Raw genomic sequence first — 72089 nt, forward strand, 5'->3', positions numbered from 1 at the left:
TCGGTTCCTCACCATAAGTCATATTGGGTCGAATCTTGACTTCTGTTGGTGAAATTATATGCAAAGGATCTAATCGATAATGGCACAACATTAATACATGAAACACATTGTGGATCCTTTCTAACTTTGATGGTAAAGTTAACTAAAATGCCACCGACCCTATTCTCTCAATAACCTCATACAGACTAATAAAGCGTGGACTCAGTTTACCCTTGCGACTAAATCTAAAAATTTTCTTCCACAGAGACACTTTCAAAAATACATTATCACCGACTTGAAATTCAATCTCCTTTCGTTTCAAATCTGCATACGATTTCTGTCTATTCGAAGCTACTTTCAAAAAATCACAAATTATTTTCACTCTTTCTTCTGTTTCTCTAACCAAATCAACCTCGTGAATCTATCTCTCACTGAGCTCGATCCAGTACAACAGAGTTCGACACTTGTGCCCATACAATGCCTCATACAATGCCATCTTTATACTTGATAGAAAACTATTGTGCCCAAAGCCTCTTGTAACTTTTTCCAAAATCGAAACGTAAACCTCGTATCTTTATCCGAAATAATAGAAATAGGCACCCCGTGCAATCTAACAATTTCAACAATGTACAACTCAGCTAGCTTATCAAGTGAATAGTCAGTACGTATCGGAATAAATTGAGCTGATTTCGTCAATCTATCAACAACAACCCAAACAACATCTTTCTTCTTTGGAGTTGAGGTAATCCAGTTACGAAATCCATCATAATTTTGTCCTATTTCTACTCTAGAATCATAACAGGCTGAAGCTAACCTAAAGGTACTTGATGTTTGGCCTTTACTTGTTGACAAATCAAACATTTCGATACAAATTCAAAGATATCTCATTTCATACTTGACCACTAATACAATTTCTTCAAATCATTGTACATCTTCGTACTTTCCAGATGAACAGACACACAACCACTGTGTGCTTCATGAAGAATTTTTTGAATAATCTCAGCATGTCTCAGTACACAAATCCTACCTCGAAACATCAAAAAATCATCGGCCCCAATTTGAAAATCTGAATCGCTAGACAATTCGTACTGAATCCTGTCTCTATAAGTGCCAGTGCTATTTGCTGGTTGATGCCGACCTTGTGGTCATGAATCTTGTCAATGTATACTTTTTTTTATTTTTGTCAGCATCTGGAAGATCTATAAATCATTAAACTGTTGGGTTGCCTAATTAAGGATTAGTATCTTGCAGAAAACATTTAGTTGAATGTATCCCCTAGAATTACATGTCTGTTCTCGCTCTCTTCCACCCAGTTTCGAAGGTTTTGAGCATTTCTCCACTAGATTAGCAGTAAGTAGCATTATATTTGATTATTGGGGTATATCTATAATATCCTAATCTTGCACGTTGTCTTTCTCGAGAGACCTTGTCGTTGTTGGGCTGGTGATTTCAACTCCTAATTGATTTCGTTGCCCTTTCACCATTTCCTCAACTGGCTCTGTAACTACCCGTTCTAGCCTACTTTGATCTTCTTCCATCCCTAGGGTTAACCAATTGTTCAGAAGTTCCCTTTTCTCACAAGCATTTATGATTAAGCTTCATTTCTTATTTGGTTCTTGGCCTATCTTGTTTTGATGTTTTATCTAATTTATATCACTGCCAGCATTGCTATATGGTAGAGAAGTTGGAATTTCTCCTCGTAGTTGGCTTAGTTCAAGCATTAATAATCACTGGTTCTCCTAGATCTCCCATTCCTCATAGACACCTTCCTCATAGATATCATTGTCATAATCTAATTCCTCATCCAACCACATATAATCAAAGTTATCTATTATTTATGCTTGACTAATTTCTGTGGTTGCTTCTATGACTTTCTTGGACAATAGTGTATGTCTAAGTTCTTTAGTAGCAGAAACGTGTCAATAATGTTTAAAAAATAACAAAATAACTAAAGATCATAGCTACAACCTGAATATTTCCTAATTATTCTATTAGGATACAAAAATTAAAACTAATATAGTGACGTTGCCTCTCCGACAATAGTGCCAACAATGTGACTGCCTCCAACGTACCAACGTCCATAGTAGAAATCTTGCACAAAAGATGTGAACAAATGGTATTCGCAAGTATATGGTTTAGGTTGCAATATATTTATAACGAAATAGGTAAGTACTCCAAGGATCATATCCAAAGAAGGCGAGCACTAGATTAATTCTAACTTAAACATAAATAGATCTAATTAATACTCTGATCAGTTTATAGTACGGTGAATTAAAAGAAAAGAGTTTTAATAAACTATGCTAAAGACATAAAAGGAATTAAACAAATGAAAGGCAAGAAATCAAATAAGGAAATATGTATCAAATTTGGGAATAAATGGTTAGCTCGCTTCGGTAATCTTAAACAACTATCGTCTCAGGTTTGCTTGTTCAATCAACTAGTCAGTACCCCAACAAGATCTTCTGATACATTCACTGAAATACTGATTCGGCAATAGGTACTTATATTCTGACCTCACAGTCTAGACAAGTTCAGGTTTAAGGTGTTCATCGATAGGTCATACCAATTTTGAGTTAATTCCAACCTTGATGACTTCCTAGGGTTGTTAGGCCCAGGGTTTAGATTTTTCCTTTCCTAAATAGTTGATCCGTTAAGAAATCTCTACAAAACAGTTAATTATTCATACATCGACTCACTAATCCCCCATAGGAGGATTAGTTCCTCATTGATCTAATAAACAATATAAACTTGAATGGAAGAATGAACATAAAGAATAGTTTCAAGAGTAAAGTTTAGTAAAAGCCTGATTGTATTGAATTTAAGCACAGAATCCTCATAGAGTTTGAGAACAATTCTAAAATCCAATTTTTTCCCAACGAAAACTAACAAGAACAAAAATATAAAACCTGAGAAAAGAGAAAATCTAAAGTCTAGATCTAAAGAGAAAATTATACAAATTCAAAAGGTGTCCATAACATGTGTTAGCTGAGTCTATTTATAGACTTAGAATAGTTATCATCGTTAACCCTAGGTCAATTATTATTCCGAGCTTAAAGTTGGATTGTACAAACCAAAACGCCCCTTGCTCGTATTAATTTCCTGTGCAGATGCGATGTCACGAAACATCAGGTCCTATGTCACGACATCGAGGGCAGTATGGTTAGATTCAGGGTGTTTTTAGGGGGATGTCGCGACATCTTCAGGCTGTGTCATGACATTGAAGACAGTCTTGGATTTTTCTTACTTTGCTGCCTATGTTGCGACCTTAAATACTCGGTGTTATAACCTAGTGACCAATATCGAGTTAGTATGCCTTCTAATGGCCTTCTGCACACTCACAATGTATATTAGCTCACCCTTAGGCCTCATTCGGCCCCTAAGGTCAATAAAATACTTGAATAACACAATTTATTACACTTAACTAAACTTGCTGAAAAGTAATTAAAACATAACTAAAATGCTTATGTTCAAGCTCTTAAAGTGCGAAAACGAGTTTAATCTACTACACTGAATTACGACAAATCAGTATACAATAAAAAGTTTTCAATCATGGTACTTCTTATGGGCTAACTTCATGATTAAGTAAATTGTGAATTATCAGAACGAAGCTCTTTCACATTCTTCTAAAATAATTTTATGCATGCAAAAAGGAAGGCTTATACCTCAAATATCAACTATGGTCCAACCAATTGCTTTCTTAAATTTCTTTAGAACAGCAATTAGTTGCTCCTCTTGATCTTTTGTCAGTTCTACTGAAACAATATAGGCAAAGTAGAACAGTCACCTAAATAAACGTATTTCAAATGGGAAAGAAGTACCTTTAGTTCGAGTTTAGGTGGTTCTTCTGACTTTCAACTCCAACGGATCAAACCGTGTGGATTGAATAAAATTTCTTAGATTGGCTTCCATCAAAACCATGTTTTCTTCACCTTCTTCATCCTCCAAAGGGTCAAGATCTAAGGCTTTCTCTAATGGATCTTCTTCAAAATTGCTTGCCATAGAAACCAAGGTTTCTATCTCTTCCATAACTGAACACTCTTCAACAGGATCGAGAAATTTCATCGCTTTAAGAATGTTAAAGGTTACCTGATCATCTTGAACTCTCATGGTGAGTTAACCTTTTGGTACATCAATTAACGTTCTTCCTGTGGCTAAGAAAGGTCTCCCAAAGATGCTCGGCACTTCCTTATCTACTTCAAAATCTAAGACAATGAAATCAACAGGAAAAATAAATTTATTGACACTTACCAAAACATCCTCGATCCTTCCTTCGGGATATACTAAAGATCGATCCGCTAGCTGAAGCGTCACAGTTGTAGGTCTTACTTCACCTATCCTTAGCATCTTGAAAATAGACTTAGGCATCAAATTGATACTCGCTCCTATATCACACAAAGCTTTACCACAGTAAGATTCACCAATGTTACATGGTATAGCAAAGCTTCCTGGGTCTTTCAATTTCGGTGGCAGTTTGTTCTGCAGGAATGCATTGCACTCTATTGTCAAAGTGATAGTCTCATACTCACTCAGCTGTTTCTTCTTGGACAATATATCTTTCATAAACTTCACATAATTTAGCATTTGTTCTAAAGCCTCCTCCAACGGAATATTGATATGTAACTGCTTTAGAACATCCAAAATCTTCTTGAATTGAACTAGGTGATGGAAATTTCAGTTGAATCGATCAACTTTTCTAAGTAGGTAAATCTGCATCCTACGAAGATGTTAAAGTATCTGAATTCACTAAGTTAGGATTTACCTTGTCAGTCTTTGCAGATTCTGATTCCTTTGGTGTAGGAATTTCAACAGCTAGTTGATTCTCCTCAATGGTTTTATCTTTGACATCAATAAATCGGGGTTCCAAAATTTTTCACTTCGCAATGCCACTGTCTTGATATGTTCTTTACCCAAATTTCTTGGATTCTCAGTATTGCTCGGCAAGGTTCCTTGGGTTTATTACAAAGCTCTGTAGCTAACTGACCCATTTGGTTTTCCAAATTTTTCAGTGTTGTTGTTTGGGTTTGGATCAAAGCGTCATTCTTTACCATGTACGCTTTCAACAAGTTCTCAAAACTATTTGATGCCTCAGCTTGAGGTGGTTTTGGAGCTTGCTGATTAAACTCTTGAGATTGGTTGAGTCTATGCTGCAATAAGTTGTGGTTCGGTCCATTTCCTTAGTTGTTCCAAGAAAAGTTAGGATGATTACACCATAATGGATTGTAGAAGTTGGACTGGGGTCCTTGTCCACTCCTATTTTGATGTTGGTTCCCAACATAGTTTATTAACTCGAGATTTGATGGACAATTCTCAAAAGAATGACCTTTCCCACAGTACACATAGGAAACTACTTCGTACGGACTTAGTGGCTAAGCTGCAAAATTATTAGCACTATTAGCGGTAAACTATTTTATCATAGAGAAAATAGATGATACTTGGGCTGATAACGAAGTAAGGGCGTCAACTTCATGAACTCCGGCTACACGTCTTCCTGAAGCTGTTCGATTTGTTTGTAACACCCTTAACCTGTATCCGTTGCCGGAATAGGTTAAGAGGCATTACCGAACTTATAGCATAATTCAGAACTTTCATTTATCAATAATCAAATAATTTCAATCAAAGTCATTCATTTACACTTGTAACATGCTTTAATCAAGCATAGTTAACTTAAAACATGCATTTAGGACTAAATCGTTAACATTTGAAAACTTTGGAAAACTTATAAAATTTTCTTGAATACAGAGGTCACACACCAGTGTGAACATGCCGTATGCTTCATACGACTACAAGACATTCCCGTGTCATAGACCGTGTGAAAACAGGGCATACATACTGACTTGTACCACATAGCTGGAGACACGCCCGTGTGCTATTGCCGTGGGAAAACTAGAGGGTTACTGAATTGGGTCACATGGGCGACCACACGCCCATGTGCCAGCCCATGTGCCACACACGGCCAATAGACACACCAGTGTGTCTAGGCCGTGTCAAACCTTTAGGTTATACTGACTTAATTTGAAAGGGTACCCCAAGGGACACACGGCCGTATGGCATGACTGTGTGTCGTACATGGCTCAGACACATGCCCGTGTCTCTGCCCATGTGGACAAAAATAGGCCATTTGAAATGCCAATTTTCCATCCTTCTTTCATGCACACATAGCAACCAAAATTGGTACCATTTGAATACATTTATAGGCAGCCAAAATATGCCAATTCAAAAGCACATTATGTGCCATTTAAAAATTCAAGCATCTATGAACTCAACTTAATACTATTTGTGCCATCAAACACATATCAAACTAATATGACTTGTAAGCCAATAAATGCATATAATCTATTCAATAATTCAAACAATTTGCATATCTTCTTCTCATCAACTACTTGCGAAAACACGCCATATTTAGTACACATATACATAACCAATATTTAGCCAAGTTAAGCCAAATCACATGGCTTAAACACATCAATACATATAGGCTTCAATAGCTAAAATAACTTATACATCTCATATTTTCAACTAGCCTATACATGCCATATTACCAATTTCAAAGAGTTCAAAAATACCAAATCAACTCTTGGTGTACCACCCCAAACCTAGCCTAGATGTTATGGCCGAATTTGGCATATCACATCGAAGTGTCTTTCAAAAATTGACCTTTCAGTAAAAATCCATTCTGAGTTTAAAACTTTTTATTACTATTTAACAAAAGTTCTCGTCAAAGCGTTTAACTTATTAAACATCAGTGTTATATTAAATTAATTTAAAAATATGGAAGCTTTTTAAGTTGATGAAGTTTAAGACGTGTGTTTTAGAAAACAGTAATTATTTAAAAACTTGCTTTTACCTAGACTAGCAGTTTAGGAATGAATAAACCAAAACCCAATTAAAATTGCTAGTCTAGGTAAAGACAAGTTTTTGATTACCTGCAAGTTTGTGTGGCCACCTCCGAGTCCTTCGCGGCTCCAAATCATCTAAGGCTGGTGATTACCTGCGTAGTCAACAGAAAGGGTGAGTTTACGAAAACTCAGTGTGTAATCCCTTATCAGTCAGATAAAATACAGTGTATACAGTAACAGTCTGGGCCTTAGCCCTATACAAAAACAGTGTGGGACTAAGCCCAAACAGTATCAGTACAGTGCAAATATGCAATTATTCATCCCACCCAAATCCAGCCATCACACCATCCGTACCAACGAACACATCATGTAGGGATATAAATCGACCCACCCAGCCAGCACACCAATATCGGAGCAAAGCTGCTAGTAATAATAATGCAGCATAGCTGCCAAAAACGGTAAATATGACAAAGCCACCAGTAACAGTAATTGTGGCATAGCCACCAATAACAGTACTTCATCCATATCAAAATCCCAACCCCATGCCGTAAGTCATGTCATAAATATTACATGTATGCAAAGTCATACTCAGTACAATCATATATGTAAATCATAAGCACATCAGACATACAGAACATAAGGGCATAATCATCATTTTACCATACAGGGGTATTACAGTCATTTTACCCTACAGGGGTATTATGGTCATTTTACCCTACAGAGGTATTATGGTCATTTTACAAACTGGGGGTATTTCAGTAATTTTAAAATTTGAGGTCTTAACGACCCAACAGAAGGTCCATCGTCACCTCAAGCGACTTAAGTAACCCAAATAAACATAATGATGCAAATGGGCCTAAGGCCCATTACTCGACCCAAGTGGGCCCACACGCTCGTGTGGCCCATTTAGCCCAATTCTAGTCATGGCTATGCGAACACCATAGCCCAGTTCATAATTTGTCACTTACCATGGATTTTATTCATGTGGGGCCTATGAGCACATTGGGCCTACACGACCCTTTTTAGCCCATCGAGGCCCAAAAACAATCTAAGTCATGTGCGCGACATGACAAGTCTATCTACTTCCCGCTTAACAACAAAATCTACCCATGCGGGCCCACGACCCATTGGGCCCATACAACCTATTTAACCCAGAACTATTCACGACTGTACGAACTACGTAGCCCTAGTCCAAAACTTATCACATAACATACATTTTACCCGTGTGGGCCCACAAGCCCATTGGGTGCCCCGGCCCAGTCTGGCCCAACTTGTCCCAGAACGGCCCATGCCATGTACGCGACATGACAAGCCCAACCATATTCCACCTAGCAGCTCATTTGACACAAGCGGGCCCACGGGCCCATTGGGCCTATTCGACCCATTTCGTGGCCTAAGTGGCCCACTACAGCCTAAGCCCACGAATTCGCTCATGGTGGCCTTCCTTGTCGTACGGCTACGTTCTGTGAGCTCGATTCACCACACACGCGATCACACGCCCGTGTGGCATCATACGCTATATTTTTGGCTTTTCGGCATTTTGCCGGTCTACAGTCATAACAGAGTAAACAACACACACATTTTTGGCTTTTTAGCTGATTATCAAAACAAGGCATACGGTTACACACCTTTTTGAAAAATCGCACTCAAATCCATGAGCTCTGAACTTATAATCAGTCAAGAGGTACAGTTAATCTTTCTACTGATAAAGGTCCTAAAACACTTATTCGCAGATGGCTAACCAATACCCACCTTGACTGAATCAGCTTATACTATTCTCAGCTCGTTTGATTATGAATCCTTCTTACCTCCTTGTGGATTATCTAAATCACAAGCGTAATCCATCAGTTTATTAATGTCTAAAACAAAGTTAATCCTACGCTAATCTAAAGAAAAGATACATGCCTAAGAGAGAAATGACAATTCGCCAACACTAGAACCACGAGTCTATTTACCTCAGATAATCGATCAGAAGATAAGTAGATCTCCACCACAACAGTATCCCTCAAAAACCCTTCACTTCTTGCAAGGATAAGATCCACACAACCCCTTTAAAAGAAATAGTTGGCGATCAAAAGAGAATAGTTACTCAGTTTAACCAATTGAAAGGAAGGTGTCATGGAACCATTTAGAAAGAACAAGGAGGGTGGCGAGTAACTTACCAGATGTTAGAAAACTTTTATGAAACAAGAAGCAAAACCCCACAGGAGGTTCAATGCTATATTTGGCCATCAAACTAAAAATCAACATTGAAGAGAAAAGAAAGTAGGGAGGAAGAGAAGTGCTCGATTTAGGAGTGAAAGGATCAAAGAGGAAAAGAAAGAATCGAGAAGAGGAGAAGTGAGGGAGAAATCGACCAACAGTAAAACAAGAGAAGAAAACGAGAAAACCCTTCTAGCAAGATTCGGCTATCACTGAAACAACACTCCGAAGCTGAAAATGACCCCATTTCCCCCTCTTAGCCGAAACTCTTGTGCCACCAAAATCTTCATTTGGCCAGACACTTCAATATTCAAATCCTTCTTTGATTTTCTCCTAACAATCCACATTATCTCCTCAACTCCCTCCCCATATCTCTCTAAGACTCATTCAAACTTCATCCTATAGAGTTTTAATCAATCTCAACCACTTACACGGCACTGATGCAGAATAATTGCATTTTGCTTGCAAGAGGATTCGAACCCTTGCCCTTCTCACATGCTCACACGCCACTTGCCTCCCTGCCGCCAGCTCTCTTGTGTCACTAAATATCCTTAATTAGTTAAAAGGTTTATAGGCCAAAGCAAGGTTACTTTAAAAGAAAAACCAAAATAAATTGCAAGATCCAAGACTTGAACCCAGGCTCCCTTGCAACCTTAATGATGCCACAACGACTAGACCACATGCTTCCTTGTGTCATTTATTTAATACAATAATTTAAAAGGCCTTCATCCAAGCATCCAGGGTTTTATTCACTTAAAAACCAAAAATTTTTGCTAAAGCCTGGGTTTGAACCCAAGATTTCTCCAACACTTCTTAGAGCCATTAACCACCAAAGCAGACATTTAATTGTGTCATTTCCTTGCACAATTAAATACTTATATACAACCTCCTTACAGACCCATACTCAAGGCCTAATACTTCTAGGCCCAAATTTGAGGTGTTACACCTAGATAGTGTGATGAAATCTTCGATGACTTCCAACCCGAGCAAGCTTTCAAATCACTGTAAAATACGAAAAATAAACAAAGTAAGCTAATAAGCTTAGTAAGCTCATATAACTACTATGTACTATATACAATTTAACAATTAATTCAGAATTAGAGGAACATTAGGACATATAAATCAGCTCCATCAAAATCAACGCGTAATACAATAAAAACCTGGTAATTCCTATAGTATTCATTGATTTTCACTTACTTATCATATGAAATATTAAATATCACTTGTTGAATGTGTCACGTATACCTGAACTGATTCATATCATCATTTCAATTCTCGTACCGTTATCTTCTTCGTTGAACCATGGAAATAACATAAAATATTTTGTATCTTATATACTAATGGGCATATATGTGGTGATGCGATCCGACTCGGGATGATGAGTCGAATTCACTTAGTTGCCCGATCGTCGTCGAGAGAGTTGTCCGTGCTTCGGGTTTTAGAACTAGAAGTAAATGAAAAGATACGGGTAAGCAGAAGGTTGCAAAGTAGGGTGAATTTAGTAATAAGTTCGATTTAGTAGCAAAGATGGATGATGGTTAAATGGCTCAGTTTGGAATAACAAGAAAATAATTCGAAGGATGGGAATGGAAAACGAACTTAATGTCAGGAATGATTCAACACTAAGAAGTGTCACCCCGGTTCCTATATTGTTAAGGTGAAAAGATGGATAGATGGATAGGTGAATGCCACACCAAGATTGGTGATAAGTTCAAACAAGACGATTGACGCCACTAGCACAAGCCAGATAAGTCTTTCGAAACTTGTACGAGATATGAGAGGAAGCAACCTCACAAGAACAAATGTTCATTAACAATTTTGGCAAAAGTCCCTTACAATTGAAAGAAAACAAATACTTATAGGCACATAGATGACCATTCAAATTCGGCATCTAGGTGTTCACACAATAATAAAAACGTTCACACTAATGTATTAAAATAGTTCATAAATTCGGCAGATTCATGAACTAGTTGAATGGACACTTTCTTCCCCCTAAGTGTGTGCATGAATGCTTAATCATAAAGAAAGGCTTCAAGTGACTTGTATGTGCACCAAAGGTTGCATTCATCTCCTTGGGACGTTCATGCACTTGTATGGAACATGTATCCTCATAATTAAACTCTTTAATAGCATGTAGGTTCATAAATGGAAGCATGAACCTAGTAAATTCGTTCTCCCCTTTGTGCATACACTTAATTCAATCAATGTGTTGAATTATTGAGTTAATTCCTTCCTTTGGACGTTCTTGAACCCATCCATGCATGTGTAGTAGCTTATAGGTCAATTCAAAGTGTGAACAACTACTTCTTGGCCGAATAGGTGCCTTGGAAAGTTAGGAGACAGCCACCATACATGCACTTAAGCCATTCATGCATTCTATCATCCCATGCATTTGATCCATTCATGGACCAGCCTTTAATGTCCATACATGCATTCGACACATGCATGAATTTGTAGAAACCTTGCATCTAGCCGTACATGCACCAGCATTTAATACTTCTTCATTCATGAGTGTGGAATGCCCAAAAGAGATGTTTCTTCATCCATACATTGTACCGTCCAAAGAGATGTACCTACATGAAATAAACAAGTCATTAAGATATCTCATGGACACTCATAAATTCGGCATGATGTGAACACATTAATGTCATACATTAATTCAGCTATGTGAACATAATCAATTTATGTAATGACTATGGCATATTAATAACAAATATTAATATAAGACAAGTTTAATGCTTAAATAAATATGTGCAAATTTTTATTTAATGCATTAAAGACAAAACCGAGTTTAAACTAAAATGAGCTAAGCTTTAGCTCGTGAGCTAAAGTTGAGCTGAGGCTAAACTCCTAAGCTGAAGTTGAGCTAAGGTTTAGCTCGTGAGTTGAAAGTGAGCTAGGAGTGAGCTCGGTTTAGCTCAGGCAAGATGGATTGAGCTCGAATAAGCTGGATTTGAGCTGGACGGAGCTCGTGGAGCTAGAAACGAGCTTGGATCAGTTTGCCAACATGTCATTGCTCGGCTTGACAGACTTGCTCGATAAAGTTCGCGGGGCGTGCTCGTACCATTACCCCCCTCTTTTAGGCGACTTGTCCTCAAGTCGAGCTGTTTATCCATGGGAGAACTTTGACTCGTGCATGGTTTTCCTCGATCAAATGGGATGGAAGATGTCACACAAACCTGAAAAATTCTTACCACAGCCAGTAAAAAGAAACTCTAAGGAGTCAGATTCAAATGTGTTCGATAGTTCATAAAAAATTCATTCAATCGAACATATGCCAAAAATCTCAATTGGTCAAAGCAAGCATACATAAATTTATCAAAGAGTTTCGTTAGACCATCGTTACAAACATGAAAACTAAGTTGGATCAAGGGATAATTGGTTGAAACTGATGGTAGGCACTTAAACACATTATTCCTCATCCAAAACATTTTAATTTCTTTAATCGAATATAGTAACTCATTTGGTCCCTTGTCTTGCTCATGCAAGGTATGCCATGGCCAAAGGTATGCTAACTCTTCCTTTCGTTTTTGAACAACATGAGGGGAGTCTCCAAATTCCAACGTAATAATCACATCATCACAATGCCAAAAGGAAAAATCCATCACATCAAAGTATAAATAATTTCCAAACAACCAATCAATGGAATTTTCAACTTCAATCGAATTGAGCAAAGATATTTGAAAATTTTCAGATGACTTACCTTGACGAAATGAAGAGAAGACAATTGAGGATTGGGTTTACCTTTCTCGGTCAAAATGAATCTTCTCTCTTTGGATAGATAACGTAAGACAAACCTATTACTCCGATAAATTTGAATAGGTGGTGACGCACCATGACAGGTCTTGCTCCTCGAGGGGTGGAATTCACAAAAATAAGACTGGTTAGTATTATCGAAAACTATGGACTTAAATGGAAAAGGAAAGTTACCATGGAAATTTGATTCAATTCCAAAAACATAGGTTGGCCTTACCTTCTCGAAATGAAACGAAAATTTCAGATGTGTCCAAACAAGGTGATTAATAAATGAATCAAAATTGAAACCCAAATCATTGAATTTCACCTTCTTATCAAAAGTTTGAACATCAAGCAAACATATTTTGATTGCAAATGATGCAAAGTGCTTAATGTTTCCATAAAATGAATTCATGTAGCAAATACCAGGCTTGAACACACGAACTTGTTTAGGAATTCCAACAAGCAACATATTAGAAAAAGATATAATCAACTCACCACACGAATTATATTTCACTAGTTTAAACAAACATGTTGATTTGACAAAACCGAGCATACAAAAATGCAAAGGTTCATACTTCAAGAGTATTAATCGAGAATGCAAATCACTACATGGAAATTTAGCACAAAAACTCAAAGATTGTTCATGAAGAACACAATTGCACATATCATGTGAAGATCTTTTAACATGGATGCCAAACAAAGAATTTTTAACGAACATGTAACTTTTCAAACAGGCAGATTTATCACAAATCAATTGAGCAGGCATATTTAAACATAAAGATTTAACACATGAGTTCAAAAAGTTTGCAGGGTCAAACACATCAGAATTTTTACGTGACAGACTTTGATCAAACATGTTCAAAATTCGCTTAGAGCAAACTAATCCAATGTTGTCAACAAATTTGCCAATGTAGTAATTGTCATAAGAAAAGCTGTATATGGCACCTTTTAAAACAAATTCGTTAACAAAGTAAGTGAACAAGAATTATCCAAATCAAGTGACTTTGATTCAATAAACAAAGAATCCTTACCTTCCTTACCTTCGATCGCAAGTGGGTGGTAGTCATTCGCGAACTTACCTTTTTCGAACAACCTAAAACACCTCTCGTTTGGAAGGTAATGTAGATGGAATTGGTCGCACAAACTTCTAGGAACCTGAAAAGTTAACTCACAAGAAGATCGAACAGGTGGGTTAGTAGAAATAATCCTCACTTGCTCACTTGTTTTCTCACTCGATTCTTTTTCTTCTGAATCACTCGTTTCTTTTGTTTCAATTTCTTTTTCATCTTCTTTTTCACTCTCAAATTTCTTTTCGTTCTCTTTTTCAATCTCATTTTCTTTTTCATTTTCTTTTTGCTTTTCAAAGGCTTTTTCAAAGGCTTTTTCAACACTCGCAAGTCCACAAAATATCGATTTTTCGACATTTCGGCTTTTCAGCTTTTGCCGATCTAGACTATGAAAGCGTGTCAGTTACACACCTGTTTGGACGATATGCTGACGAGATCCACACACGAACTGCCTACAATTGGATTACTAAGATGTTAATCTAACTATCAAAAATGAACTACGTATTAGCCCCTTACCATATTCGGCCAAAAGCACCTTAGGCGCTAGCGATCCTACCTTTACCGAAATTAGCGACTAGGTTTAGATCCAGTCGTTCCACTTGTCCAACCCTTCGATCAGCAGCCTCTAGATCACACTATTATCAAAATAAAACAATTATAACATCCCTTAGAGCTACAAGCCCAAATCGACAGCCTCCCTAACCTTTAGGGAGTTCGGCTTTTTCTAACTTGAAAGAAATAAGACTAGATCTAAAGTAATGAGCACTTACCACTTATTCCTCCTTGATTTCTACGCAAATCTGATGTAGATCTATCCTCTAAATGATGGCAGAACCCGAATCCAGGAGATCTAAAGTTTCGGCTATAAGCCCTTAAGTCTTATGGTATTTCGGCTTTTTAAGTGGTGAAGAAGATGATGATTCGAGGCTATAACCTTGGAATAATGCTGCCGACTGGTACCAAGGGTTTAGAGAAGATGAATGTTGATCAAGAGGAACAAAAATACCAAAGGATTTTGGCTTTGGAAAAATCGGCACAAGTAGTGAGTTTCGGGATTCATCTTTTATGGCAAACGGCTATGGAGGTTTTGTGGAGGATGGGATCGACAGAGAAGGTGAGTAGGGTGATCAGAAGGTTTCGGCTAACAGAAGAAGCATAAGGGAAGGAAGAAAATGGAGAAAAAGAGAGGGAGAAAATTTGACATCAAGAAGAAGAACTTGCGTTTTCGGCTTTTGTGAGAACTCAGAATGAATGAATGAAAACTTTCAGGTGGCTAACCCTAATCCTCCAAGACAGAAAAAGAAAAGAACCTAACCCTAATATCAACTAAAGCAATCGGCCCAACCTCCCTAAGGCCCTTGCCAAAATTCTCTTGAGTGATCATGTGCCCAACACATGTCCAAAATTAAAAAGTAACTACATGCCTGCCTTGCGACTCGAACCTTGGACCTTCAATTCCTTCCCATGCGCCATTTTTTTAGGAACTAGTGGCGCCACCTTGCCACTTTACCAAAGCCTTATTAGTGTCATGACTTACGAAGTTCTTCTTAAAGCCCACTTAACCTAGTCTTCTATTCACTTAAAATCCAACCTTGATATTTTACCATGTTTAACCTAGGCTTGGGCCTTCTAAAGACCTATTAACACATTTAAACACCATTCCAATATTCAGAACACCAAAATTTCAAAATTACCAAAAATCACAGAAACTGGAAAAAATCCCTGAAAATCAGGGCGTTACACCATGCTGTACCGAATGCGGCACATAATCAGATAATTGTAGCTGTGCTGCCAGATATCAGCCTTAGGAGCCTTTCAGAATACTTCTTCCATATATATTAACCCAACCCCGATGTAATGCAGCATACGATACATGTCATGCAAATATGCAATTAACAGATCATACGTACAAATCAGTGAGCATGCTAAGGCACGTATAAACATAGTCAAATCACGAAATCAAGGGGTCAAGTAACTCTCACCGACCCTATAGTAGGTCCCAGTCGACTTGGACAACCTAAGCAACCCTTCAGAGTATTTCAAAAAAATTGGGCTAACATGCCCATGTGGCTTGTCCGTGTGGGCCCACATACCCATATGGTCCACACGGCTAAAATAGGCCTTGGCCGCGTGATATGGCCTTGAATCCCACACGCCTGTGTGGTTCACTTGTGTGGGCCCACATTCCTGTGTGGCCCATACTGTTCAATTGATCAGGCACGTGTCTCGACACGGCCTCTCCACCCATCACACTCCCATGTCGTGTGCACATGTCACGCACACACGGCCTAATTTATCGACCACATGGCCGTGTACTGCCACACGGCCTACCACAGGGGTGACCACATGCCTGTGTGGCTTCGACAGTAAGCTTTTTCAGCTTTTCGTTGAACCTTATTTTTTACGTTTCGGGTATACACCTGGTATATATTGATGCTAAAATGATCCCCGAGAACTGTAGAACCTAAACATCAGTATATCAATGCTCAGAATCAAACCTAATACATGATCAATCTAAATCATCACTTACCCCTACACTTTGAACTTTGCGATTACGATTCTGCAAGATAAGGGTCTCGTTCCTCACGATCTATTGCTGCCAAAACCAAAAATTAGCCCAATGAAAATCAAAATATCAACTTAGAATGACATTATAAGGGAGCCCTCTCTTAAAGCAATTGAAATCTTACCACAGAATTACGTAATCCAAGAGTCGAATGCAGTGAAATTGTTAGGGAGACAAAAGAATAGGGAAACAAAAAGAGAAAATTGATAGAATATGGAAGAACATATTTGACGTTTAACTTGAGAGAGAGAAATAATTCAAATTCAAAAAAAAGAAAAGAAGAAAAGAAAATATGGAAATATGCTACAGATGCCTTGAAATTTTCCTCCACTAACTAAATAATCTCTACCACTCAGAATTTCGATCCAATTAAAATTCTGGCAGATCACCGAACAAAAATAAACTCCCTTGCTCGCGTAGGGATTCAAACTCCAGACCTTCAATCACTTAACACTCCACTTAACCACTAGACCAGAAGGCCCATTCTGATATAGAATTACAAACAATATAACATAAGCCTACTGAACTGGAGTGAGTCTTTATTCATTAAAAAGCCAAAATTTACCGAAGATAGAGCTTGGATTTAAGACCTCACACACACACCTAGAACACTTAACCACTGAAGTAGATACATACTTGTGTTAAGGAATTACAGAAACATATACAGATATTTTTGTGTTCGAAAATCACATAAGCCAAAGTTACAGAAATTTAGGGAGTTACACAGCCTGAGTGCGTCTTCAGTCACATTGGCTATCTTGAATGAATCACTCACCTCCATAAACAATCGAAGGTGGAGATTGGATCTTCTATGGGCATACCACTGAATTGGTCCACCGTTTTGAGCATTTGAAACATCACTGGTTTCTATTCAAATTGGGTTGCCTCAATATCTGGCCTTCTAATTCCTGGATTTAACTCACTGAAAAGTGGCACAGCATATTGTCTGATGCATCAATCCCTATAATTGACAATAAGGATAGCATTTCATACATGATTGGCTTCATTACCTTGGTCTTGATTCTGATTTCCAAGGTCCATCTCGACTTGTCTTTGAGCTGTTCATTCACGCCTTTTTTGTCTAAAAGTTCGCTCAATTTTAGGGTCTACAGGAAGTAAATTGATAATCCAATCTATGCTCATAAACACCTAGGAAGAAATTCACAAAACTAAAAAGAATAAGTTAGTAATGATGGAAATAAATCAAATTGAAAATAAATAATTTCACGAAAGAAATGACTATGGCAACAGTTGATAATCCCCAGCAATGGCGCCAAAAACTTGTAACGCGTAGGTTTGTGCAAATGTGCACAGTTGTTATCAAGTAATAAGTAAGGATCGAGTTATCGTCTCCACAGGGATTGTATTTGTGCTAAGTCACTTAATTTTTAAAATTATATTAACAATTTGGTAAATAAAACCAATATAATTGAGAAGTGATGAAAAATTAAGTATATGAAAATAAATGCAATGATCCCTAATGCAATTTATCTTAAGTATGAAAACTATATGAATGAAATAGATTTTACCAAAATTTAAACACAATTTGCAACAATTGTAACATAAATAAACTAGGACAATTAATTTAATTAAACTCAATTTATTATCAACATGCTTAATAATATTTGGAAAAATATTCCATGGCAACTCGATCTTTCATGAGTTTGGAAACCACATTAGGTCCTTTCAGAATCCTTTACTTAGTAAATACGCATTTTACTGATCCTTATTTACTAAGGGTTTCTGAGTATTCGTGTGAGGTTATAGGGACGTGTTATGCTTGAAACAGTTTAATCACACAAATCTAAAAACTATGCAGATAACAAAGCCTGGTTAGGGTTGTTATGCAACCTGCAATTTAATCAGGTTAGGATCTAAATTGAGCATGGACATTTCAATTATGCGTCCACTAGCCGTCGTCTGGTTAGGATCACTCAGTAAATTCAGGTGCATTTCAATCATGTATGAACGAAATACAGACTTGATTTTAATTGAAAACGTGATCGACTGAGGCACAAACATTATAAGCATGAATCAAATAAATATTATTTAATCAAAGCAATCATCCTAGCTTAAATAAAATTAAGCTAACATTGTTGTAAAGAAGAACAAAGAACACATTGCAAACATCTTTAAGTTAAATTAAAGAAAAGAAAGATTAAACCCAATTCAGAGTGGCTTCGACCAAGACTCTAACTAACGAGGCTCCTTCGTTCCTTTGCTTCACTCCTTTGCTGATGGCTTTCTAAGGTGGCCGACCAAGGGTTCTTTAAGAGGCTCAAATGGTAAAATATTTATGAAAAGACAATTATATATGTGAGGATAAAAGAAAAATGCTAAGGGAATTTAAAGAGGAGAGAATGATGAATGATGATGTAACAGCCCGATTTTGGGTCTAGTTAGAATAGTGGTTTCGGGACCACAAATCTGACATAGTAAAGTTTATTTTTATTATATTTTTATGGTCTAAAAATTTATGGAATTATTTTTTGAAAATTTCGTTCGAAAATCTTAATGTTTGGGTACTCAATTTAGTCAAAAGGATTAAATTGTAAAAACTGTAAAAGTTGAGTTTTACATGCTAGAGGTGTCCAATTGTTATGAAATTTTAAATTGGAGGTCCTTATATGGTAATTATACCATTGGTTAAGTTGGTGGACAAAAATGGACATGGTTAGACATGTTTCTAAAGTTTTTCATTAAGGGCATTTTGGTCATTTAGTTATTAAAATGAATTAAAAACAAAATTAAAAGCCAATTTTTGTCCATATTCAACCCGTTGGCTAAAATATGCATGGATAAACCATGTCTATGGTTTTTCAAGCTTCCAAGCTTGATTGTAAGTCTATTCTAACCCTGTTTTTAATGATTTTTACATTTTTGAAATCCTCGTAATAAGATTTATCTATTTCTACCAATAATTTGATATATGGTTAAAGTATAGGGTTTTGAACCATGATTAATATGTGTGTATTTTGATGTTTAATGGTAAAAAGTGCATGTTTATGGTTAGAGAAACGACTTTTACTAAGTGATTTTCGGTGAAAATGCGTGAAATGACTAATTTGTAAAAGTTATAAAATATGTCATAAAACTGTGTTTTACTGGAAACTGTGGGCTTTTATAGTTATGAAAATGGTTCGAATAGGCTTAGAGTACAAAGAAATTGAATGAAAATCATTTTGCGAGCCTAGGGGCAAAAGTGTAAATATGATAAAGTTTAGGGGAAAAAATGTAATTTTTGTAAAATATGATTTTTGGGTTGAGTTGATTAGTATAATGATTAAATAAGTTAAATGTGATGTTTTAGATCAAGAAAAATAAGGTTCGAATCTAGATAGGGGAAAATAAGTAATTGATGAATAAGTCCTTTTCCTCGATTTTGCTTTCGAGGTAAGTTTGTATGTAAATAATGCATCGTTTTTACTTACTTTATCACATTTTATTATGTTTTATGAAATGCGGCTGCATATTGAATGAAATTGACAAGAATCGAAAAGTGAGAAATTTCCCGGTTGAACATTAGGAACAGAATAGGATACAAGTGACATGTCACTAGTGACTCAAGTGTGGTACTATGTGAAGGTAACTTTGAGAAGAGATAGCTTGGTCAAAAGTGTGGTACTATGTGAAGGCCACTTTGTGAAGAAAGATAGCTTTGGTCACAAGTGTGGTACTATGTGAAGGCCACTTTGTGAAGAAGATAGCTTTGACTACAAGGGTGGTACTATGTGCAGGCCACGGGGTATTCGTTATTATTCTGATGTGTTCAATGGGAAATGACTAGGTGTAATTGAATATGACTATGTGATGAATAAGTGTAGGTACATGTGTGAAAACTTATGAGCAATGTGCTCGATATGTGATCGAACTTTGGTAAGATTGATATGGAGGAAGTGTTACAATGAAAGTTACTACAAAGAAAACATGAAAGAGTGAAATTTAGTAATAAAACAGTTTTGGACAGTAGCAGTTGTGTGACTTTGAAAAACCACCAAAAATGGTGGAAATTGAATTAGAGGTTGAATGAGATATTCAATTAAATCTTATTGAGTCTATTTTCATATAAAGGAAACTGTGTAAGCAAAAGAATTTCATATTATGAGATATTTTGATTTTTGTGAGATAGAGTCAGAATGATTTTGGATTCCCCTGTTATGATTTGGAAAAATCATTAAAAATTGTACAAAAATAATTATGGGTTATAATTTATATTTTTAAAATCCTTAATGAGTCTATTTTTAAAAGAAACAAACAGGAACATCATCCAAATCCTGTATGAGGAGATAATTAATTTTTAGTGAAGAGGGGTTGGAACTGTCGGACAAGAAAATAGGGGTGAATTTAAAGAATAATGTAACGGCCCGAATTTGGGCCTCGAAGTATTGGGCCTTGAGCATGGGTCCGTAAGGAGGTTGTATATAAGCATTTAATTGTACAAGGAAATGACACAATTAAATGTCTGCTTTGGTGGTTAATGGCTCTGAGAAGTGTTGGAGAAATCTTGGGTTCAAACCTGGGCTTTAGCAAATTTTTGGTTTTAAGTGAATAAAACCCTGGGTGCTTGGATTAAGGCCTTTTAAATTATTGTGGTAAATAAATGACACAAGGAAGCATGTGGTCTAGTGGTTGTGGCGTCATTAAGGTTGCAAGGGAGCCTGGGTTCAAGTCTTGGCTCTTGCAATTTATTTTGGTTTTTCTTTTAAAGGAACTAGACTTTGGCCTATAGACCTTATAATTAATTGAGGTTAAAATGGTGACACAAAGAGCCTTGTGGTGTAGTGGCAATTCGGCGCGTTCTTATAAACAAATGTGTATTCACGCCTTTCATTGTTAGAAGTCGGCAAAAGCTGAAAAGCTGAAACCTCGGCATTCGGGGCCTCATGAGTGCATGAATGAACGAGGGGCGAATTGAGCCCACAAATCATGGCCGCCACGAGCTTTCTCATGTGCTGGGGCTATTCTGGGCCTCGATGGGCCCGTGGGCTCGCTTGTGTAAACTTTACTGTTAAGTGGGATATAGATAGACTTGTCATGTCACGCACACGACTTAGGTAGTTCTGGGCCACGTTGGGCCTAGATGGACCGTGTGGGCCCAATGGGCTCGTGCACCCCACACCGATTGATTCCGCAACTTGTGATAATTCTTGGAATGGGCTATGTAGGTCACATAGCCATATCTAAATTTGGAATAAATGGGCCACACGAGGGTGTGGGCCCACTTGGGTCGATTAATGGGCCTTAGGCCCATTTTGCACTATTATGTCTGTTTAGATTACTTAAGTCGCTTGAGGCGATGATGGACCTTCTGTTGGGTCGTTAAGACCCCGATTTGTAAAATCACCAAAATACTCTTATAGTGTAAAATGACCGTAATACCCCTATATGATAGAATGATGATTATGCCCTTATGTTCCGTATGACTAATGTGCCTATGATTTACATATATGATTGTGTTGAGTAGAACTTTGCATGCACGTAATATTTATGACATGACATATTGCATGAGGTTGGGTTATTATGGACAGAGGAAGTGTACGACCTGTAGCCGTTCTGTATAAGGCTTTAGCCTTTCTGTGATACTTATGGCTTATAGCCGTTCTGTTAACTGGCAGCATTGCTGCTATATTTACGGCCTTTAGCCGCCCTGTCGGCGTTGAGCCGTCCTGTCTATGGCGTTGAGCTGTCTTGTTGACTTAGTGCTGCAACCGGTGCTAAGCTTGGTGTGTTGGCTGGGTGGGTTGATTTTATTCCCACATGGTGTGCTGGTTGGTATGGGTGGTGTGTTGGTTGGACTAGGCTAGTAATCTGTCTGCATATTTGCATATGATACTGATTCTGTACTAGGCTTAGGCCCACCTGATTTTGTTAATTTGCTAGGCCCAACTGTTACTGATTTTGAGAATGGGCTAGGCCCAATTGATTCTGATGAGGGCTGAGACCCAAGTGAAATTGTATTGGGCTTTGGCCCACACACATTGTTCTATTACTGTAATGGGCTCCAGTCCATAATGATTCTGAATTCTGTTTGTTTACTAATTGTTTTAGTTTAGGAGGGGATTGCACACTGAATTTTCATAAACTCACCCCGTTGATTAACTGTGCAAGTAATCCCCAGCATTAGGAGGATCGGTGCTGCAAGGGACTCGAAGGTGGCCACACAACTGCTATTGTTTCCAATTTTCTTTTAAGTTATCTATTTACAAGTACTTGTATTTGGTCTGGGTTGTAACAAGGCTTCTTTTAATTTCTGGTTCTAAATTTGGAGTTTTATATATTGTTTTATAACTGTTGGAGTAGAACACGATTTTCTTTTCCAAAACAATAACAGTTTTTCAAAATATCACGTTTCTGCAAAACTTTAAACTAAGCTTCCGTAGCAAATAAAGTTTTAAAGGTAATAATGTTTTACAAGAGAATGACTTTTAATAAACCAACAGAAACTAAGGTTTTCACAAAGTTTTAAAATGGTCAGAGGTTCTAAATAGCAAGAAGGGTTTTCAATGAGAACATGGTTTTCGAAAAACACTTCAATGTGGCATGCCAGATTTCGGCCATAGTGTCTAGGCCGAGTTTGGGGTGTTACAAATAAACTGTACTTATTGGCTAAACCAAAAATTCTGAAAATTTTATAGTAAGAATATATGTGAGTCTAGTTTCTGGAAAAATTAGCGGATCTTAATTTGGAGTTCCATAGCTCCAGATATAAATAATTTAGTGACTGTGAGTCGAATAGACAACTTGTTTTGAACTTGAGTAAATAGTGGAATTATGTGCAATTATGATTGTATTACCATGAGAACATATTGTGAGAATTGGTGAAAACATGTTAATAATTTGCTTATTATTTTCATACGAGATTACTAAGCTATATAGCTTACCCCCTCCCCTTTCCTCATTTTATAGGGTCTCTAAGCTAGCTTAGGTTGGAGATCGTCGGATATTCTATCACACTATCAAGCTATCATTTGGGTATAAGTGAATGCAAGTATTTTAAGTCTATAGCATGTATAGGGACTTAGTCATTTGGTGTATAAGTCATTATGATTTGGCTAAATGTATTAGCTTGTGATGGCTAAAGGTTGGATGTAATTCATAGCCATGCAAATTGGCTTATATTGGCTAAATGATTGTAAGCCCATATAAGTATGTATGTGCATATGTCAATGTTTTGCGATGTGGTTTATATTTGTTTGATATATGATGGTTACTAGTTTATTCATATGTTAATGCCTTTTGAGTGCAAACTTAGATTCGAATGATTTGGCAAGGCCTAATGTTATAATTCATGAGAGTTAATGGTATGAAAATGAGACAATATTGTTTGATTGTAGTTGTTTTTGAAGGCATTTATATGCCATGATTTGTGCCATGTGATGTTGTGTGAAAGTGTGTAAGCAAGGGTGACAAAATGGCTTGGAAAATAGCCTTGTATTTGTCTACATAGGTAGACATATGAGCCTGTGTCTAGGTTGTGTGTGACACACAGTCAGCCCCATGAGCATGTGATCCAGCCGTGTCTCTCCTGCACCTTAATTTATGCAAAATGAAATGTCCAGAATTGAGCGCACGAACAGAGAGACGGGCATGTCTCTCAGCCGTGTGTGCTACACGGCCTAGCACATGGGTGTGTGATTTGGCCGTGAAACCTAAATCGATGATGATGTCATAAACAGAATGCTCCCTAAAATGGACATGCCTAAAGCACGGGCGTGTGATATGCCACACGGGCGTGTGGACCTGTTTCATGATGAAAATTTTCTAAGTCTCTCAAGGTTTCTAAAGTTCTCGATTTTGTCCCAAACCGTTCCTAATTATGTTTTGGGAGTCGTAGGCTCGTTTAAGGGACGATATGAATGTTTACGAAAAGTTTTAAATTTGAGTGGAAATTTGTGTCTTGATTTTGTATGAATGTTTGTGTTTAAGTTCGGTAATGCCTCGTACCTTGTTCTGACATTGAATACGGGTAAGGGGTGTTATAGATGAGGGATGATTAGAAATGTGAGAATGAGGTCTTATTTATAGGTGATGAGAGGGGGATAGTTTACTAAAAATATGAGTTTTCATCTTTTGAAGCATCTTCCATGGGTGGCCGGCCATAAATGAAGGAAGTTGATTTGATTTTTGCTTGATTTTTGGTCAATTTGAGTGCCACAACAACTCAGGACTAAGACTCGGTCAAGTGCAAATCTTCAGGTAAATCTCTAATTTCTTCAACTCTTCGAGGACCTTATGCAATTAAACCAAAAAGTGGTTTATGGACAGCCATGTGCAGCCAAATTTTGGGTTGACTTGGTCCCCAATTTCGACGGTTTTGTAATCCAGCAAAGCTATCAGGCCTGTTCAGAATAAATCAACAAGTTAAAGGACCAAAGAATAAGATTTATCCAATTTAATTAATTAATTTAAAACCCAAATTATTAATGAAATATTTTAAAATGAATAATTAAATATAATTTTATATTTTATTATTTAATTTAATCATGCATGGCCCCCTTTATGTCTTAAAAATATAATATATTCAAATTAATATAAAATAAGCCATTTATTGCATGAAAACTATATAATAAAGCATAAAATCACATTTTAATAATTTCTACATCCCAATTTCATATTTTCACAAATTTCATTAATTTATTAAACAATTACTTAGTTTTAACAACAATTTCAAGTAAAAAGGTGATAAATTACATAGGAAAAATCCTATATATTTTTCCGTTTACACACCCCCAAACTTAAATCATTGCTCACCCCGAGTAATGTTCATGCACAACAAAAGGTCTTGCTAAGGCAAAATTGCTTATTGTGTAAGTAGCATCAATCTTTGTCTCATAATCATGCATTAATAACTTCATGCTCATCAATCTTTTTTATTGACAAGTAATTCATATGCAAACATTCTTTAATATTATTCTAAGCTTCAAAATATGCCAACATGAATCATAGTTTACATGTATGCCACAACCATAGATAACATTCTTCATTCAACATAATTTCCTATCAATCAAGCAAATAATCATAAGGCTAATTTATGATCTTCATATGTTGAACTTAGGACTTCCTCTCCACTAATGTAGGTGACATAATCATCAAATCAATAGGTATTTTATAAGGTTGTAATGGGGCTCGGTTAAATGTAGGAATTTTAAGAGATGGGACATTTCAGTTTTAAAAACCTTAACCTTTAACTTTGTCTTGGTTTTCTCGAAATACAACCTTTTTCTTTAAGGGAACCTTTGGAACGCCCCCAAACTTATTTTGAACTCAAGCTCATACATTTTTCCTTTTTAGAGACTGAGCAAACTTTTCTTCGCTCTTTTTTTTTTAAGCATGAGCACATACATCTTTATGAAAATTTTCTCAAATGTTGATTACCAAGACAACTTTAGTTAAGATAGGTGCACAAAATTAGGATAACTTTAAAAGATGGTAATGTGGCTTATAATATAGGTTCATTGCAATAAACAGGCCTTTAAGCTCAAAATTTCAGTTTCAATGGTCAAATATCATAGGGTTGGCTTGAAAAGGCTCAAAAGATCCAAAGAAATAGTGCTTATATCATTTTATATTTTTATGTCTCCTAGGATTTCGCCTCAAGAAAGTTACTAAGTCAATTCTAAAGATATAAATCTTCATGCATGTCTAATCTCAAAAGAAATTAAGTTTTCATGGAAAATATTACTAAAGCTAAGATCATACAAGCATTCCATTCTTTATGATAACATACTTTCACTCAGGTAAAATCATCATTCATACTTGAATACAAACTATCTCAAAAACAAAAAAATATCTCTAAAAATTCATTTATTAAAACATACTTATGAAAGAAATGATTGAAACATACTTGAAAAATCTTAAAATTTTGAGCAATTTATTTGTCTTACCCCCTTTAAAAAGAAGCAATGTCCTTATTGCAAGAACAAAGTAATGAATGAAAACTGAACACAAGGTAGGGTTGTAAAGAAAGAGAGGTGAGTCATTAAGACTGCTTAAATACCAAGTCTTTCCTAATAACCCAATCCTAGACATGTTCATTCCCATTGCCACATCACTTAGTCTTTTTCTTTCTAAAGAAGTGTTAAGTTTATTCATGCTTGCTATGTTTTATTCTACAGAAATTAAATCCTAGTTATAAAAGAAATAAATTCCTAAGGACCTAAAAATAAATAAATAAAAAGACAATAATCCCCCTTTTTATTTTCTTGACTCATTCCGCTTGCCTTTTTTAGCTCCATCTCCGCTTCCATCGTTAATATCTTCCATCCATGTCTCAAAGATGGCATTTGGGAACTTAGAAACAAAAGTATTAGAGATATTCTTAAAAGAATTTCAATTGAGTCATCTCTAATTTTTGTATATTTCCAGTAAGTTTTTTGTTGATTGTGCATTAACTTGCACATATCCATCAAAATTGACAACTCTAATTTCCTTAAAGTACTTGTAGAAGTCGGCATAGGAGTTGTGGGTTCAGGTTCAACACTTAACCTGGTTGGTTCTTCTTCTGATTCAACTCTTGAGAATTGTTCAACTAGAGAATTTGATTAAAGAATTTTATTGAAAATTAATTTGAAAAATCTTAGTGATTTTTGGAAAATTAATTTTGATCAAGTAAAATTAAATTAATCAAATTAATTAAAATTAATATGATATTTTTGGAAATTAATTTTTAAGTCAAACAATTGACCTAATAGGTTATTAAACTGGAAAATAAGACCTAAGATCGAAAATTAGGCTCGAGAATAAATACTGAGACCGAGACCTGAAATTAGTCGAACCAGGCCTGGTGTGTGAAATCGGGCCAACGGTCCAACTGGTGGCTGAACTTGACCGATAGAGCCGTCACTGGCCCTAACCAAACCAACAACACCCAAATAGGTTCGGGATGCCATGAAGGTGTCGCACCTACACCATCGAACTGGATGCTACCGACGATAGGATTCCGGTGGTCGATCGATAGCCGGGAGCGACGGTTCTTCGGTGATTGAGCAGTGGAAGAATTACACTCCTACTAGGACTCTACCAAAGGATTTGATTTCAAATTAACTATTCCAAAAATAATATTGTTTTAATAAATTTAATATTAAATTTAATTTAATACTTATCTTGATAGTATTTTACTAATTTAATAGATTTAATATTAAATTAATATAATACTTAATAATATTTATCTTGATAAGTATTATATTAATTTAATATTAAAGTGATTAAGTTTAATCATAGTTGAACTCTCTAAATTCTCCTATTATATTAATTTAATATTAAAGTGATTAAGTTTAATCATAGTTGAACTCTCTAAACTCTCCCTATATAAAGAAAACTTTGGGTCATTATTTTACACACTTGAATTGAAGAGAAAGTTGTAAGGAGAAAATTCTTTGAAGAAATTATTTCAGAAAATCTTTAGAGATATTTTTCTTATTTACAACTTGACCCAAAAATTTAGAGAAATTACAAAATTACCCCACTGGTCATTTTTTGGAAAAAAAAATTATTCGAAGAGTGCCTACAGTTGACAGACGTGAGCTTGAGGATAGCTAAGAAGACTACTTGGTCAAACCATTCATTCTAGATGAATAAAAAAGATTCAATTTTGATTAAGTGTTTATTACCTTAGATATCACAACCAAGAGCTAGTTTTGGAAAAAAATTAAAACTTGGATTTTTCCTCAAATCTATGTTCCGTTGTGTTTTCCAAACTTGTTTTTCCAAAAGGATACACTGTAACAGCCCATTTTTCGCTAAATCAGAACAATGGTTTTGGGACCACAAATTTGAGGTCAGAAAATTATTTTAATATTATTTTTGGTGATTACAGTATGTCATTAGATATGTGTGAAAGTTTCGTGAAATAATTTTATTGTTTGAATGCTTATTTTGACAAAAGGACTAAATCGCGTAAAATGCAAAAGTGGCATGCTATAAGTTAAAAGTGTTTATTTGCTATGGTTTGTTATTTATGAGGTCCCTATGATGTTATTAACCCATTTATAATGTTAATGGGCATTATATCATGAAATTTTGGTGGTTTTAATTAGGGTTAAATAGGTAATTATGTTAATAAACTTAATAAAATAAAACAAAACATAAAAATTTAGTCCATTGTCATCCTTATTGCCGACATTAAAGTAGAAAGAAAAGCATCCATGGCTATTTAGGGTTCGGCTACTATCGAGCTCAATTGTAAGTTCATTTTTACTTGGTTCTTAATGATTTTTACATTTTTGAGATCGTTGCTTCAAATACTAAAAAGCCCATACTTGAATTTTTGAATTGGTTATGGATTTTGTGATTTTTCATTGTTGGTAGCTTGAGATTTTTATGGTTTGATGATGAAAAATAAATCTTTGTTGATAGATTATTATGTTTAGCTAAGTGATTTTTGATAAAAATGTGTATTAAGGATAAATTTGTGAAATTTGTAAATTGAGGGGTCAAAATGGAAAATAAATGAAAGATATGGGCTTATATGAACTATGGGAATATTCGACCAAACATGTGTATAAGGAAATTATGTATTGTAACACCCCAATCCCGGCCTAGAAGTTAGGCCCGAATCTGATGTATCACATTGAAGTGTTTTTCGAAAACCATGTTTTCATTGAAAACTGAAAAGCCGAAAATGTGTGTGATGTTTATTCCGCTATGACTGTAGATCGGCAAAATGCCAAAAAGCCAGAAATATGGCGTGTGATGCCACACGAGCGTGCGATCGCCTGTGCGGTGAACTGAGCTCACGGAACGTAGGCGTACGACGAGGAAGGCCACTATGAGTGAATTCGTGAGCTTAGGCCTTAGTGGGCCACTTGGGCCACGAAATGGGCCGAATAGGCCCAATGGGCCCACAGGCCCGCTTGTGTCAAATCAGCTACTAGGTGGAATATGGTTGGGCTTGACATGTCGCATACATGGCATAGGCCGTTCTAGGCCACGTTGGGCTGGATTGGGCCATGTGGGCCCAATGGGCTTGTGGGTCCACACGGATAAAATGTATGTTATGTGGTAAGTTTTAGACTGGCCTACGTCATTCGTACAGTCGTGAATAGTTTTGGGTTAAATGGGCCGTATGGGCCCAATGGGTCTGTGGGCCTACGTGGGTAAATTTTCCTATTAAGCGGGAAGTAGATAGACTTGTCATGTTGTGTAACAGCCTAATTTTCAGTGGTATTGGGAATAGAGATTTGAGATCACCAAATCCGACGGGTGAATTAAAAATTTAATAAATTAATACCAATGAGTCAAATGTGAATATAAAAGCCTTTTTGAATTAGTGAATTTGGTGATTTAAAAGAATTAATTAGGTAAATTGGGTTGTGAATGAGGTATCGAGACCTCGAATTTATAAATCGAGCCATAAATATTTTTAGAAATATTTATGCAGTGTTGGTGAGGTAGTAATAAAATTTAGTCAGAAAATTTTGACGTTTGGGTGGTTAATTAAATAAAAAGGACTAAATTGAAAAGGGTGTAAAAGTTGCTAAAAGGATTAAATAGCTCAATTGTCAAATGAGGAAGGACTTAAAGTGCAAATAAGCCCAAAGGAGATATTTTGGGCGGCAATAGCTGAGGAAAATCAGGAAATGGGTGAAATAAGGGCAAAATTGGAAAATTGCCAAAATTGGCTAAATAAAAATGGGAATAAATTGGAATATCTAGAATTCTCTTCATTTCTCTTCATATTCATTAGGTGAAAAATAGGCATGGAGGAGGGTTCAAGCTGGTTTTCATACTCTAGCTTCATGTAAGTTTAATTCTTGCTTTCTCCTTGAAATTTTTATGTTTTTGGACTTTTACAATTGGGTCCAACTTACTATTTCATTAGTTTTTGATTCCATGTCTAATTTTTGAAGTTGTTATGGATGAGTGCTAGAAGTATATGATGATTTAGCATGGAATTAGAGCTTCAAATTGTTTATATTCTGATTTTATTGAAAGAATTGAATAGAAAGTGAATGTTTGAGACCTAATTGTAAAAGAGTTTGAAGTTAGAGTTTCATGTGGAAATTTTGAATTTCAATAGTTATGAAATGACTTATAATATCTAGAAAAAGTATTAATTGAGAAAATTATCTTAATTGAGGGGTTAATTGAGCAAGGACTGAATTGTATGAATTGTGAAATTTGGGGTAAAATGGAAGTCAACATTTTGCACTAAAACTGTTTTGGGCAGCAGCAGCAGTTTAATTTTGAAAAATCACCAAAAATTGTAGAAATCTAATTAGAGGATGAATAAAATATGAAATTAAATCTTATTGAGTCTAGTTTCTTATAAAAGAAATTATGTAAGCAATGGAATTGTAAATCATGAGATACAATAACTTTTGTGAGACAAGGCCAGAATGATTTCGGGTTCCCCTGTTCTGACTTTGGAAAATAATTAAAAATTGGATAAAATAATTAGGGGCTTAAATTTATATGTTTAGAATCCTTAATGAGTCTATTTTCAATAGAAATAAACGGGAACATCATTTGTGAAGAAGGGTCAGAACTGTTAGACAGCAGATCAGGGAAAAATTTAAAGAATAAACTGTACTTATTGGCTAAACCAAAAATTCTAAAAATTTTATGGTAAGAATATATATGAGTCTAGTTTCAGGAAAAAATTAGCGGATCTTAATTTGGAGTTCCATAGCTCCAGATATAAATAATTTAGTGACTATAACACAGATGGATAGCTTTGAATATACATATAAGTCAATAGTGAAATTATTGATAATGTTACTTGTAAGCGTGATATGTACATTAAGGATGTGGAATGCAGAGGAGGAGTAGGAAAATAAATATGAATATTCAGTTAGCATGGCTAATTTGCACGTTTTAAGCTCATAGACTAAATTGAATAAAAGTAAAACTTTAAAGGCAATTTTGTAAAAAAGTCAAAGATGACTAAATTGAAGGGAATGAATTGTTTTATTATCTAAATTAATAAATTGAATGAAATTATCAATTTAAGATTGGGTGAAATATGGAAAATAGTAAATTACCAATATGCCCCTAAATCTTGGTATTTCTGCAATTTAGTCAGGTAGGTTCGTATATCTTGAATGAGCATGTAAATATGACAATTTAAATATTGTATCATATTTTATATGATGTTTGAATTGAATATTTGAAAAGGATGTTACATGAAACATGAAAATGAATACTAAATAATATAAATTAATTGAAATTATTTTGAAAATCTTGGTAATGCCTCGTATCCTATCCCGGTCTCAGGTACAGGTATGGGGTATTACATGTTGCGCACATGACTTAGGTTGTTTTGGGCCTTGATGGGCTGAAATGGGCTTGTGGGCCCAATGGGCTCATGGGCCCATACGGACAAGATCTGCAGTAAGTGACTATTAATGAACAGGGCTATGGTGTACACATAGCCGTATCTAAATTTGGGCTAAATGGGCTACACGAGCGTGTGGGCCCATTTGGGTGGAGTAATGGGCCTTAGGCCCACTTGCACCGTTATGTCTATTTAGGTTACTTAGGTCGCTCGAGGCGACAATGGACCCTCGGTTGGGTCATTAAGACCACCGATTTGTAAAATTACCAAAATACCCCTAATTTGTAAAATTACCAAAATACCCTTAACTTGTAAAATTACTAAAATACCTCTTATTTATAAAATTACCAAAATACTCCTAACTTGTAAATTATTTAAATACACCTGATTTATAAAATTACCGAAATACCCTTGATTTGTGAAATTATCGAAATACCTCTATGAGGTAGGATTACCGAAATACCCTTGTGGGGTAGGATTACTGAAATACCCTGTAGGGTAGGATTACAAAAATACCCCTGTAGGGTAGGATTACAAAATACCCTTGTAGGGTAAAATGCCCGTTTTACCCTAAAGAGTAAAATAATTATTTTACCGTTGTGGGTAAATAACTAACATGGGCTATGACTGATTTGATTGTGAATGTATGACTGCGTTTCAATTGACTTGACTGTGGTTGTATGACTGATATGCTTTTAATATATGTTTAAATGACTGTTACTGAGTGTGGCCATTCTGCATACACGTGTGATGATTGAGCATGACATACACAACATATTGCATGGGGTTGGGACATTGATATGGAGGAAGTTCTACTTTGGTAGGGTCGCAAGGGTCGCACGAGACGACTGTGGACCCAATATTGATTTGTTAAGGTCGCACGGGTCGAACCAGACGACTGTGGACCGACAGACGGCTTATGTAATCTGATTATGGCTCTGTGCCAACCTAAAAAATGGCTCTGTGCCATCTTGACTATGGCTTTGTGCCAAACGTATTTACCCGTGGCTATGTGCCTAACATACTTATTGATGACTCTGTGTCGATCCTATTTACCCAAGGCTATGTGCCAATTAAATTACCTTCACTGGTGGCTATATGCCAAACAAAATACAATTACCGATGGCTTTGTGTCAATTCTAATACCGCTACTAAAGGCTTAAAGCCTCATATATACTAGCAACTTTGCTACGATTTTGGTTAGTGCCGCAGCTGGTGCTAACATTGGTGTGCTGGCTGGGTGGGTCGATTTTATCCCCACGTAAGTGTAGGGTTGGTACGGGTGGTGTGTTGGCTGGATCGGGGTAGGATGCATCCTCATACTATTGCATATTTGTTTATGAGATCTGTCACTGTATTGTGCTTAGGCCCACTTGTTCTGTTATTTGTTTGGGCTAGGCCCAATGGATTCTGTTATGGGCTATGACCCAAATATATTGTAGTGGGCTTCAGCCTATGTATGCTCTGAACTGGACTGTACTGTTACTATTAAAAGTGCTTTGGCCTAGACTGTTCTGGTTTCTATTTTTGTATACTGATTACTACTCTAGTAAGGGGATTACACATTGAGTTTTCATAAACCCACCCCGTTTATGAACTGTACAGGTAATCCCCAGCATTAGGAGGATCGGTACTGCGAGGGACTCGGAGATGGCCACACGGTTGCCTTTGGACTTTATTTATGTTTTAGATTCTATTTTGGGTTTTCAACTTTTGTAATAAGGCCTATTAAAGTTTCTAGATTTTTAACTTTGGGTTTTATTTACTTCGATTTATAACTGTTTTTAAACAACACTACATTTCCGCAACATTCTTAGAATGGTTTCGCAACTTAGTTTTTAACATCATGTTTTCGTAAATCAGTTACTTTTAAAATTAGTTTTTGTAACTTAAAAGAAATTTTGGGAATAGAATTAATAACTTTTCAATGTACCAATTTATAAAATAAACTAACGTAACTGAGATTTTACTCAAGTTTTCAAATAAGAAGGGCTTTCAATAAAAACATGGTTTTCGAAAAATACTTCAATGTGACACTTCAGATTCAGGTCTAACTTCTAGGCCGGGTTTGGGGTGTTACATTTAGTGGTATCAAAGCCAGGTTACAAAAGTCAGCTGTGGATTGGGGTTTAAAATTAAATTTTCGAAAGAATTATTTCAAATGATTTGATAAGATTTGGTGTATTCAAAATTTTTTTCTGAATGTTTTCCTGAAAGTGTGGCACACCGAGTCTCCGGCACCGAATCCGTAAGTTTCTAAAACTGTTGTCTGTTTCATTGAAAAGCAGTAGATAGAAATGTTGTGATTTCTTAGATATTAGACGGTATTGCTACACGTAAAGCTAGAATTTTTATTTTTCTGTGTATGTTCTGGAAATGGTATGCATGTGTTATTTATCCGCTCCAATGGACAGATGGTTTGGTGGGTGCTTGTATTATTAGGATCAGAGTGCGCAGCGAGAGCGTAGTCTGGTAGGCTAGGTTGTGTGACTATTTTGATAGTTGGAAATTTTGAGGACAAAATTTCTTTAAGGGGGTAGAGTTGTAACGCCCTGAATTTGGGCCTAGAAGGAATGGGCCTTGAGTGTGGGAACGCATAAAATTTTAGGTGTTCGAGAAATGCCACAAATTATATGTAGCTTTAGTGGCTAAGTATTTAGGTATATTTGGGGGTGCTTGAGAAACCTGGGTTCAAGTCTAGGTGTTTGCAAAATTTTAATTTTTGGGCTCTTAAGTGAACATGGATGTTAGCTTTTAAGGCTTATAATAATTAGTGTTTTTTTCATGACACAAAGAGAGAAGGGATCTAGTGGCAAGGTGGCACTACATGTGTGGCAAGGAGTCGAAGATTCGAGGCATGACGTGCGCAATTGTATGTTTATTTTGCTGCTTGAGCTGGGGAGATGTTGGAACTAGACTGGAATTCTGTGGCTGAATTGGTCATGAGAATTTGAATTGCATTTGAATGGGGAGTTGGAGTAAATCAAGCAGAAAATTGATTGGTGGAGTTTTTGAAGGATTTTGAAATGGGAGAAGTTGGAGTCGGTTGGGGGAGTTTGTTTAGGCAAATTCGGCTAGGGTCCATTATGGTGCATTTTTTGGCAAGTAGTTTTCCATTTTGTTTCGGGAGCATTTATTTTGGAGTTTTGTCATTTTTGTTATTATGTGTTTTGCGTTTTAACCATTCGGGTCTTTCTTCTTCTCTGGTTAGTAATCTTCAAATTTGCATTGGTCACTTTGCCGAAACCCAAGTCATAAGGTGCTGATTTCCTTTCCTCCTTGTTCTCAATATTGCTTCTCTCATTACTTTATTCTTGCCTAGCCGAATTGTCTTTCTTTTCGTACACTTCTTCTTTTTCTTCCTTTACCTAAACCAATTTCTTCGCACTAGTTTTCTTTATTCTCTTCTCCCTGTTTCCTATTCTTCTTAATGTGAGCTAAATTCAACCTCTCTTTCTCTACCTTCATTCTTTTTTTCCCTTTTCTGTCGATCAAACGTTTCGACCTACAAGCGTTTTGACAAATCGGTATTACTGAGGAGTGAAGGGCACAGAACGTTCTCGAAGCATCGAAACTCAGTCTTCCAATATTGGGCTAAGGTAATTCCGATACCTTGTTGGTTTGGGTATAGGTCGATTACTCTTAGTTCTTTAAGTATTATCTTTATGGGTTTTAGGCTATTTCTTAACGGGTTCTATCTATTAATCTCTTATGTGTGCAGTTAAGTGTCAGGGTACGTGTGATCGGCTTTGACCAATATAGGTGGAGTTAGCCACACTCCTTCCGGTCAAGGCTTTAGGTGTAAGCAGTTCCCTCGACTTCAAGAAGAGATGTGTAACCGTATGCCTTGTTTTGAAAATTGGCTGAAAAGCCAAAAATGTGTGTGATGTTTACTCTGCTATGATTGTAGATCGGTAAAATGTTGAAAATATGGCCTATGATGCCACACGAGCATGCGATCGCGCGTGTGGTGAACCGAGCTCACAGAATGTGGGTGTATGACGAGGAAGGCCACTATGAGCGAATTCGTGGGCTTAGGCCTTAGTGGGCCACTTGGTCCACAAAATGGGCCAAATAGCCCCAATGGGCCCGTGGGCCTGCTTATGTCAAATCAGCTGCTAGGTGGAATATGGTTGGGCTTGTCATGTCGCGTACATGGCATAGGCCGTTCTGGGCCATGTTGGGCCGGACTAGGCAGTGTAGGCCCACACAGATAAAATGTATGTTATGTGGTAAGTTTTGGACTACGCTACGTCGTTCGTACAGTTATGAATAGTTTTAGGTTAAATGGGCCGTTAGGCCCAATGGACCCGTTGGCCCACGTAGGTAAATTTTTCTCTTAAACGGGAAGTAGATAGACTTGTCATGTCACTCACATGACTTAAGTTGTTTTGGGCCTCGATGGGCTGTGTGGGCCCAATGGGCTCGTGGGCCCATACAAATAAGATCTACGGTAAGTGACTATTAATGAACTGGGCTATGGTGTACACATAGCCGTATCTAAATTTGGGTTAAATGGGCCACACGAACGTGTGTTCCCACTCGGGTCGAGTAATGGGCCTTAGGCCCACTTGCATCGTTATGTCTGTTTAGGTTACTTAGGTTGCTCGAGGTGATAATGGACCCTCGGTTGGGTTATTAAGACCCTTGATTTGTAAAATTATTGAAATACTCTCGATATGTAAAATTACCAAAATACCCCTAATTTGTAAAATTACTGAAATACCCCCGGGTTATAAAATTATCGAAATACCTCTAACTTGTAAAATTACTAAAATACCCTTGATTTGTAAAATTACCGAAATACTCCTGACTTGTAAAATTATTAAAATACCCCTGATTTGTGAAATTACTAGAATACCCTCTATTTGTGAAATTATCAAAATACCTCTATGGGGTAGGATTATCGAAATACCCCTGTGGGGTAGGATTATCGAAATACCTTTGTAGGGTAGGATTATTGAAATGTAGGGTAGGATTACAAAAATACCCCTATAGGGTAGGATTACCGAAATACCCTTGTAGGGTAAAATGCCCATTTTGCCCTAAAGAATAAAATAACTGTTTTGCCCTTGTGGGTAAATGACTGACCTGGGCTATGACTGATTTGACTGTGAATATATGACTGCGTTTCAATTGACTTGACTGTCGTTGTATGACTGATATGCTTTTAATATATGTTTAAATGACTGTTACTGAGTATGGCCATTCTGCATACACGTATGATGATTGAGCATGACATACACGACATATTGCATGGGGTTGGGACATTGATATGGAGGAATTCGATTCTGATAAGGTCGCATGGGTTGAACGAGACAACTGTGGACCCAGTATTGATCTGTTAAGGTCGCACAAGGCGATTGTGGACCGACGGATGGCTTAAAGTCGCGTAATCTGATTATGGCTCTGTGCCAACCTAAAAAATGGCTCTGTGCCATCTTAACTATGGCTTTGTGCCAAACGTATTTACCCGTGGCTATGTGTCTAGCATACTTATTGTTGACTCTGTGTTGGTCCTATTTACCCAAGGTTGTGTGTCAATTATATTACCGTCATTGATGGCTATATGCCAAACATAATACAATTACCAATGGCTTTGTGCCAATTATAATACCGCTACTGAAGGCTTGGAGCCGCATATATACTAGCAACTTTGCTGCGATTTTGGTAAGTGCCGCAACCGGTGCTAACATTGGTGTACTGGCTGGGTGGGTCGATTTTATCCCCACATAAGTGTAGGGTTGGTATGGCTGGTGTGTTGGCTGGATCGTGATAGGATGCATCCTCATACTGTTGCATATCTGTTTATGAGATCTGTCACTGTATTGGGCTTAGGCCCACTTGTTCTGTTATTTTTTTGGGCTAGGCCTTATTGGTTCTGTTATAGGCTGTGACCCAAATGATATTGTAGTGGGCTTCGGCCCACATATGCTCTGAACTGGACTGTACTATTACTATTAAAAGGGCTTTGGCCCAGACTATTCCAGTTTCTGTTTCTGTATACTGATTGCTACTCTAGTAAGGGGATTACACATTGAGTTTTTATAAACTCACCCCGTTTATGAACTGTACAGGTAATCCCTAGCATTAGGAGGATCGGTGCTGCGAGGGACTCGGAGATGGCCACACGACTGCCTTTAGACTTTATTTATGTTTTAGATTCCATTTTGGGTTTTCAACTTTTGTAATAAAGCCTTTTAAAGTTTCTGGATTTTAACTTTGGGTTTTATGTACTTCGATTTATAATTGTTTTTAAATAAAATTACATTTCCGCTACATTCTCAGAACAGTTTCGCAACTTAGGTTTTAACATTACGTTTTCGTAAACTGGTTACTTTTAAAATTAGTTTTTGCAACTTAAAAGAAATTTGGGAATAGAATTAATGACTTTTCAATGTACCACTTTATAAAATAAACTAACCTAACTGGGATTTTACTCAAGTTTTCAAATAAGAAGGGTTTTCAATGAAAACATGGTTTTCAATGAAAACATGGTTTTCAAAAAACACTTTAATGTGACACGTCAGATTCGGGCCTAACTTCTCGGCCGAGTTTGGGGTGTTACATGTATATTTTGTGTTTTTTGAAATAAGGACTAAAATGTTAAAGTGTAAAAATAAAAGGGCCAATGTATAAAAAGGCCTAATTATGTATTTGTGGATTGAATTGATTAAATATGTGATTAAATTAGTGAAATCTTAATTTATTTAGATCAAGAATGAAAGAAAACAGAATTAGATCGGGGGAAATCGAAAGTGGTAGAATAATCATTTCGGTCCATTCGTGTCCATACGAGGTAAGTTCATAAGTAAATAAATGTTGTTAAATTCGAATTTATATCTATTATATTTGTCGAATTGAATTGTAAATAAATATATGTATGTTCTGAATTGAATTAAGCATTGGAGAACTTGTTACGAGCTTGAATTGATTGAATTACGATATCCAAAAGCCCCGTGCGAACCATAAGAATAGTATAGGATACATATGTCATGACATTAGGATTTTCAAAGTGTGATTTCATGTAAGACCATGTCTGGGACATTGGCATCAGTATAAGATTACGTGTAAGACCATGTCTGGGACATTGGCATCGTATAAGATTCATGTAAGACCCTATCTAGGACAGTGGTATCGATATGTGATAGCATGTAAGACCATATCCAGGATATGGCATTGTTTGAGCTTATATGATTTCTGGGTATCCTTAACGATTCTGAATGGTTCAACGAGAAATGTCAAAATGAGTTCGAATGTGAATTTGAGCTAAATGATTTAGGTACATGTGAAGTTTATTTGTTCATTGAAAAATAAGGTAAGAGTGGATATTTAATGTGATCATATGAACTACATGAGAAATGTGATTATGTATATGTATGAAATTAATTAGATTCGGTTATTTTGAAATGAATTACTAATTTATTTGCTTATGGCTTACTAAGCTGTCTAAGCTTACTTTGTGTGTTTATTCTTTGTTTCATAGATATATAAGGCTAGCTCGAGCTCAGGGATCATCAAGGATCATCATCACACTATCAATCTCTATTTCGGTACTTTGAAGCTTGTAATTTTGATATATGGCATGTATAGGCTAGTTTTGATAGGTTTGGTTCTGAATTTGGTATGCTTTGACTTATGAATTTAGCCATGTGAATTGGCTTACTTTTGCAATGTATTTGGTCATTTAAATTGGCCTAAGTGATGTGCTTGAAAAGTGATATATGATTCGTATATTATGCCTTAAATATTGGTTAGTTATGGAAATGTTTACTCTACTTGGTAATATAGATAAATGGTATTTTGAGTTATAAAATAGATAATAAGATGATGAGTTATTGAATTTGAAGTTTATGCAAATTGTGATGATTTTAGGTATATGGATTTGGTATATTGGTATATGGGATTTAGTAGTTGAATTGGTTGATAATATTTAGCTTGATATGTGTTTGAATTGGCATGTTTTTGGTTGACTAGATATGTATTGAAATGGTATATTTTGATTGCTATATGTGCTTGTGAAAAGGGTGGCAAATTGGCTTTAAAAATGACCTATTTTTGTCTACACGGGTATGTGTACTGGCTATATGAGACACACGAGTTGGCACATGGGCATGTGGCTGGCCGTGTGATCCAAGTCAGTAACCTCCATAGCTTTTCCACGGCCATGGTACAAAGGCGTGTCTCCGGCCGTGTGGTCCAAGTCAGTATGTATGCCTTGTTTTCACACAGCTTGCGCCACGAGTGTGTCTGGTGGCTATGTGAAGCACATGGCCTGTTCACATGGGTGTGTGACCCTTAAATCTTGGAAAATTTTATACGTTTCCTTAAGTTTGTGAATGTTATTAGTTTAGTCCCGAACCATTTCTAAGCATGTTTTAAGGTCTTGTAGGACTTAGAAGGGACAATATGATTCAGATGAATGTATTTTGATATTGAAATGCATAAATGTATGTGAATGATGTGTATCGATCAGTAATGCCTTTTAATCCTATTCTGGCGACAGATACGGGTTAGGGGTGTTACATACACGAGTAAACTACTCCAACCCAGTTGCTTGTTCGAGTTGAGTATATATATTAGGTTACCCATCCGAGCTAAACCTATATCACGGCACATCAGGTATTCATTTGAGAAAAATCTATGTCATATAATATTTGAGAATCTACAATAAATGTTGGGTCTTGTTAACATCTGTATTAAATCTTATACAAGTGTGCACAAGACCCTATTGGCATGCCAATCATATCCTAACTTTTACTAAGTTCACACGAGCTTCAATTTCATAAATTTCGATATTGTCTCTAAAATCATTTACATGTACATATCACACCATGTAAAGGGATTACATCTTTCATTCCATATCATGTAATCATTCTTATTTACACATTTGAACCCTGTATCTTTACATAATAATCGATCATCACACAATCTTGCAATATATCCCATTATTAGCCAAATATGAAAATTCCATAAGATTTCAACTATATAGAAACATTCATGTATTAAATTAAACACAAGCATACACATATTATACAAAGTGAGATAGTAAGTTTCATATGAACTTACCTGACCAGAATGTAACATGCCAAAATAGGGTTTAGTCAGAATAGTGGTTTCAAGACCACAAATCTGAACTAGAAATGATTATTTGATGATCCATGATATGATAGCATGTTTGATTAATGTATGAAATATGATCGATGGGTATGACAATAATTGAGGTATAATGATGAATAGACATGAAATTGGTATGGAATGCCATTTGAAAGCCTAATGGTTTAAGTATGTGATATGTTGACACTACCAAGTCATAAATTAACGATGCATGTAAATGCTTGAGTAACCAAATGTGCTGTGATGTATGCCATGAAGTGAGTCTAAGTGTGTGAGTGCTTAAGGGTGGCAAATGGCTTGGAAAATAGCCTAGAAATTGTCCACACGGTTAGACACACAGACATGTGTCTTAGCTGTATGTGACACACGGTCTGCCTCATGGGCGTGTGATCCGACTGTGTGTCCTCTGCACCCTAATTATGCAAAATAGAATGCTCAGTAGTAAACACACAGGTAGAGACATGACTTTGTGTCTCAGCCGTGTGAAGGACACGACCTTAGGACATAGGCGTGTGCCCAGGTCATGTAAAGTCTGCACTTAATTTTTGGGATTTAATTTGCCACACGACCTAAGCACACCGGTATGTGACTTGGCCTTGTGACCTTATTTTTGTTGATGACATCATAGTCAGAGAGTTACATAGACTGAGGACATGAGCGTGTCCCAAGCCACATGAGCGTGTGTGACCACACGGCCTACCCACATACGTAATGCCCCAAAAATCCTTAATGTTGATTTTCGTATGTTTGTGTTACACAAATGCATGTCTGCTTTAGTGGTTAAGTGTCCTGGGAAGAGTCTGAGAAGAATAAGGTTCAAGCCTTGGCTTGAGCAAAAGTATTGTTTTTAAATGAATAAACCATGTCTCTAGTAAGTAGGTTTTTAAACAAATGTGGGTATTTTATATCGGAAATGGCCTGTTAGTCTAGGGGATAAGTGGCGTGTTACTATAACCTGAGGTCTGAAGTTTGAGTCCTACTATGCGTAAGGGAGTGTTTTATTTTGCTACTGAGGCCGTGTGGGAGTTTTGGTCAACTTGAACTACTGAAGAGTTGTAGTGGGATTTGAATTAGGTGGTTGAGGAAGGAGTGGATGGTTTTAAGGGATTTTTGGAGGAAAATATGGGAATTTGAAGTTGTGGGAGAGTTGGTGCCGAATTGGTATTCTAGCCACTCAAAAATTTGGCTTTGGTTGGTAATTGCTCTCTATTTCGGTTGCTATCGACATTCTTTTTGGTTCTTTTCACTTTTTGAGGCTGAATAGTGTTGGGGTTTGTTTGGGTATTTTGTTTCTCTGCTTTTCAACGTTGTTATCCCATTCGGCTATCTTCCCCTTATTAGTCGATTCCTTTTTCTTCCTCTACTTTTCTACTAAGTGTGCTTTCCCTTTTGCCTTTGGCCGAATACTCCCTCTTCCCTTGCACTCAATTCTTTTCTCTTTTTCACCTTGTTGCTTTGGCCGATTCTCTTATTCTCTACCTCTCTTTCAATCTGTTTTACTTTGGCAAATGTTACTCCTTCTCCTACCCTCACTGTGCCGACTTCTACTTCAATACTCCCTGTCGATTTTGTAGTTATTACAACTTCACTCCTTTTTTGTTGGTTATCATCTACTTCACGATTCTTAGCACTCTTTTGGAAAGCATTTGATTCTTCACTGCTCTGTTACTTCGTGTAGTTTGTTTAAAGGGTTATGTATTGTTTTGATTAAGAGTCGACCAGGGACTGGAGATCGCCATTGACGCAATAGGGAAGGGGAACGTTCTGTTATTGGATTGATGGTATGGACTATTTCATTGGAAGTTGAATATCTTGTTGGGTTTAGATTAATTAGACTGTATAGTGATTAATTGAATGGCAACTTGATCCATTATAGGTTCCCGGAGTGCTCGTGTGTAGTAGGTGACAGAATAGACAAGGTGTGTGAAAACATTACTCCTAATAATAAGTCAGCAAAAATCCAAAAGGTGCGTACAGTCGACACCACATGGGCGTGCAGCTACCTGTGTGGTAGCCCGTGTGACTAAACATGGGCATATGACTGACGAGGCCAACTACGTACGAATTAATGGGTTGGGCTGTATTGGGTTGTATGGCCCCATAGGGATGTGGGCCCCACACAGGTAAACCACATGGATGTGTGGAAATTATTGGGCCAGACTATGTAATACACACGACCAAGGCTATTTTGGGCCGTGTAGGCCACACTAGCGTGTGGGCCCACATGGGTCTGCTATATGGGTCGTGGGTCATTTTCACTATTTGACTGATAAAGTTGCACGAGTCACCCGAGACGACTGTGGACCTACTGTTGGGTCGGTAAGTTTACCTAGACCCCCTATTTGATAAAATAACTGTTTTGCCCTTATGTGATGTATGACTATTTTAGCATGCTATTTTAACTGCATAGAGTACATGTGTAATAGTATGATATGATATAACATGACATGTTGCATGATGTGTTGCACAGGGATGGGTTTAATATGATTGCAGGAAGTGTACTGTACTGGCAGCTCTGCTGCAAATACTGTTTAGTGCCTCAACCAGTACTACCTGGAGTGTAGGGATGGGTGGGTTGATTATATCCCTACATAGAGTGTAGGGTTGGACGGAGATGGAGTGTAGAGGCTAGTTGGGTAGGATTTCTTGATTGCATATCTGTACTGTTACTATCACTAAGATGGGCTCAGGCCTAATCTGATACTAATATTGTAATGGGCTAAGGCCCTAACTGAAACTGAACCATTACTAGATGGGCTTAGGCCCAAACTGTATTTGCTCACTGTATGGTTGTTGATTTGGGATTACACACTGAGTTTTCGTAAACTCACTCTTCTTTTTATCTGTGTAGGTAATGTAACAGCCCGATTTAGACCTTGATTGGAACGGTGGTTTCGAGACCACAAATCTGAGTCAAAAAATATTTTAAAATTATTTTCTGTGTTTATTTTGTGTGAATTTATATCTGTGAAATTTTTGTGATTTAATTTTGTCGTTTGAGTGTCCAATTAAATAAAAGGACTTAATCGCGTAAAATGAAAATTCAGTGGTTATTTCTAAAAGGGGATAACTTGTTAGTGGCTTTCTAAATTGAAGCCTTAAAATTGTAATTATGCCATTTTTAATATAGTTGAACAGTATAAGGCTTATATTATAAAGTTTTTACATTAAATCATTAAGGTTAAATAGGTAAATTAAACTTAAGTTATAATATACATAATAAAACATAAAATAAAGACAACATATACTTTATTTCTTCATTGTTCTTGCCGAATATAAACAAAAGAAAAATAAAGAAACTAAGCTAGGGTTCAGCCTATATTCAAGCTCAATCAAGGTTCGTTTTTGTTCGGTTTTTGATAATTTCTACGTTTTTGAGATCGTTGCTTAGTAATCTTCAAGACCCATGCTTTAATTTTTGATTTTGATGAATATTTTGAGTTGTGCCATTGTTGATAGCTTGTGATTTTTGATGATTTTGAGTAATTAGGACTAAATTGCAAAAATAATAATCTGAGGGACTAAAATGTAAAATAAATGAAATATATGGACTTGTATGGTAATGGGTAAAATTTGGCCCAACATGAGTATAGGGAAATTTTGTATATTTTGTGTTTTGTGCAATAGGGACTAAATTGTAAAAATTGTAAATGTCAGGGGTAAAATGGTAATTTTTCCATTTATGTGTTTTTGGATTAAATTGTAAAAATTGTAAATGTCAGGGGTAAAATGGTAATTTTTCCATTTATGTGTTTTTGGATTAAATTGAATGAAAATATATTTGAATGAGCTTAATTTGAGTATGTTTAGATCAAGAACTAAAGAAATCGAATTCGGATTGGGGAAAAACGAAAGTCATCGACTAGCTGCCCTGTTCCGTTTTACATCGTCCGAGGTAAGTTAATAGGCAAATAAACAAGTTTAATTGTAGTTAAATGTTAATATTATATGCTGGTATGAAATGTATGAACATATATAAGCTATGGCCGAATATGATTAAGGTTGGCTACTATATCTCCAAATTGGTTTCGACCGAGTTACAACATCTGAAAGCCCCGTATGAACCTTAGGAATAGTTAGGATACATATTTCGTGACATAGGATTCTGATATATGTGTACGAGTAAGACCATGGCATTGATATCTGATTCCGATATGTGTTTACGAGTAAGACCCTGTCTGGGACAGTGGCATCGATATATGACTACATGTAAGACCACGTCTGGGATGTTGGCATTGTATGACTTGTGTGTTTATCTGAGTGTCCTATCCAATTTTGAATGGTTCATCGGGCTATGATAAGATGTGGACGTACATGTTGAATAAGCTAAATGACCAGGTATGGAATAGGTTATTAACTCTCGTGATAAGGTAAGTAAGTACTTAATGTTTATTACAAATGACTTATGAGGTAATATAGAATGTGTATAATTACAAAAGTGTGTTCGGTCTTGATAGATATATTGTGATTGCCTTCAAAATGATATGTGATATGTGGATAGATGAAACCATGTGTATTCGACCAATTAAGCATTGTGTACATGATAATATATTATGATGCTTGAGTTTGTGTTTATGAGTATAAGTATATTTGATTATACAATGATACATTAACCTTGTAAGAGAATTGTGAATCACTTATATTGATTGTATGAGAATTCGGCCAAGGTGGGAATTTTGTATAAAAATATAAATATCGTTTATGAAATTGGTAGTTTGAGACTAAGCATATTTATGCTAGTATGATTTCGGGTAGTTTATAATAATAAATTGGATATATTACTAGATTGTTTATTTTCTTAGGCTTACAGCTTATTGTGTGTATATTTATTTCTGTTTTATAGATTTTGGATTTCAAGTTACAAGCTCGAGGATCGTCAGCAAAGTCCATCACACTATCGATCGTTTTTGGTATTTTATAAGTTGCATTTTGGAACTATGGCATGTATAGGCTGGTTTTCTTTTGAAATAATGAACTTTGGTTATGTATAAAGCCATGCGGAAATGGCTTAATTTCTATGCTAGATTTTGATTTTGGCATATTTGTGGTTTAAGTCCATCTGGTTGTTATGCTATGTGCCATGAATGAATACCATTTGTGTTATGTGATCATTCATAGAAGTTGGCTAATAATTTTGGATGAAGCATGAAGAAATCGATCATAAATATGTTTGATTATTTTGGTGGTGTTTCAAACTAATATGAATTATATATATATGAAATTGATTACTATGCTTAATCTTAATTTGTTATGTCTTGATTGAAATATATTAATGAGCTTGATTGTTGATAAAAGGATAATGGAAGCCTTATTTTCGTAGGAAATTTTAAGTAGCAAGATTCGGTTATGAAGAGTGATGACATAATATGTGTTTGGTATGTTTATTAGTTGTGATAGAAAATAAGATGCGGCATAGTTTAGATAATGGGTGATTATGTTTTAGTGGTTAGTTCGATTATTAATTGATAGATAATGCATGTGTTTCATTAATAAACTACTCGACTGTTTAGTATGTATTTGATACTTTAATGTTAAGTGTGGCTTTGGCTTTTGGGTAAATGTGAACCATACATGTATATTTGATGATTAGATTATATATATAAATGCTTGGTTTTATAATGAGTTTATATCAAGGGCGTAAGCATAATACGTAACATTTTTCATGATGATATGTATATCTGGCCATATGGTTCATTAGGAATATAATGGAGTTAATATAAATTATGAAGTTAATAGGTAAAGAGAAAGACATATGCATGATAGAAATTTTGGTGCTCCTTTATGTATTAAATTATGATCTGCATATATGATATTTGGCTTTGTTATATTAATTTTATTTTTATGTGCCTTGCATGTGTGCAAAGGTGCTCATATTTATGGGTGCTTAATACTTATCTATAAGGCTATATGAATTTTCTAATTAAGTGTAAATTGTGAATGTGTATAATGATACATATTATTTAGCCGATTGGACCAAGTAATGAAGTGAGTGACTTATAAGCAAATACTTGCTTTTATTGGTATTTAGATGTAAAACATATGAGGTTCATAAAGATTACTATACTAATGCTGTATATATGAAATTGTTGATGTATTATATATATTGTTACATGTGAACGATATGACTATATATATACATATGATGTGAAATGTTCAAATTTAAGAGGTGTATTAATTTACGAAATAAATTTTGATTAACTTTCGAGACTTGTGTATATGAATAAATTTATATATTATATGTAATTGTTTGAGATCGTGTTTTATTTGGTAATGCCTTATGACCCTATTCTGACGACGGATACGGGTTAGAGGTGTTACTTTTATTGGTATCAGAGCTACGGTTTAGTCAGTTCTAGGACTAACGTAGCGCGTGTGAGTCTAGCTATACATGTCATATTATATATTGTGATAGTGTGATGACTTCTAACATTTGAAATGTGTCTTCATATACTAAATGGTTCCCGACAGAGTTGTAGCTAATGATGTCGAGAGTGTAGTGCCTGCTCCCGAGCAAGGGACAGTGCCGGTTGATTCTCGACCGATTTCTAGTAATCAAGAAAGCGAGGCTAAACAAGCCTTCTATCAAGTGATGAATGAATGGTTTACTCAATATATTCGGACCAAACCGGCTGCACAACAACCTCCACCCCCGATTGATCCATCTTCGATGCTTGTAGTACCTCAAGTAAGTGATCAGTTGAGATTGTACAAGCCATCTGTTGATAAAATCAGAAAACACGGGGCTGAAGAGTTTACAGCTACTGATGATGATGATGCTGAGCGGACTGAGTTCTGGCTTGATAATACTATCTGTGTGTTTGATGAGCTATCTTGTACCCCATATGAATGTTTGAAGTGTGCCATATCTTTGCTTCGAGACACAGCATATCACTGGTGGAATACCTTAGTATCAGTGGTTCCGAGAGAGCGAGTGACCTGGGAATTCTTTCAGGTAGAGTTTTGTAAGAAATATATCATCCAAAGATTTATTGATCAGAAGCAAAAATAATTTTTGGAGCTGAAACAGGGTTTATGGTACTTGTTGAGCGAATACATTAAATTGTTAGTTGGCATACTTGAGATAAAAGAGTTTATGGTACTTGTTGAACGAGCCTGCAAAGCTGAAGAGCTCGGGAAAGAGAAAAAGAAAGCTGATTTTGAAGCTAGAGACTCACGTAAGAGATCATTCAGTAGGTCAATCCAATCGACACCAAAGAAGTTCTGAGATGATTTCAGTGGTTTAAAAGCCACTTCGGGTTATTCTCGACGAGACCAGAACAGACCACAAGTAAGTTCGAGAGCTACCTCAGTTGCCAGTGTGGGTAATGTCAGATCAAATCAACCCGAGTGTAAACACTGTGGTAAACGACATCCCGACAATTATAGATTGCATGATCGGACCTGTTTTAAATATGGATCGACAGACCATTATATTCGAGATTGCCCAAGGTTAGGTAAAGAAAATCCAACGCAGAACACAAGATTAGGTAGTACTACAGCTTGGGGTAGACCACCGAGAAATGCGGGTAATGCGAGCGGCAGCTAGAGAGGAAATATAGATACAGCAGTCAGATCTGAGGCTCGTGCACCTACCAGAGCCTATGCCATTTGCGCACAAGAGGAGGCTTCATCCCTAGATGTTATTACTGGTACATTCACTCTTTATGATACTAATGTAATTGCATTGATTGATCCTGGTTCTACTCATTCTTATGTGTGTGAGACATTAGTATTCAGCAAGACTTTACCTGTTGAGTCTACTGAGTTTGTGATTAGAGTGTCAAACCCCTTGGGTCAGTGTGTTATGGTTGACAAAGTGTGTAAGAATTGTCCCTTGATGGTTCGAGATTTGTGCTTTCCGGTTGATTTGATGTTACTTCCATTTGATGAGTTTGACATAATTTTGGGTATGGACTGGTTGACATTACATGATGCTATTGTGAACTGCAAGAGAAAGACCATTGATTTACGGAGTCAGAATGATGAGGTTATTCAAATTGAATCTAGTGATTTGTATGGTTTACCAGTAGTAATTTCTTCGATGCTAGCTCAGAAATATGTGAGAAAAGGGTGTGAAGCTTATTTTGCCTACGTGCTTGACAGTAAAGTGGCTGAAAGAAACATTGAATCAGTACCTGTTGTATGTGAGTATCCACATGTGTTTCCTGAAGAATTTTTGGGTTTGCCACCTATGCGAGAAGTAGAGTTTGGTATTGAGTTAATGCCTGGGACAACTCCGATATCCATAGCTCCATACAGAATGGCACCTACAGAATTAAAAGAATTGAAATTCTCAGTTGCAAGAATTGATAGATAGAGGTTTCGCAGGACCGAGTTTCTCGTAACTCGAGATATGATTTTTCTTGTAACTGTGACGCGGGTAGCTAAAAAGCTGTGAATGTAGAAACAAATGATTTGAAGTTCTTAATTTGATAAATTATGTTCGGTAACCCCTCAAGCTCGACTCTGGCGACGGTTTCGGGTGTGGGGGCATTACATTTGGTGGTATCAAAGCAGGTTTAGTCGGTTCTCAGACTACGTGTTGTATGTTTGGATTTTGCTATACATGCCATATGTATGAATTGTGATAGTGTGACGACTTCTGACCTTTTTAAATGATTTTTATATAGTAAATGGATCCCGATCCAACTGTGGCAGATGAAGTAGAGAGTAATGCACCAGTTTTGGCTGAAGGGGCAGCGCCGACTGAAAACCCACCCCCTACTGTTGGTCAGGGAGGAGGAGAAAGGGATCGGGAAGCCTTTCTCCAAATGATGAGTGCATGGTACACTGAGTTCGTTCGTACGAACTCAAATGTACGACCTCCCCCACCTCCCCCAATTCCTCAACCTATGCCTCCGATGCCTCAGGGAGTGGATATGATAAACCTTCATAGAACCCCCGTTGACAGAATTCGTAAACAAGGGGCTGAAGAATTTAGAGCAAATATTGATGATGATGCAGAGAAAGCAGAGTTCTGGCTTGAAAATTCTATCCGGGTATTTGGTGAATTATCTTGTACACCTGAAGAATGTTTGAAATGTGCTACATCTTTGTTGAGAGATTCAACCTATAATTGGTGGAAGACTTTGATTTCGGTGGTACCGAAAGAGAGGGTAACCTGGGAATTCTTTCAAAAAGAGTTTCGGAAGAAATATATTAGTGAAAGATTTATTGATCAGAAATGCAAAGAGTTTCTTGAGCTGAAGCAAGGTAATATGACAGTCTCAGAATAAGAAAGAGAGTTTGTTCGATTGAGTAAGTATGCCAGGGAATATGTTCCTACAGAAGCCAAGATGTGCCGACGATTTGAAGACGGGCTTAACGAAGACATTAAGGTATTTGTTGGGATCCTTGAACTAAAAGAAATGGTGGTACTTGTCGGTCGAGCTTGCAAGGCTGAAGAATTACTGAAGGAAAAGAAAAATGTAGAATCTGAAACACGAAATTGGAAGAAAAGACCAATGAGTAATGCACCCTCACAGCAAACCGGAAAGTCAAGAAATATGAATCCTCTTTCCCAAGTTTCAGCTGGGCAATCATATGGAAATTTTAAGAAGCGAAATGTGGGTCCTAAATCTCAGACTACTTCTACGGCTAGTGTGGGAAATACGAGATTTGTTAAACCCGAGTGCCAGCAGTGTGGTAGAAATCATTTTGGTCCGTGCAGAGCAAATGAATGTTTTTGATGTGGTTCTCCGGATCATTTTATTAGAGACTGCCCAGAGAGAGCTGAGAAAGAAAAATTTCAGAATGTAAAAGCTAGTGGTGCAGACTTGAGGGGAAGGTACCCGAGAAAAGCTGGAAGTGAAACAAGCAGTAAGAATGTAGCCAGAGATGCAGTAGTTAGATCTGAAGGAAGAGCTCCGGCTAGAACTTATGCTATTATAGCGCGTGAAGATGCTTCCTCACCCAATGTGATTACCGGTACATTTTCTCTTTATGATACTAATATTATTGCTTTGATTGATCCCGGTTCTACTCATTCATATGTATGCATGAAACTGGTGTCTAGTATGAATATACCTGTTGAGAACACAGAATTTATGATTAGAGTGTCGACTCCACTAGAAAAATGTGTGATAGTTGATAAAGTATGCAAGAAATGCCCTTTAATGATTCGGGGTCATTACTTTCTGGCCGGCTTGATGTTGTTGCCGTTTGATGAATTTGATGTTATTTTGGGTATGGATTGGTTGACATTGCATGATGCTATAGTAAATTGCAAATAAAAGGTTATAGAATTAAAATGTAAAAGTGGTGAAATCTTGCGGGTTGAACCAGAAAAATCAGAGGCAATATTTGGTATGATTTCTTCGATGTCGGCTCAAAGATATTTGAGAAAGGGTTATGAAGCTTATTTGGCATATGTAATTAATACAAAAGAAGTTGAAAAGAAAGTTGAATCAATGCCGGTTGTGTGTGAATTTGCGAATGTATTTCTAGAAGAATTGCCGGGTTTGCCTCCAATCAGGGAAGTAGAATTTGGTATAGATTTGATACCGGGAACAGCTCCAATCTCGATTGCTCCATATAGAATGGCACCAACAGAGTTGAAAGAATTAAAGTCGCAGTTGCAAGAGTTGACTGATAAAGGATTTGTGAGACCAAGTTTTTCACCTTGGGGTGCTCCCGTGTTATTTGTGAAAAAGAAGGATGGTTCTATGAGATTATGTGTTGATTATCGACAGTTAAACAAGGTGAAAATCAAAAACAAGTATCCATTGCCGAGAATTGATGATTTGTTTGATCAGCTAAAAGGAGCGACATGGTTTTCAAAGATTGACTTGAGATCTGGGTATTATCAGCTGCGAGTGAAAGAGTCAGATGTGCCTAAAACTACTTTTAGAACAAGGTACGATCATTATGAATTTTTAGTTATGCCATTCGGGTTGACAAATGCTCCTGCTGTGTTTATGGACTTAATGAATCGCATATTTTGGCCATACCTGGATAGATTTGTTGTGGTGTTTATAGATGATATTTTAATTTATTCAAAGGATGAGACAGAGCATGCTGAGCATTTGAGGATAGTTTTGCAAACTTTGAGAGATAAGCAGCTGTATGCTAAGTTTAGTAAAAGTGAATTTTGGCTCCGGGAAGTTGGATTTTAGGGTCATATTGTTTTAGGTGATGGTATACGGGTTGATCCTAGTAAAATTTCAGCCATTGTTGATTGGAAACCACCGAAAAATGTAACTAAAGTTACGAGTTTATTGGGGCTAGCTGGGTATTATCGGCGGTTTGTAAATGGATTTTCTATAATTGCTGCTCCTATGACTAGACTACTCCGAAAGGATGTTAAATTTGAATGGACGGAAGAATGTCAACAGAGTTTCGAAGAATTGAAAAAGTTATTAACTGAAGCACCAGTGTTGATACAACCCGAATCAGGTAAAGAATTTGTGGTGTATAGTGATGCTTCTCTAAATGGTTTGGGGTGTTACTCATGCAAGAAGGAAAAGTGGTGGCTTATGCTTTAAGGCAGTTAAAACCTCATGAGAGGAATTATCCTACTCACGATTTGGAATTGGCTGCAGTGGAGTTTGCTTTGAAGATTTGGCGACATTATTTGTATGGTGAAAAGTGCCGAGTATATACCGATCACAAAAGTCTTAAATACTTGATGTCACAAAAAGACTTGAATTTGAGACAGCGAAGATGGTTAGAGTTATTGAAAGATTACGAGCTTGTTATTGATTATCATCCGGGAAAAGTGAATGTAGTTGCCGATGCTTTAAGCAGAAAGTTGTTGTTTGCTTTGAGAGTTATGAACACTCAGTTGAAAATGTCAGATGAGGGTTCGATTCTAGCAGAGTTAAGAGCAAGACCGATGTTTTTACAAGAGATTTTTGAAGCTCAGAAAAATTATCAAGATTTGCTAGCCAAGAGAAAACAGTGTGAAGCTGATACGGGATCAGATTTCAGAATCGGTTCTGATGGTTGTTTGATGTTTAAAAATCAGATTTGTGTACCGAAAAATGATGAGTTGATTCAAAAGATTTTGCATGAAGCACATAATGGTTGTTTGGCGGTTCATCCGGGCAGTACGAAGATGTATAATGACTTAAAGAAAATGTACTGGTGAAGTGGAATGAAAAGAGATATTTCCAAGTTTGTATCAAAGTGCTTAGTTTGTCAACAAGTGAAAGATGAACACCAAGTACCTTCGGGATTACTTCAGCCTATTATGGTTCCTGAATGGAAACGGGATCGGATTACTATGGATTTTATACCAGGGTTGCCGTTAACTCCAGGGAAGAAAAATACCATCTGGGCAATAGTTGACAGACTGACTAAATCGGCTCATTTTATTCTGGTACGTATAGATTATTCTCTTAATAATCTGGCTGAATTGTATATCCGAGAGATTGTTAGACTTCATGGGATACCTTTGTCAATCATTTTGGATAGAGATCAGAGGTTTACCTCACGGTTTTGGCAAAAGTTGCAAGAGGCATTAGGTACAAAGTTAAATTTCAGCACTGCCTTTCAACCACAAACTGATGGACAATCAGAGAGAGTAATTTAGATTCTTGAAGACATGCTCAAATGTTGTGTATTGGAATTTCAAGATAGTTGGGAAAGGTACTTACCATTGGTAGAATTTGCTTATAATAATAGTTATCAGACGAGTTTGAAGATGGCACCTTATAAAGCATTATATGGTCGTAAATGTCAGACGCCATTGTATTGGACTGAACTTAAGGAATATCAGATTTATGGAGTTGATTTAATAAAAGAAACCGAAGAAAAGGTGAAAGTGATTCGAGATTGTTTGAAAGCTGCTTCAGATAGACATAAATCTTATGTGGATTTGAAATGAAAAGAAATGGAGTTTCAAGTTGGTGATAAGGTATTTTTGAAAGTGTCTCCATGGAAGAAAGTCCTTAGATTTGGACGAAAGGGCAAGTTAAGTCCGCGTTTTATTGGACCGTATGAAATAATTGAAAAAGTTGGACCGGTAGCATATTGGCTAGCGCTACCACCTGAATTAGAGAAGATTCATGATGTGTTTCACGTATCTATGTTACGTCGGTTTCGTTCGGATCCTTCACATATAATTTCATCGACAGAAGTTGAACTACGACCGGATATGACTTATGAAGAAGAACCGATTAAGATTTTAGCTCCAGAAGTCAAACAACTAAGAAATAAAAGTGCTGCACTTGTGAAAGTGTTGTGGAAAAAGCATGGGGTAGAAGAGACTACATGGGAACCTGAAGAAACTATGAAAAACCAATACCCACACCTATTTACCGGTAAGATTTTCGAGGACGAAAATCCTTAAAAGGGGGGAGAGTTGTAATATCCTGAATTAGGGCTTAATCGGAATAGTGGTTTCGTGACCACAAATCCGAGATAGAAATAATTATTTTATAATTATTTTGATGAATATGATATGATTGCATGATTGTGTGAGAATTTCGTGATGAAATTCTATGCCTAAAGTGCTTAAATTGAAAGAAGGGACTAAATCGAATAAGTTGTAAAATTTGCATTCTAGAAGTTTTTAGTATGAAATTGCATTGAAATATTAATTAGGAGGTCTTAAATAAAAATTTGACCAATTTCTAACTCTATGGACAAAAATTGGACATGGATGGAATTTTTGGAAAGTTTAGTAGTAAGGGCATTTTGGTCATTTAGTTATTAAAATGAATTAAAAACAAAATTAAAAGCCAATTTTTGTCCATCTTCTTCATTAGGCCGAAATTTCAAGGGTTCTCCATAGTTAGGGTTTGTTTCAAGCTTCCAAGCTCCATAGTAAGTGATTCCAAGCCTCGTTTTTAATGTTCTTTACGTTTTTAGAATCCCGGTAGCTCGATTAAGCTTATGTTAGCAATAATTCAACCTAGGGTTTGTATTTGGAAAAATACCCATAGGTGAAATTTGTGTATTTTGATGTTTTATGATAGAATATGGGGTATTAAATTATGTTAGACAACTTGTGCTACTCGGTTTTGAGTGAAAACAAGTAAAAGGGCTTAATCGGCAAAAATACCTAATAGTCACAAGTATATGTTAGAGTAAGAATTTGATGTTGCCATAGAAGGGAAAAATGATCAGCATGTTATAAACATAAGAATAAGGAATAAAGTTTAATTCCCGAGCCTAGGGGCAAAAGTGTAATTGTGCAAAAGTTTAGGGGCAAAAGTGTAATTTTTCTAAAGTTCATATTAAATGCTGTTTTGATGAATGTATGTATTAAATAAGATTAATTTGGCATTATAGATCAAGAGAAATGAGATTCAAGTCGCGATCGAGGAAAAGAAAAGATGGTGGACTAAATTGCAAAATCTTTATATTTTGGTACCAAGGTAAGTTCATGTGTAAATAATGTAGCATAAATGTTATTTTTAAGTTATTAATGTTAATTATATGATATGCTGATTTTTAATCGAGAAATATTATGCTTTGTGGTTAATATTGAGTAATATGCAAATTATGTTTACTACTTGATAAATATGAATTGCTACCGAGTATCGGTTCCGATATTCCATGGAAGACGGCAAATGTGAGATCGAGGGAAAAAGCCCGTTTGAACCTTAGGAATAGATTAGGATACAAGTGACATGTCACTAGGATGGTTGAGCATCCGAACTCGTTGAGTTGAGTCCGAGTTCGTGAAATGTAACTAGGCATCCGAACTCATTGAGTTGAGTCCAAGTTCACTTAGGGGCGGGTTACATGATTTCTTGATTACATATGAGGCACTTATGTGCAAATTATCCGTGCATCCGAGTTGTATTCCGATGTGTTCAACGGGTGAAATTTCTAGTGAAATGGAAGAACACTTAAGATGTAAGCGACGTTTTGGTAAGTGTTGTGAAATGGACACTTTGGACAGGTATGTTCTTAACCCTCGGGTTGAGAATAGATACAACAACGATAAGGTAGTAAGATGATGAATGATGTTTAGAAATGTGATATATGTTTTGGTGATACCATGCTAAAGTTGTTTGGTATATTTGTATTGTTATGTTACTTGTTATTTACATATGAACTTACTAAGCATTTATGCTTACTCCCTCCTCTTTATTTACTGTAGTTTTGAACAAGTCAGCTCGGGAATCAGGACGGGTCGAAGGTTCGATCACACTATCCAAAGGACTTTCATCTGGGTAAATGGCTTGTAAAACTTAAGTATGGCATGTATAGCAATATACTTCTTTTGTGTAAATAATTTTATGATATGGCCATGATTGGTTGAGAAAATGTTTGATATTGATAAGTCATGGTGATGGTTAAATTTAGATCATGTTTGATATCATGGAAGTTTAATAGGTTATCTAGTTCATAACAACTCATGAAAAGATAAAATTTGCCTTAAAAACATAATATTGCTGCAGCAATGACATGAATTTGAAAAATCACTAAAAATAGTATAAATGGAATTAAATGATGAGAAAGTTATGAAATTGAAGCTTAATGAGTCTATTTTCATATGGATAAAAAAAGGCATATAAATTATACTTTATGAGATATTTTAAACCTTGTGAAACAGGGCCAAAGTGATTTCTGGATCCTATTTTCTGACTTTAAAAATTCATAATAAATTTTACAAAAATAATTATAAGTCATTCTTTATATTTAAATATTCCTTATTGAGTTTAGTTTTAAGGGAAACAAACCTCGTAGTCATTGAAATTCTGCATAGAGAGATATCTGATTCGTAATACACAGATGTCAGAGCGGTCGAACCCTGAAACAGGAGAGATTTTAACTAATAAACTGTACTAATTGGCCCAACCAAAAATTCTAGAAAAAAAATTAGTAAATAGATATATGAGACTAGATTTATGGAAAATTTACGGATCTTGATTTTGAGTTTCGTAACTCGAGATATGATTTTTCTTGTAACTGTGACGCGGGTAGCTAGAAAGCTGTGAATGTAGAAACAAATGATTTGAAGTTCTTAATTTGATAAATTATGTTCGGTAACCCCTCAAGCTCGACTCCGGCGACGGTTTTGGGCGTGGGGGCATTACACGAACACCCTCTCATAGTTCAATTTGGCAAAAGCCGAAATGCCGAAATTCCGGCATTTTGTGGGCTTGTGAGTGTGCGAGTGCTCACAAGACGTTTAGAAATCATTAGATCTGAAATCGCAAAGTGGTAAGTTAGTCGTGTGTGAAATTTTGTGCACCTTGGTAATTTGGCCTCGATAGGCTAAAAATGGGCCCAATGGGCTTACGGGCCCATACGGGTAAATAATAAAGAAATAATAAAAATATGTATAATATGAAAAAAATAGGCAATAAGTATGTTCTGTTAGACTGTAGAATTGAAACTGCTTAAACCGATAAACTGGTCATAAAACCTGAGTTAAGTGGGCTTAAATTGCTAATGGACACTGTAGGAACATTAGGGCTTTTAGGGCCTAATGGCTAAAATTGTGAAATTGAGATAAATAAATTATTGCGATGACAAATGGGCTAGTAAGGACCGTAAAATTCATGAGAACCCTTAAAACTGATAAAATTACTGAAATACCTTTATAGGTGGAAAATTTACAGATTTACCCCTAGGAGTAAAATTACTGATATACCTTTAGGGTTAAGGTTGACCTGAATACATGTTATACTGTTACTATTTACTGCATGCCATGTTATTATCATCTGATGCATGGGACTGGGTTATTGATTGAGGAAGTACTGAAAGTGGCTTGGCCATGTACTGAAGGATTTGCCTCAACTTACTGATATCTGAGCAGCAATGCTGCAACTATGGAGTGTAGGGCTGGGTGGGTTGAGCTATTCCCCACATGGAGTGTAGGGCTGGTACGGGTGGAGTGTAGCAGTTAGGTATAGGCTGGGTTGGGCTTGCATACACGAATATGTCTGTTCTGTTCTGGAATAGGTCTACAGGCCATACTTTTATCTGAAAAGGGGCTAAGGCCCAGTTTACTGTATTCTGAAAAGGGCTTCGGCCCAGTGCCCGCTGTTATTTGAATAGGGCTTAGGCCCAATGGGCTTGAGCTGCTCGGGCTTTGGATAGGTTTTCCATACACACTGAGTTTTCCAAACTCTCCCCCTTTCTCTTCCATCCTCGCAGGTGAGCCCTAGTTGGTGGACTTGGAGTTGGGCGGGATTCAGAGTGGCCACGAAGATTAAATTTTTGGTTTTTTTTAAAATAAGTTTTAATTAGCTTCCTTTTAAATTTCACATTTATTTTTGATTATTTCTATTTTGGTTAAAGTTGTAATAAGGCCGCTCAATTATTTTTATTTTGGTTTTTTAAATTACTTAAATCGTTTTCAACTTGAGATTCACATCACTTAAATTGATTCCTTAAAATTGGTTAGCCCTAGGGCGCGTTTTATAAAAGTTACTTATTTTCAAAATATCACGATAATAGAGCAAAGCTTCCGCAACCGAAATGTTTTCAAAGGAAATAAATATTTTAAATAGACTTAAACTTAATATGTTGTTCGTGGACAAGTAATAAGCTTAAAGTGTGGCAATGGATATGTGCATGTCTAGGATTGGATCATAGAAGAGCTAGGTACTTAAGCAGTCTAATTGACTCACCTCCTCTTTTCTTGAATCCTACCTGGTGCGTAGTATCCATTCACTTTAAGACATAACAAAGAAGGTTTGATTTTTTGATACTTAATTGTTTTTAAAATAACATGTTTCTACAACTACAAGGGTTTACAAGTTTAAACGGTAAAAGTTTCTAAACATCAAGAAGGGTTTACAATGAAAACATGGTTTTCGAAAAACACTTCAATGTGACACACCAGACTTGGCCATAATGTTTGGGCCGGGTTTGGGGTGTTACAAGTCATGTTTTATCTAAAATATTTCTTAGTGTTTAGAGAATATTTTCGTTTTAAATTAAAGTGAATGGAAGCTACGCACCAGGTAGGATTCATGAAAAGAGGAGGTGAGTCAATTAGACTGCTTAAGTACCTAGCTCTTCCATGATCTAATCCTAGACATGCACACATCCATTGCCACACTTTAAGCTTATTACTTTTCCACGAACAACAAATTAAGTTTAAGTCTATTTAAAAAATTTATTTCCTTTGAAAACATTTACGTTGCGGAAGCTTTGCTCGGTTATTGTGATATTTTGAAAATAAGTAACTTTTATAAAACGCGCCCTAGGGCTATCCAATTTTAAGGAATCAATTTAAGTGATGTGAATCTCAAGTTGAAAAAGATTTAAGTAATTTAAAAACCCAAAATAAAAATAATAAAGCGGCCTTATTACATCTTTAACCAAACTAGAAATAATCAAAAATAAATGCAAAATTTAAAAGGAAGGTAATTGAAACTTATTTAAAAACCGGAAATTTAATCTTCGTGGCCACTCTGAACCCCACCCAGCTCCAAGTCCACCAACTAGGGCTCACCTGCAAGGATGGAAGAGAAAGGGGGTGAGTTTGGAAAACTCAGTGTGTATGGAAAACCCATCCAAAGCCCAAGTCAGCTCAAGCCCATTGGGCCTAAGCCCTATTCAGATAATAGCGGGTACTAGGCCGAAACCCTTTTCAAAATACAGTAAACTGGGCCTTAGCCCCTTTTCAAATAACAGTATGGCCCATAGTCCCATTCCAGAACTGAATAGACATATTCGTGTATGCAAGCCCAACCCAGCCTATAACCAACCGCTACACTCCACCTGTACCAGCCCTGCACTCCATGTGGGGAATAGCTCAACCCACCCAGCCCTACACTCCACAGTTGCAACATTTTTGCTCAGATATCAGTAAGTTGAGGCAAAGCCTTCAGTACGTGGACAAGCCACTTTCAGTACTTCCTCCATCAATAACCCAGTCCCATGCATCAGTTAATAATAACATGGCATGCAGTAAATAGTAACAGTCATTCAGGTCAACCTTAACCCTAGGGGTATATCAGTAATTTTGCTCCTATGGGTAAATCTGTAAATTTTCCACCTATAAAGGTATTTCACTAATTTTATCAGTTTTAAAGGTTCTCACGAATGTTACTGTCCTTACTAGCCCATTTGTCATCGCAATAATTTATTTATCTCAATTTCACAATTTTAGCCATTGGGCCTTAAAACCCCTAATGGGCCCTACAGTGTCCACTAGCAATTTAAGCCTATTTAATTCAAGTTTTATGACCAGTTTATCGGTTTAAGCAGTTTCGATTCTACAGTCTAACAGAACATACTTATTGCCTATTTTTTTTATTATTTTACCCGTATGGGCCTGTAAGCCCATTGGGCCCAGTTTTAGCCTATCGAGGCCCAATTACCGAAGTGCACGAAATTTCACACACAACTAACTTACCACTTTTTGATTTCAGATCTAATGATTTCTAAAAGTCTTGTGAGCACTCGCACACTCACAAGCCCACGGAATGCCGGATTTTTGGCATTTCGGCTTTTGTCTATTTGAAGTATGAGAGGGTGCTCGATACACACCTATTTCGCGATGCCTGCTACTAAGATCTCTTGTGATGTCCTATAATTGATTGCCACAATTCTTAGATTGCGACCCACAACAACCAATCCCAATATTTAGCAACCCATATTCGGACCATGCCCTTAAAGCCTTTAGAATCTTACCTTTTTACCGAAAATCGATGACTAGGTCTAAGTCTAGTTGCTCCAAAGATCCAAGCCTCTGATAAAACCTCTAGAAGATACTAATAACCAAAATAAATCGTCAGTTAAAGACCCTTAAAGGCCTATGCCCAAATCGACAGCCTCCCTAGATTTTAGGGACTTCGGCTTTTCTAAATTGTAAAATAAGACTAGTTTTGAGGTGATGAGCACTTACCACTTATTCCTCTTTGATTTCTACGCAGATCTGATGCAGATCTATCATCCAAACGATAGTAGAATTCGAATCCAGGAGATCTAAAGTTTCGGCTATAAGTCCCTAAATCTATGGTATTTGGGCTTTTTAAGTGATGAAAAAGATGATGATTTGAGGCTATAACGTTGAAGTAATGTTGCCGAAAGATACTAAGGGTTTAGAGAAGATGAAAGTTGAATAAAAAAGAACAAAAATAACTGAAGGATTTTGGCTTGGAGAAATCGACACAAGAAGTGAGTTTTGGGAATTTCGGCTTTTATGGAAATCGGCTATGGAGGTTTTGTGGAGGATGGGATTGACAGAAGAGGTGAGTAAGGTGATCAGAAGGTTTTGGCTAGAGGAAAAAGCAAAAAGAAAGAAAGAAAATGGAGGAAAAAGAGAGGAAGAAGAAATCGGTACCAAGGAGAAGGAATTTGCATTTTCGGCTTTTCTGAGAAATCAGAAAAGATGAATGGCAGTGAAAGCTTTCAAGTGGCTAACCCTAATTCTCCAAGACAGAAAAAGAAAAGAACCTAACCCTAATATCAACTAAAACAATCGGCCCAACCTCCCTAAGGCCCTTGCCTAAATTCACTTAAGTGATCACATGCTTGGCACATGCCTAAAATTAAAAGGTAACAATATGCTTACCTTGCAACTTGAACCCTGGGCCTTTAATTCCTTCCCAGACGTCATTTTTTTAGGAACTTAGTGGTGCCACCTTGCCACTTTACCAAGGCCTTATTTGTGTCCTATTTTACCACCTCAACTTTAAAAGCCCATATCGCTAGAACCCTCTCTCCCAAAATTAAAATTTAGGAATTGCCTCGAATTAAATTTACTCTTGGGCCTTTTTTTTCCCACACCATAAACCCTTCGTAATTTATTTAATTACTAAACTAAACATATGAAATAATAATAAAAATATCCAAATTATTCGGGCCATTTTCCACCCGAACCCAGACTCAAGGCCCAATACTTCCAGGCCCAAAAATCGGGGCGTTACAACTCTACTCCCCTTAAAGAAATTTCGTCCTTGAAATTTTCAAACTATCAACTAACCGTATTACTCAAGTCAAACCACTATGCTTCTGCTGCGCACTCTAATTAAAAATAATTCTTAGTACGACCCAGAACGTCTAATTACCAAAGTAAAGAAACATTTATCAAGTACGCATACAACTCGTAACACACACTTAAATAAAATAGGCTTGGCAATCCTAAGCTCGATGCTCCTTGGACACACATCTAAAGCATGCTCTTGTCTTCCTATGGCATTCACCCGGATGACGCCTGTTGCAGTTCTTGTAGGTCGAAAAGTTTGGTCGTGTCTTAACGTGTTTCACAGAACGAGGCTCTGTTCTCTAAGAACTAGGATCCTTCCTTTTCTTACACTCCAGGCACCCTACTTGAAGCGTTTCCCTAATTTCCTTAATTTTGGTATCCAATACTTCCTCTACCACTTTCCTTACTAATTCAGCCAGTGCCTGAGTTCCAAGCTCCGAGTTGTCGCTACCCGAAGTTGGCAGACTTCCCTTACCCTCAGAATCCATATCAACACTCTACATTATCAGCATGCATAACAATAACTACCAAGATCTCGATTCAAAAATTTCAGTATTTATACAGATGTCCTATGCATAAAGAGTATTTCAAAGTTCTTGTTTTCGTAATATCGTATCCTAACTATAGTGTCTTCTAAAGTTTTCAGTTTTCCCTACTATCTCAGTTCCTATAGTTTCAGTATTACCCTAACTACAGAATCATACTAGGGTCTCAGTACTATCTATAGTGTACTATCTATAGTAGTATAACAATATTTTAGTACAGTACAGAATAAAAATACTTACAGACTTGGTGCCGGGGATTCAGTGTGCCACTTCTTCAGTTATCAAATTTCAGAAACCTAGAAAAGCTTAAACCATTTTAAGATTGAACCTTAAAACATGTATACCTTGTAAAATATCTTTGAAAAGAATTTTCCAAAACCGTTTCCAAAACACCCTTCTTGGGACTAAGTTTAGCAAAGTTTTTCGAAAAACTTTTCGGACCATGATCCACAGTCGAGTTTTATAACCAGGCTCTGATACCACTAAATGTAACATCCCAAAACTGGCCCAGACGTTACGGCTGAATCCGGTGTGTCACATGGAAGTGTTTTTCGAAAACCATGTTTTTATTGAAAACCCTTCTTGATGTTTAGAAACTTTTACTGTTTAAACTTGTAAACCTTTGCAGTGGCCCAACCTGATTTTCGAGATTTTCTGGGTTTCTGTGAATTTTGGTAAATTTTGAAATTTTGGTGTTCTGAATATTGGAATTGTGTTTAAATGTGTTAGAGGGCCTTTAAAAGGCCCAAGCCTAAGTTAAACACGGTAAAATATCAAGGTTGGATTTTAAGTGAATAGGAGACTTGGTCAAGCGGGCTTTTAAGAAGAACTTCATAAATTACGACACAAATAAGGCCTTGGTAAAGTAGCAAGGTGGCGCCACTAAGTTCCTTAAAAAATTGGCGTCTGGGAAGGAATTAAAGGTCCAAGGTTCAAGTTGCAAGGTAGGCATATGCTTACTTTTTAATTTTAGGCATGTGCCGAGCATGTGATCACTTAAGTGAATTTAGGCAAGGGCCTTAGGGAGGTTGGGCCGATTGATTTAGTTAATATTAGGGTTAGGTTCTTTTCTTTTTCTGTCTTGGAGAATTAGGGTTAGCCACCTGAAAGCTTTCACTGTCATTCATCTTCTCTGAGTTCTCAAAAAAGCCGAAAACGCAAATTCCTTCTCCTTGGTGCTATTTCTTCTTCCTCTCTTTTTCCCCCATTTTCTTTCTTCTTTTTTGCTTTTTCTTCTAGTTGAAACCTTCTGATCATCTTACTCACCTCCTCTATCAATCCCATCCTCCACAATACCTCCATAGCCGATTGCCATAAAAGCCGAAATCCTAAAAACTCACTTCTTGTGCCGATTTCTCCAAGCCAAAATCCTTCAGTTATTTTTGTTCCTTTCGATCAAATTTCATCTTCTCTAAACCTTTAGTATCTGTCGGCAACATTAATTCAAAGTTAGAGCCTCAAATCATAATCATCTTCATCACTTAAAAAGCCGAAATACCATAGATTTAGGGACTTATAGCCGAAACTTTAGATCTCCTGGATTCGAGTTCTACTATCGTTTAGAGGATAGATCTGCATTAGATTTTCATAGAAATCAAAGAAGAATAAGTGGTAAGTGCTCATCACCTCAGATCTAGTCTTATTTTACAATTTAGAAAAGCCGAAGTCTCTAAAATCTAGGGAGGCTGTCGATTTGGGCATAGGCCTTTAAGGGTCTTTAACTGACGATTTATTTTGGTGATTAGTATCTTCTAGAGGTTTTATCGGAGGCTTGGATCTTTGGAACAACTAGACTTAGATCTAGTCATCGGTTTTCGACAAAAAGGTAAGATTCTAAAGGCTTTAGGGGCATGGTTCGAATATGGGTTACTGAATATTGGGATTGGTTGTTGTGGGTTGCAATCTAAGAATTGTGGTAATCAATTGTAGGACATCATAAGGGATCTCAGTAGCAGTCGTCACGAAACAAGTGTGTATCGAACACCCTCTCATAGTTCAATTCGGCAAAAGCCGAAATGCCGAAATGCTAAAATTTCGGCATTTCGTGGGCTTGTGAGTGTGCGAGTGCTCACAAGACGTTTAGAAATCATTAGATCTAAAATCACAAAGTGGTAAGTTAGTCGTGTGTGAAATTTCATGCACTTCGGTAATTGGGCCTCGATAGGCTAAAACTGGGCCCAAGAGCTTACGGGCCCATACGGGTAAAATAATAAAAAAAATAGGCAATAAGTATGTTCTGTTAGACCGTAGAATCTAAACTGCTTAAATTGGTAAACTGGTCATAAAGCTTGAGTTAAATGGGCTTAAATTGCTAATGGACACTGTAGGGCCATTAAGGGTTTAAGGGCCTAATGGCTAAAATTGTAAAATTGAGACAAATAAATTATTGCGATGACAAATGGGCTAGTAAGGACCGTAACATTCATGAGAACCCTTAAAACTGATAAAATTACTGAAATACCTTTATATGTGGAAAATTTACAGATTTACCCCTAGGAGCAAAATTACTGATATACCCTTAGGGTTAAGGTTGACCTGAATGCATGTTTGACTGTTACTATTTACTGCATGCCATGTTATTATCATCTGATGCATGGGACTGGGTTATTGATGGAGGAAGTACTGAAAGTGGCTTGTCCACGTACTGGAGGCTTTGCCTCAACTTACTGATATATAAGCAATAATGCTGCAACTGTGGAGTGTAGGGCTGGGTGGGTTGAGCTATTCCCCACATGGAGTGTAGGGCTGGTACGGGTGGACTGTAGCGGTTGGTTATAGGCTGGGTTGGGCTTTCATACACGAATATGTCTGTGCTGTTATGGAATGGGCCTGTGGGCCATACTGTTATCTAAAAAGGGCTAAGGCCTAGTTTATTGTATTATGAAAAGGGCTTCAGCCCAGTGCCCGCTGTTATCTGAATAGGGCTTAGGCCCAACGGGCTTGAGCTGACTTGGGCTTCGGATGGGTTTTCCATACACACTGAGTTTTCCAAACTCACCCCCTTTCTTTTCCATCCTTGCAGGTGAGCCCTAGTTAATGGACTTGGAGCTGGGCGGGATTCAGAGTGGCCACGAAAATTTCTAGTTTTTAAATAAGTTTCAATTAGCTTCCTTTTAAATTTCACATTTATTTTTGATTATTTCTATTTTGGTTAAATTTCTAATAAGACCGCTCTATTATTTTTATTTTGGGTTTTTAAATTACTTAAATTGTTTTCAACTTGAGATTCACATCACTTAAATTGATTCCTTAAAATTGGTTAGCTCTAGGGCGTGTTTTATAAAAGTTACTTATTTTCAAAATATCACAATAACCGAGCAAAGCTTCCGCAACGTCAATGTTTTCAAAGGAAATAAATATTTTAAATAGACTTAAACATAATTTGTTATTCGTGGACAAGTAATAAGCTTAAAGTGTGGCAAAGGATGTGTGCATGTCTAGGATTGGATCATAAAAGAGCTAGGTACTTAACCAGTCTTATTGACTCACCTCCTCTTTTCTTGAATCCTACCTGGTGCATAGTATCCATTCACTTTAAGCCATAACAAAGAAGGTTTGATTTTTTCGATACTTAACTGTTTTTAAAATAACATGTTTCTGCCACTACAAAGGTTTACAAGTTTAAACGGTAAAAGTTTCTAAACATCAAGAAGGGTTTTTCAATGAAAACATGGTTTTTGAAAAACACTTCAATGTGACACACCAGACTTGGCCATAATGTCTGGGTCGGGTTTGGGGTACTATCTATAGTAGTATAACAATATTTCAGTACATTACAGAATAAAAATACTTACAGACTTGGTGCCGGGGATTCAGTGTGCCACTTCTTCGGTTATCAAATTTTAGAAACCTAGAAAAACTTAAACCATTTTGAGATTGAACCTTAAAACATGTATACCTTGTAAAATATCTTTAAAAAGAATTTTCCAAAACCGTTTCCAAAATACCCTTCTTGGGCCTAAGTATAGCAAAGTTTTTCAAAAAACTTTTTGAACCCTGATCCACAGCCGAGTTGTCGTAACTTGGCCTGATACCACTAAATGTAACACCACAAACCCGGCCTAGACGTTACGACCAAATCTAGGGTGTCACATTACCTACCACTAACCAAGTTACCTAGTTTACTAAAGTTTGGGTGAGCTTTGCAAAAACCATTAATGAAGTTTTAAGAGAAATGTTCCGATTCACTAGTGTGAGTCTTATCCATTATCGATTGTTAAGGGTTTAGAAAAACGTGACTTTTTTTGTACTTGAAAAGTTTCGTTTTGAAGATGTTTGATTGTCGTGTCAGTTTGAAACAAGTAATTTTTGATAAACCCAGAGTTAACCAATTTCAAGGAATCAATTTAAGTGATGTGAATCTCAAGTCGAAAATGATTTAAGTAATTTAAAAACCCAAAATAAAAATAATAGAGCGGCCTTATTACAACTTTAACCAAAATAGAAAAGATCAAAAATAAATGCAGAATTTAAAAGGAAGCTAATTGAAACTTATTTAAAAACTAGAAATTTAATCTTCGTGGCCACTCTTAATCCTGCCCAGCTCCAAGTCCACCAACTAGGGCTCACCTGCAAGGATGGGAGAGAAAGGGGATGAGTTTGGAAAACTCAGTGTGTATGGAAAACCCATCCAAAGCCCAAGTCAGCACAAGCCCATTGGGCCTAAGCCTTATTCAGATAACCGCGGGAACTAGGCCGAAGCCCTATTCAGAATACGATAAACTGGGTCTTAGCCCCTTTTAAGATAACAGTATGGCCCGTAGGCCCATTCCAGAATAGAACAGACATATTCATGCATGCAAGCCCAACCCAGCCTATAACCAATCGCTACACTCCACCCGTACCAGCCCTACACTCCATGTGGGGAATAGCTCAACCCACCCAGCCCTACACTCCACAGTTGCAGCATAGTTGCTCAGATATCAGTAAGTTGAGGCAAAGCCTCCAGTACGTGGTCAAGCCACTTTCAGTACTTCCTCCATCAATAACCCAGTCCCATGCAGCAAATAATAATAACATGGCATGCAGTAAATAGTAACAATCAAACATGCATTCAGGTCAACCTTAACCCTATGGGTATATCAATAATTTTGCTCCTAGGGGTAAAACCGTAAACTTACCACCTATAAAGGTATTTTAGTACTTTTATCAGTTTTAAGGGTTCCCATGAATGTTATGGTCCTTACTAGCACATTTGCCATCGTAGTAATTTATTTATCTCAATTTCACAATTTTAGCCATTGGGCCCTAAAACCCCTAATGGGCCCTACAGTGTCCATTAGCAATTTAAGCCCATTTAATTCAAGTTTTATGACCAGTTTACCGGTTTAAGCAATTTTGATTCTACAGTCTCACAGAACATGCTTATTACCTATTTTTTATTATATATTATTATTATTGTTACTCGTATGGGCCCGTAAGCCCATTGGGCCCAGTTTTAGCCTATTGAGGCCCAATTACCAAAGTGCATGAAATTTCACACACGACTAACTTACCACTTTTCAATTTCAGATCTAATGATTTCTAAACATCTTGTGAGCACTCGCACACTCACAAGCCCACGAAATACCGAAATTTTGGCATTTCGGCTTTTGCCGAGTTGAACTATGAGAGGGTGTTCGATACACACTTGTTTCGCGACGACTACTACTGAAATCCCTTACAATGTCCTACAATTGATTACCATAATTGTTAGATTGCAACCCACAACAACCAATCCCAATATTCACCTACCCTTATTCGACCCATGCCCCTAAAGCCTTTAGAATCTTACCTTTTTACTGAAAACCGATGACTAGGTCCAAGTCTAGTTGCTCCAAAGATCCAAGCCTTCGAACAAACCTCTAGAAGACACTAATCACCAAAAGAAATTGTCGGTTAAAAACCCTTAAAGCCCTATGCCCAAATAGATAGCCTCCTTAGATTTTATGGACTTCAGATTTTTTTAAATTGTAAAATAAGACTAGATCTGCGGTGATGAGCACTTAACACTTATTCCTCTTTAACGTCTATGAAGATCTGATGTAGATCTATCCTCTAAACAATAGTAGAACTCGAATCCAGGAGATCTGAAGTTTCGGCTATAAGTCCCTAAATCTATGGTATTTCGACTTTTTAAGTGACGAAGAAGATGACGATTTGAGGCTATAACTTTCAAGTAATGTTGCCGACAGATATTAAGGGTTTAGAGAAGATGAAAGTTGATCAAAAAGAACAAAAAGAACTGAAGGATTTTGGCTTGGAGAAATCGACACAAAAAGTGAGTTTTCGGGATTTCAGCATGGGATCGACAGAGGAGGTGAGTAAGGTGATTAGAAGGTTTCGGCTAGAAGAAAAAGCAAAAAGAAAGAAAGAAAATGGAGGAAAAAGAGAGGAAGAAGAAATCGGCACCAAGGAGGAATTTGCGTTTTCGGCTTTTGTAAGAACTCAGAAAGGATGAATGACCGTGAAAGCTTTCAGGTGGCTAACCCTAATTCTCCAAGACAGAAAAAGGAAAGAACCTAACCCTAATATCAACTAAAATAATCGACCCAACCTCTCTAAGGCCCTTGCCGAAATTCACTTAAGTGATCACATGCCTAAAACAAATAACAATATGCCTACCTTGCATCTGGAACCCTGGACCTTTAATTCCTTCCCAGACGCCTTTTTTTAGGAACTTAGTGGCGCCACCTTGCCACTTAACCAAGGCCTTATTTGTATCCTATTTTACCACCTCAACTTTAAAAGCCCATATCGCCGGAACCCTCTCTCCCAAAATTAAAATTCAGGAATTGCCTCGAATTAAATTTACTTAATTACTAAACTAAAAATACGAAATAATAATAACATCCAAATTATTCGGGCCATTTTCCACCCGAACCCAGACTCAAGGCCCAATACTTTCAGGCCAAAAAATCGGGGCGTTACAACTCTACTCCCCTTAAAGAAATTTCATCCTTGAAATTTTCAAACTATCAACTAACCGTATTACTCAAGTCAAACCACTATGCTTCTGCTGCGCACTTTAATTAAAAATAATTCATAGTACGACCCAGAACGTCTAATTACCAAAGTAAAGAAACATCTATCAAGTACGGATACAACTCGTAACACACACTTAAATAAAATAAGCTTGGCAATCCTGAGCTCGATGCTCCTTGGACCCACATATAAAGTATGCTCCTGTCTTCCTATGGCATTCACTCAGATGATGCCCGTTGTTGTTCTTGCAGGTTGGAAAGTTTGGTCGTGTCTTAACATGTTTCACAGAACGAGGCTCAGTCTTCTGAGAAGTAGAATCCTTCCTTTTCTTACACTCCAAGGACCCGACTTGAAGCGTTTCCCTAATTTCATTAACCTTGGTCTCCAATACTTCTTCAACCACTTTCCTTACTAACTCGGCCAGTGCCTCAGTCCCAAGCTCCGAGTTACCGCTACTCGAAGTTGGCAGACTTCGTTTACCCTCGGAATCCATATCAACACTCTACATTATCAGCATGCATAACAATAACTACCAAGATCTCGATTCAAAAATTTCAGTAGTTATACAGATGTCCTATGCATAAAGAGTATTTCAAAGTTCTTGTTTTCGCAGTATCGTATCCTAGCTACAGTCTCAGTCTTCTAAAGTTTTCAGTTTTCCCTACTGTCTCAATTCCTACAGTTTCAGTATTACCCTAACTACAGAATCATAGTAGGGTCTCAGTACTATCTATAGTAGTATAACAATATTTCAGTACAGTACAGAATAAAAATACTTACAGACTTGGTGCCGGGGATTCAGTGTGCCACTTCTTCAGTTATCAAATTTCAGAAACCCTAAAAAAACTTAAACCATTTTAAGATTGAACCTTAAAACATGTATACCTTGTAAAATATCTTTGAAAAGAATTTTCCAAAACCGTTTCCAAAATACCCTTCTTGGGCCTAAGTTTAGGAAAGTTTTTCGAAAAACTTTTCGGACCCTGATCCACGGTCGAGTTGTTGTAACTTGGCTCTGATACCACTAAATGTAACACCCCAAACCCGGCCTAGACGTTACGACCGAATCTGGCGTGTCACATTGAAGCGTTACTAGAGAAGTCATGTTTTATCTAAAATCTTTCTTAGTGTTTAAAGAATATTTTCGTTTTAAATTAAAGTGAATGGAAGCTGCGCACCAGGTAGATTTCAAGAAAAGAGGAGGTGAGTTAATTAGACTGCTTAAGTACCTAGCTCTTCCATGATCCAATAAAACGCGCCCTAGAGCTAACCAATTTTGGGCATGACCACATTCTGGACATTTCGCATCGCTCCCTTGCACCCGAGGCAAGGTTCAACTCGGCTGTGGATCAGGGTCCGAAAAGTTTTTCGAAAAACTTTGTTAAACTTAGGCCCAAGAAGGGTATTTTGGAAACGGTTTTGGAAAATTCATTTCAAAGATATTTTACAAGGTATACATGTTTTAAGGTTTAATCTTAAAATGGTTTAAGTTTTTCTGGGTTTCTGAAATTTGATAATCGAAGAAGTGGCACACTGAATCCCCGGCACCAAGTCTATAAGTATTTTTATTCTGTACTGTACTGAAATATTGTTATACTACTATAGATAGTACTGAGACCCTACTATGATTCTGTAGTTAGGGTAATACTGAAACTGTAAAAACTGAGACAGTAGGGAAAACTGAAAACTTTAGAAGACTGAGACTGTAGCTAGGATACGATACTGTGAAAACAAGAACTTTGAAATACTCTTTATGCATAGGACATCTGTATAAATACTGAAATTTTTGAATCGAGATCTTGGTAGTTATTGTTATGCATGCTGATAATGTAGAGTGTTGATATGGATTCTGAGAGTAAGCGAAGTCTGCCAACTTTGGGTAGCAGTAACTCGGAGCTTGGGCCTGAGGCACTGGCCGAGTTAGTAAGGAAAGTGGTAGAAGAAGTATTGGAGACCAAGGTTAAGGAAATTAGGGAAACGCTTCAAGCAGGGTGCTTGGAGTGTAAGAAGAAGATGGATTCTAGTTCTCAGAAGACTGAGCCTCGTTCTGTGAAACATGTGAAGACACGACCAAACTTTTCAACCTACAAGAACTGCAACGGGCATCATCCGGGTGAATGCCATAGGAAGACAGGAGCATGCTTTAGATGTGGGTCCAAGGAGCATCAAGCTCAGGAGTGCCGAGCTTATTTTATTTAAGTGTGTGTTATGAGTTGTATGCGTACTTGATAGATGTTTCTTTACTTGGGTAATTAGACATTCTGGGTCATACTAAGAATTATTTTTAGTTAGAGTGCGCAGCAGAAGCATAGTGGTTTGACTTGAGTAATACGGTTAGTTGATAGTTTGAAAATTTTGAGGACGAAATTTCTTTAAGGGGAGTAGAGTTGTAACGCCCTAATTTTTGGGCCTGGAAGTATTGGGCCTTGAGTCTGGGTTCGGGTGGAAAATGTAACACCCCGTACCTGAGACCGTCGCCGGAGTCGAACACGAGGTGTTAACAGACTTAATTCATTACTTAAACAGCTCAGACAATTTATTTTTAAAATTTTCAGTCAAGCTAGCAATCTGCATCACAGTCGCTTAAAAATTCATATCTCGAGTTCCAAAACTCTAAATCCAATTCCATAAATTTTCCCTGAAACTATACTCATATATATATTTACTAATTTTTTTCTAGAATTTTTGGTTGAGCAAATTAGTACAGTTTATTAGTTAAAGTCTCTCCTGTTTCAGGGTTCGACTGATCTGACCTCTGTGTATTTCGAATCAGATATCTACCTGTACAGAGTTTCAATGACTATTACGTTTGTTTCTAATAAAACTAGACTCAATAAGAAATCTGTACATATAAATCATGACTTCTAATTATCTTTGAACAATTTATGGTGAATTTCCAAAGTCAGAACAGGGGATCCAGAAATCGCTCTGGCCCTGTTTCACAAAAATTTAAACAT

The sequence above is a fragment of the Gossypium hirsutum genome, chromosome A05 (assembly GCF_007990345.1).
Source record: "Gossypium hirsutum isolate 1008001.06 chromosome A05, Gossypium_hirsutum_v2.1, whole genome shotgun sequence".
NCBI lineage: Eukaryota > Viridiplantae > Streptophyta > Magnoliopsida > Malvales > Malvaceae > Gossypium > Gossypium hirsutum.